The sequence below is a fragment of the Cupressus sempervirens genome, chromosome 1, assembly GCF_028749045.1.
Source record: "Cupressus sempervirens isolate cs-2001-9-10 chromosome 1, ASM2874904v1, whole genome shotgun sequence".
Taxonomy (NCBI): Eukaryota; Viridiplantae; Streptophyta; class Pinopsida; order Cupressales; family Cupressaceae; genus Cupressus; species Cupressus sempervirens.
The window spans coordinates 817141193-817213281 of record NC_143118.1 but is presented as its reverse complement, the minus strand read 5'-3'; positions in this window follow the sequence as shown (position 1 = coordinate 817213281).

Genomic DNA, 72089 nt, shown 5'->3' with positions numbered 1-72089 from the left:
TTGTAAATATCACATATTTTTAGTCTGTTATAATGCTTGCACATTAGTATCGAATCCTTAAGTTGCACATGATCCAATTAGTCATGATCTTTTAGGTCATTAGACAAAGGAAAAATTTGCATGTCCAATTTGTGGTTTGAAGATGAAATGTTGTCATTTGAGAAGTTTAGGAAAGTAGGTGTTTGATGAGTTTAGACACTTTCTCCACAATAATCATAGGTATCGAATTGCCAAAAAATAGATTTTCAATGGGAAAGAAGAGACATCATCAAGGCCACAAAGAATGACACCTCATTTATGGAAGTTGGAATATGATCGACTAAATTGTCAAGGTAATGTCCAATTTGTCATTCAAAGTTTAAAATTTGTATTTTGATATTGTCTTGTATTTACTAATGCTTTAATTGATGCTCATGAAGGTCGTCAAGGCATCAATGACCAAATTCCTAGAGGAATGAAAAGTTATCCTACTCAATTTAGTAGGTTACCATACTACAAGGATCTCCCAATCGTGCATTTGTTAAATGCTATGCATATTGGAAAGAATGTAACAAAGACACTATGGAAAATGTTGGATGGAAGGCCTGATAGAGAAAAAAAATGTCAAAATTTGTACTGACATTCATGAATCCAATCATGCACTAAAAAATTTCATTGAATCAAATAGCAATGGAGACCGCATAAATACAAGTGCCCTTCCTTGGTTATTAACAGAGCAACAAAGTGATGCATTAAAAGAAGTCATAAAAAAAAATTCTAACAAGATTTGTTGCAAATATAAGCACTCTTCTATCAAAGAAAGGTGATTTTGGGTTAGGGTTAAAAATGCGTTATTTTCATACCTTCCTCAAGGTAAGTCATGTTATCTATTTACAGTATATTTGTAAGATTGAATGTAGTATCAATCGCATTATTTAAAAATATATTGAAATGATCATTTTTTAATGATTGCAGTTTGTCCTACCTCTATCCCTTCCACAACTATTTGACAATAGTATTAAACAAGTTATATATGATCTTGGAAAATACATGAGGTTAGAAGTGTTTTTTCTTAGATTTGTAGCTTTTTATCTGAAATCTATTGTATAATTCTATTTGAACTTTCTTTTATGTGTTTTTGCATGTTGAATCTCTTTTAGGTGGTTATCATCTAAAGAAATTGATAAAAAAGATATAAAATATTGGAAGAGAAAAATTCCACAGCTTATGTGTGAAATGCAAAAGTGTTTACCTCCAATGTTTTTCAATACTCAAGAACACTACCTCATACATCAAGTTGAGGAGATTGAATTGTGTGGACCTGTACAAGCTAGATCAATGTGGATGGTTGAGAGGCACTTGAAATTTATGAAGGGTTTGGTTCAATAAAGAGCACATCCTGAGGGTTCTATGCTAGAGGGATATATGATATACTAGACCATGGTGTATATTAGTGAATATCTTCCAAAGTTTGTAGCAGATATCCATGTAGATCGCATTTGGGATCCCAACTATAATGACAAATTCAAGGGGGAGTAGCTGACAAGGGAAGGTAGATTGAGGAGGGTGAGAGGAAATTATAAGTTTTTTTAAAAATTTAATAATTCTTATCCATCATTAGTATATATAAGTTGTTTCTAACTGGTGTAATTGTCTTCTTTATAGTTGGTTGTGAGTGGGATGCACTACACTTGTATATTACAAACAATCTTGATTGGATGATAGTATGGATTGAACAGTCTCAAGAAAATGGTCATTCATTAACATGGGATGATGTTGCATCATTGGTTAAAGAAGCTCATCATAATAGAGATCCCAATGTTACACCAATGGTACTTGATTTAATATATGGCTTAAGAGATACAAAGGTATGCATAAGATTACTAATCATGAGACATAAGTTTAATATCAACTCACAGATCAATGAGAAGATTCTTGACATGTTTGAATAATTGCAGCTCAAATAGCACAAAGCTATGTACTACCATGGCTATAAATTCTACACAAAAAAGTTAGATGAAATGAAGAAAATGTGTGATTTTGGGATGAGTGTTGTCTTTGTAGTCACCAATATTTCATCTAGAATTGACATACATCTTCAACAATCTAAAAATTGATACTATAGAATTTTGGATGATATACTTGAGTGCAACTTTATTTCATTCAAAATCGTTCTACTTGTCATCAAATTGTTCAGGTTACGACTAAATTGAAATGATCCTAATAGGACTATCATTGAAAACAATAGTGGATTTGCTATGATTAATACAAGGTCATTTGAGACAGTTGGAGATGAGCCCTATGTTCTTCCAAGCCAATGCGAGCAAGTGTTTTACTTTGGTGTTTCACACAAACTAGGTTGGTCATTTTTTTTTAGACATGACCCAAGAGGAAGGCCAATAAATTATAATGTGATCGAAGAAGAAGATATTGAAGAAGCACAAGAGGAAGTAAATGATTATTAGGAACGACAGTTACACAGTGATGCAGAAGAAGAAGATGGTGATAATTTTGGTCATGCTAACGATAATGGTGATGATGATGATGATGATGTTGATAAAAATCATGATCATGGTGATGAAGATGGTGATGATCATGTTGATGATGGTCATGATGGTCATGATGATGATAGTGATCATGATGATGATGATGGTGATGAAGATGGTGGTGGTGACGACGATGATCAAAGTGACAAGTATGACGATGGTGATGATGATGATGATGGTGATGATGATGATGATGATGACATGGATAAAGATCATAATGATCAATGAAATATCTAGGTAGGATCAATGTCAACTATGATGGGGTCTTGTATGATCAAATTTTTCTTTCCAAACCATATGTGCACATATAAACATTAAGTAGAACATGTCAAATATTTTTTTAGATATAAACATTAGTTACACTAAATTTTTAACTTAAGACAAATGATTTACATATACAATCTACTTTATTATTAATAGTTTTTTTGATAATTCTATTACTTTAATTTCGTTGCTGATTTCTAAGACTTGCTAATTTTTTTCATAGGGTGATATGGATGCACCATCTCAGACACCTTCAATAGAGGTAAACATTAATTATTGTAAATTTTAATGTTAATATAGAAACAAATGTCATATTATGTTCTTTTCTTTATGGCTTTGGAGTTATTTTGATGAAATTATACTGATATTTGATGTCACAAATGATAGGAAAAATCTAGAATGTTCGTTGATCAAATGTGATATGAAATATAGGCATCATATCTACATGACATTGCCCTTAGTACTGACCCTATATTCATCACCCAACAAATTAAGCAAAGATACATTGATGAACTTGTTAATATTATCATCTAGGGTGATAGAAGTGAGGAGAAAGAGGCATTGAGAATAGAATTGGACCATAGAATCCAATCTTTGAAGGTAAGTAGTAATTCGACTAAAGCAGTAATAGAAGTTCAATAGATATTAATATTTTATTATATCTTATGGATCATGTTCTCTAATTTTATGTGTTCTTGTATAGACATATGTGCTAGTTGTGACATCACATGGTGAACATGGTGAGGTTTGTTACACACAACCTTCGTGTAAGTAACACTTTGTTTGTTTTGATCAACATTATAACACTTACCCTTTTTTTGTGGGCATTTCTTGCTAGTATCCCATTTGATCTATATCCATTACAAATGTCTTTGCTAACAATATTCTATTCTTTAGCTCATGATCAAGTGCGGACTCCTCCTTCATTTGGTAGTCCAGTATTGCCTGGTGCATTATCAACAATAAGGACCATGCAAACATCCTCATCTATGCCCACTAGAACTAGTAAAACTTTTTTTCGCTATATTTTGTAATGTGTTATTTGTAATGTATTTCTACAAGTTGATGAACAATGAAGTAGCATATCAGTGCTTGAATGATGTCTACAGAAGCCTTCATACACACAAACACATGCATACACACACCACACATACATACATACATACATATATATATACCCACACATAGAGAGACATGGAGATAGGCACGGAGGTAGACCAATAGAGAGCAGTACTAGAATTGTCATTTAATTGTCATGATGTTTTAGGTGATAGACCAACAAAGAGAAATACTAATGAAGTTGATCCATTTCTTAGAGCAGTTCGTGTGATTAGTACTGGTTTGTATGAAGGGACATTGTTGCTGAATAAGGAAACTATGTTTCCATCAAAAGAATGAAAGCTTCCAATTGCTTTAAAATTATTATTATTTAAAGTGTAAATTTAGTTTACTTTTACATTACTCATTTTGGATTGATAAATTCTTTATGCTTTTTTAATATGACATTGAGACTATTTGGACCCACCATATGTAAAAGGTACGTAGTTTCATATCATTGCTACATAATTTTTCTTTTCTTCCATTTATTGTAATATATTAAAGTTATTGATCTAACAATCTATTTGTTTTCAAGAAGGTGGAATGTACAAGCTTTGGAATTAAAAAATCAGCTGATTGTATCTTTTGAGGAGAAATTTGGGAAAAACATTTTTGACACTGGCCTACTTCTGAAAAGAGTAGCAAAGCATATAAAGACTATGAAGGATCAATATAGAGGGGCTCTTAAGGATAACCAAAAGTACAACCATCCTCCAATGATTCCACTAATGGAGTGGAATGAAATAATAGAATATGCAAAGGAGAAAAGGCTATGTGAAGATAAAGATAATGAAGTAGCACAGGGCAAAAAGAGGTATGTCATTATAGTATTAAGTACATTGTAATCATGCATTAATTATTGATATTTTTAAATATATAATCTAAGATGTTTGAAATTTTTCATAGATTGTAGGACACATCCATGGCTACAAAAGTGAGAGTAGAAAAGTTTGGCCAACACAAACTTGGCTCTGGTGGCTATATGAATCTCTAGTCTCGACTTGTAAGTAGAGCAATGAAATTTCATTTTTTTTTAATATAATGTTGCAAATAGTTTTTTTTAATGAAACCATACATGGAAAATTGACATTATCAAGAAAAAAATATAGGGCATAGAATTCAATGTGGAGGTCACAGATGAAGATAGAAAAATTTCCTTGAAGGAAGGCTATAAAGTTGTGGCTGCATGCCTACGTGAAGAATCTGTGAGCCTTACCCAAGAATCTAGTGCACCAAATGATATCTCACAGGTAAATTGCTTAGATGAAAAGTAAATGAAATTGAATAGTTGAGAAGATTATTTTTTGGTATTAATTTTAAACATAAATTGACTACATAACAATGTGCATAACATTTTACTGCAGCCTTCATATCCTACCATAGAACCTGCTCATGACGAAGGCCATGATGTGCATTATAGTGGTGGAGGTATTAATTTTCTATTAGAAATTAATTATGCAATTATGAATACAATTTAACATCTTCAATTTCAATTTGACGTGTATCCTTTTTTTGAATATTTCAGAGCATGTTGAACATCATGCTAAAGGAGTGGACCATGTTCCAAGTGTTCAACATGTTGACGCGGTGGTGGATCAAAATGTTAATGTACATGATGTTGCATTGTCAGGTAAGAAAAATGCATGTTATGTTGTATTCATACTTAATTATAGACTTGTAATAGTTAGAAAAAGAAAAAGAGTATGCCAATTTATCCCATTCACTTGTTCTTGCAATAGAGCCCCCTTTAGTGCAGCAGCCTCCTACTCCTCCAAAGAGAAGGAGCCATCATAATTTGAAATTACACATGCTAGAAGAGGAGGAGAATGATGCAGATATGGATGCTCCTATGAGCACTTTTCTTTAGAGAGCTTAGAAAATAAAATAAAATAAAATGATGTTTTAAAAATCTTCTTTGATAAACCTTGTTGGATAATGAAAGAACTTTGTTTTTAAATAATTATGTATGAATGATGCGTATTAATACAGATTTTTATTTTATGTTAATGAATATTGTTATGTGTTAATGAATTCTTGATTAGTATTGTGTATTTATGAATTTTATATCATATTAATGAATGTTATGTGATTATATTGATTGAATGTTAGAGTTCATAAATGGATGAATGAATGAATGAAGTATGTAATTAGATGATAATGGGTACTTTAGATTGATGTTAGGGGGAGGGGGGTGAGGCCAAATGAGTTTCCACCTTCATGAGGTTGGCCTTGTTAAGTAGGGAATATTATAGTATTCTTGAAACCAAGTGAAGCTCAAACTAACATAAAATGGACACTTTGCATGTTGTAGGTCTAAAATGATCCACAACTATTGTTGCCCATAACATAGAATGAAAATGTGATATGGTATTTATGTGTGGCTACCTACAATGTTTGATATTTGATCATTTTGTTCCCTTTATGTATTTTCAAAGGATGAAGGCTCCTTAAATAAGCACATACAAAAATAATGTTTCTAAAAGAAACAATTAGTAATTGAGAACCAAAATAAAAATATACTAAAGTATCTAACTGATTAGATACATTAAGTGACCATATACATTAGGTAAATACTACAATATCATTCTAATAGAAATATATATATATATATATTTGCCTTTGACAAAAATTGTCTATTCAGGGTAGATTATCTTAGGAATAATGTGTTAGTCTTACTGCTAATTCCTTAGCTTAAATATAATAAGACTTATTCAGCAAAGTTCTAGGTTTCCAATGGTTGATCAAAGATTCATCTCCATCTTTGGGGAAGAATTTGATAACTTCTCTATTGAATTATTTACAGAGGAAACATACTTGAATGGCTTCCATATAGAAACCCAGAAGATAAGCATATATCCAGTTAAGTTTTTCTTTTTAAAACTCTACAGGAAGACCATCAATATGCGGGGATTTACCATACTTGAGGGATTGCACAATAGACCAAATTTCTTCCTAAAGAAATGCCTCTTTCAAGATTAGAGGCACCAAATTTGTTTAGGTTCATGGAAATAATTCTACTGCAAATAAGTCTAGGTTTCTCAACTTTATAATTGTCACAGCTTTATAATTGTTCTCATCTCATCAATTTTATCAGTTGAATTCCTTGCAATATCAATTGGCCTTATATGATCCTAGATAAATTCAGGTGTTGGCAAGCTGAAAAATCCTTTAGTCCTTTTAGCACCACATTTGATCTAGATGAAGTTTGGATCTATTTTTTCTCTTTGAGAAATATAGTTCTTATGGCATCTTTAAATATGTTTAGCAAAGGCCAAGAAACCTTAGAGTAAGCTATAATTGGATTATATTGTAATTTCTGTTCGAGTCTCACCATTTATTCCTCAAAGATTCTACATCTTACTTCTTAGGCTTTGTTTTAGACACCAACAAAAGGATTTCATTGCACAAATAAATTAATAATGTTCAAAATACAATTACTATTTTTTGAAATTCCTTTATAAGAAAGACAATTCAGTCTGAAATACTCAATATCTTCTTTAGGATGCATTTTTCATCCCCCCAAATCTCCATAATTTTTTTTGTAAGCTGTTATTTATATTATGCATGGTGACACTCTTACTAATTGTTATCAACATATGATCAAGCATAAAAGAAGCTCCTAAAAGGACCTATTGAATCTAGATTACAACCTTTTATATCCCTTTTTTATTACTACACCAAGTAATCTTGATATACTTATAGCCTTTTTCATTATGTTCAAGAGGGTCAGACAAGCTAAGGACCCTTTTGATTTTAGTCTAAAAAGTAAGTGTATTTTGTTACAGCAAGATGTATCTTTATTTTCCTATCATATTAATGTCCTCACCAGAATCCAAAGAACTTTAGGAAGTTTATAGGTTAACGAATTCCATGTCTCTATCCCATCAAGAATCCAAGGAACTTTAGGAAGTTTATAGGTTAACAAATTCCACGTCTCTAGCCCATCAAGAATCCAAGGAACTTTAGGAAGGCTAGAGGCTAATTGACTCCTCTCCTCTATCCATTCTCTATAATAGCCATTACCAAAATGGCAGAATATAAAGAACAGATCCCAAATTTATAACCTTGACACTCAATAATGACCCACATGTCTCTGTTACATGGGGAGCAACCAATGTCAACAAGCCAAGACAAAAAAATAGCAGACCCCCTTTTCTTTGTATAATATATATTTACAAAAGATTACATTTTTCAAAATAAATTCCAGAGTACACTCCAAAGAAAAGCTAGCGAGTTTTACTTGCTAAAGCATATTAAACCCAAATTGTCTCTTGAGTTGCAAAATGTTTAAATGAGTAACAATCAACCAAGGCCTTCAAAATTTCAGCAAATAGAATTTATCTTCATTTATGGGGTAGAAGAGGAGAGGATTTGACATCTTTATGTATTGTTTCAAAGTAACTCACTATTTTTCCCTCTAACTATTTGACCAGATTCTAGGTTACGATGTTAGATTTAGAGGGTTTCCTCTTTTATCTCTATGAGTTTATTATTCTTCTAATTGTCTTCATTATCATCACATTTCATGTAGCTTTTTTAATTCTTGGATTCCTCTTAAAATTATGTTTTTCTAAGGTAGGTGTTTGCCTTTTAGACTCTCCATTAATATAATATGATTTTGTTTAGGCTACTCAACAAAAGCTACAGTTCTCTAAAGTATGTGCTTACCTTGCCTACATTTTATCCTATTCTTGACAAAAAATTGAGACTTTAGAATGTATAAGAATTCTATGGTTAGGCCATTACATTTTTACTTTGAAATAGGATAATTTTTTCTTTGATGGTCATTCTTTTTACAAAGAAAAAAGGTTTTTCCCAATTGAATTAATTTATGCTGAATAACCCTATGTCCAATTGGAAGAATAAAACTTCTGCCAGGTTTGCAAAAATTAGAACCCTAGCATCTAGGTAAGCTAGGGTTAAAATCAATTTCATGTGCAAATCTTCACCAAAAAATTTCAAATAAAATGAGGTTAATGACCAATGCTAGAACACTCAATACTTGAAGCCATTTGTGCATCATACTTATGATGACTAACATCACAAGTAGTTGGCTCAAGCTTTGAATACAATGCCCTAAAAACAAATTTTTCCATATTCCAAAAAGCCCTGTTTAACACCTTTTCTTGTGATTTTAGAAATCTTAAGGATCACAATGCTTCAATACCAACTCTTGATCTCTATACTCAAAGAATCCCCTAATCCTTACAATGCTTCTATATCCTTCAAATAACATAACTAAGGATCCAACTCCTACCAAACATTAATTTTGTCTCAAACTTAAAACTGCCTTCAATAGGCCTGTCCTATTAGCCCTATCCTGCAAGTAATCTACACTTTACTTCCAAACTTCTCAAACAACCTAGTAACCTCTTCACCTTTTCAAATACCCTTTATTGAGGTCTTCAAAATCTATGAATCTCAATCCTTTCATCTTGTGACTAATGAGCCTTTCTATGATTGCTCCTACATGCAACTAGGTCTAATTAGCCCTCTATTTACAAAGCAACTCCATTTTTCTCTTACTTCCAACATTCCAAACCTTGAAATAGTCTTAAGGAATCTATTAAATAGAAGGATTCCTAAAAAAAATTGAACTTCCACTCACATCTAAGAATTCTTTCATCAAACCCTCATTTTAAGGGTTTCTAGCCAAGGGCTCTCTAAAAAAGACTCTTAATAGTTTCACAAAACCTTTCTAATGGTTTAGACACCTAAAAATACACTCCCTCAATTGTTTCCAACACTGATTTATCCACTCCACCCCTCAGATCACTATATTCACCATGTGGTGCTTTCTAAGTGCACCCTCACTGTTTGTTCATTAGTCACCCACTATTCCTTTCTCTATTCACTATCACCTACATCTAAATCATAGTAAAAACATCATATTTATAGGCTTAAGTACCTCTCCCACAAGTTACATTTTAATCACAGAAAGTGGGAGAGGCATATTTCCTTAAATTTCTTCAAAATAGTGACAAGTTGTCACATTTCCTGTAATAGCAGAGAACTTCAAATAGATCTATTAGAAGAAACTTGCAATATTGTACTTTTAGTACCTTTTACATCCTCTAGTTCCTTTTCAAGGAATTACCAAATTTTACTTGTAAGCTGATATTATATGTTTTGTTTCTTTTCAATTAGGTTGGCATGTGGTCAAACCAGTGATGGTTGTGGTAGCATTTAAATCAACTTCTAAAAGATCCTTGACTAGTTCAAAAGACAGGAGTACAACCGCAACAGACAAAGGAAAATTAGATTCCTCTCAAAATGGAACCCACAAGAGATCAAGTAGAAATGGCACTTGAAGTAATTGTTCTCAATCCTCCTCATCAGTAGACATTTTTTTGAATGGCCAAATGGATTTTGGAAATGCGATAGTTAATCCCCTTTTTAGAGGATCCATAGTACTAGAAGAAGCCTCTAGACTCATAGAGAAAAGCAAGGTGGACTCAAGTGATAGAGAGCGTGATCATTGTCTCGTATTAGACCTAATGATGTCAATAACTGTCAATCTGAGGTTCTACATCGGCAGAACATTCAGTGTCTTGAAACCATTCCATTAATCCTCAAAATACATCTAATCAAATGGCTAATGTAGATAGTGAACAAAGAGGAAGGTCTCTATCTTGTTGCAAATATTATGAATCTGAGGTATAGTTTGATTGTTATTCAGGCATTTGATGCTAAAGTTGGCTCATTCATAATATTTCTCCATAAGAACTATTCCACTTTTTGGTATATCATATATTAGATTCATAAAGATGGATACAATTTCTAGCTCAAATGATTTATCTTTAATATACATGCTATTCTTATTCATTACTGGCAGAGTGACATGGATCAAGCATCTAATAGGATGGGGCTAGACCAAGTGAAAAATATTGGTATTGTTGAAAATAAAAGATACAGTCAAAATAAGCTTGCCAGAGATCAAGTCCACCTATAGCAGGGGATACAGAGATGCTCAAATCAACGAAGTGGTTCACAATCCTCGGATGGCTATTCTATAAGTCCTTGATATCAATTGCTCTACACAGTTATTGTAATTTTTTGTATGAATTATTATTTTTGATGATTCACATACATAATAAACTACAAAAACTTCATTCCTTTCTTTTCCCTTTCCCAAATCATTAATTTTCAAAGTTGTCCATCGCATATTTGTTACTACAATGGGTGAAATGTTATGTGCCACAATTATCAAAATTACAAAAAATTTAGGTCATAAAAAATTATAACACTTGCTCATGTATAAAAGAGGAGTTCTAGACCATGGCATTTCTAATGAATAGACATCTATCCTTTTAGATACTTGGAGGCATCACTCTTTATAGAAACATAATGACAATGAAAACTTTTGAGTTTTGTAGCAGTCATAGCTATATGCTGAACGCATTACTTGTGCATAGCTAGAAACTAGGCCATGCGACATTTTATGCAAACCAATCTATGGGTAAACTTTTTGTACTCTCTCTCTCTCTCTCTCTCTCTCTCTCTCTCTCTCTCTCTCTCTCTCTCTCTCTCTCTCTCTCTCTCATACTTATATATATATATATATATATATATATATCAATTATGTCTGTTTGTTCAACATTCTCTTAATTATGAAATTTTTGTCAGCATTGTTTGTTTGTTCAACATTCTCTTAATTATGAAATGTCTATCAGCATTGTATCTACAACATTGTATCATCTGAAGGAATCAAAGGCTAACATAAAGTGTTTACATAACCTTAATTAACTAATGAATATATTAAAGAACCATTAAGATCTAATAGTAGTTACTCACCAAATTCTGTCATCAATCCCATTCAAAGTCGAATGTATTTAGATTGCATAATCAAACACTTACCTTTACATACAATAGAACCAAACTTGGAAATAACTAAAACCCCAAACAAAGCTTTTTACTGTCCATAATATTTGCAGACAATTTTTTAACAAACTTCAAGATTATTGTTTCAAATCAATATTTTAGATCCCACTGCCTGGTCCACCATCAGGATGAATCTCATGTTTGGATTGCAAACTAAAGCTCCTTATATAGATGGCTTGAATAAAATATATGATACCTTTCATTGGTCCACATCCATGGAAAATAATAAATGCATAAACTAGTTGGTACTAATACTTTTAATGAGATTGACAATTACAAATCATTTAATGGCACAAAATATTTGCCACATCTAACTAGGCTTCCAATAGGTTCTATATATAGTCATCCCAAGTACAATTCTAAAGTTCCATGAGGAGTTAGATTATAAGATTTTAACAACCTTTTGAATACTTGTATTACTTATAGTTGCATACATAGAGCTAATTTTAGCATTTTATTTTCTTTTTTCAAGTTATTGTTCGTATAACATGGGATCTTGTTGCTTTGTTTTTAAGTATAATGGTTTTTATGGCCATCTTACTTGTAGCCTTCGAGGACCTTGAAACTTCAGACCCTTCTAGTTCAGGAAAGATGGCTTTGTTGAACTATACAGAGGCAGGTACTAGCATAGAACCTAGGTCTTGTAGCTGAGAAATTCATTTGATTAGTGAAAACCATAGAAAAGTGACAGCACATGGAAGAAAATTGTTAAACTAGATTTTGATGTTTTCATTGTGTATGGTCCAGCCAAAGTATTAGGTGCAGTACTTCACAAATAAATTAATAACTTGTGATATGCAATCTCTACTACACAATTGGGATGTTATTAGGCTAAAGCATTTACTACAATAAGTTCAAATTCTCTATTCTGGATCAATTTTCCCTACAAGCAACAAGGTTAGCAACAAAGTATGCAGTTGCCAATATAATTTTAATTGAATAGCTTATGTTTCAATGCCCATTTCTAAAGAGTAGTGGTCATTTTGATCATTCAAAGTCAGATCCAGCATTCCTTCCAAAGTAATGTTTGTTCTTTAAAAACATGATTAATGTATAAATCTTTGTTTCTAGTGCATTCCATAGAAAGCCTATGTTTTTCCTTAAAAGGGTGATAAAGATGACACAGCAAATAAATTTAGAGAAAAATGGAAAAAGAAAAACATATCCACCATTCTCAAAGCCATTGCTACAATCACTTGAACTTCTAGATGTTAGTTTTATCAGGGTATTAAAAATTTTGAAATGGCATTTACACAAAAAAAAAATCATCCTAGATACAAGAAAGGCAAAGCATAGATCTCAAAGCCTCCAAGTATTTGTATATAGTAAATAGCTTAAAGCCAAATGATGTAACCTTGGGGAAAAGAAAGTTGAAACTATGTTGATTGATTTTTTTTTGGCATGGACCATTTCTTTAATATTTATGCGTACAAGTAAAAAATGGGTATCATTTTAGCAATTATGTTTAATCTTACCATGTTTTATTGCATTCGTAGACCATGGGTGATCATTGATGCAGAGAATGAGTTATCTGAAGGTTCATTTGGAGGGTTCTTTGCAAGGCATAAGGTTAGTTATCTTGCATGAGTTTTATCCCTTCAGACATATGGGGTGTCTCAAGTTCAATTAGTACCTAGAAACCAATGTTAAATAATATTTATCATTTATTCCCTATTTAATATAGTATTTACTGGTTAGCTGACAAAATAGAGTTTATGCATGATGCTTGAAGTAGATAAGTGTTCATCACCTTGGTTATTTTTACTGATTTAGTTCTACAAATTAAAATAATTTTTTTTAATTGATAGTCTTGACAAGCTTGACATACTCAATATAATGGTTCTAAGTAATTCTACTAGGTGAGGATGAAAGTAGTTTTTAATCCTTTTTAGGGGGTTTGCATGCCTACTTAGAGCCCAATCATTTTTATACAAATTATATTAGTATGCACTCAAATGATTTGAAAAGCCAAATTTCAAGGCATCCACAAAAAAGTTTTAGATGTAAAGAAAATAAGGTTGGTCCATAAAGAATGCCTATTTGTTGTGGCATGATATAATAATTTTATGCATGAGTGCTACTTTTTGTTCAAGCTCCAACTTTGGAAGTCACATCATGTGGCTAGTGGTTGAACATTATAAAAGCAAAATGAGACCATTTGAGTGTTGACGTTTCTCTATAATTTTCTTTAAAAGTAGCTCATCCACAGTAATTTAGGACATTCCATTGAAGCTTGGATAGTTTTAAGTCTAAGAGTTTAACTCTGGAGTCTGTATTACGTTCAACAATGACAAGCGCTCTTTTCAATTACCTCATATGTGATCTTTTTGGGCATAATTTTCTCTCTATGGTGACAAGTCTAGTTTAATATTTAGCTCATCAGTGTCCATAGTGTCAACCACAACTTTTTAATAACTGGCAATGGAGATAAGCATAAGTCACAAGTACATTTTAAGTATAGTACTAGAAGTATAGATATTTATTTGAAATAAATTTCACTTTTTCACTCTAAAGATACCATCTTCTCTAGGCTTTGTTGATATGGGACCTGCTTCTATCCATTTCTACTAGAGCATGGATCTATATCATTTTAGCTCTACTCAAACGTCATGCATTAAAATCTAGTCTTTAGTTTTTTCTACCTTGAGGTGAACTGTTCCAGAGTAGCCTTTATCTTTTAAAGCATTAGTTGTTTCAATATTCAAGTGTGAGGTTGTCTAATGAATGAGATCAATATCAATAAGCACTATTCCCTTTATAAAAATTTCTTCCCCAAAGATGAGATTAATTTTTAATAAGGTTTTTTTAGTTCTTTCCTTTACCTATATTTTGACCATCTTTGATGTTCTTCAATTTAGGTCCTATTCTTTAATATTTCAATATTTGAATTAATTCATGTTGATATTTGTGTTTATGCCACATGTCTGATCCCTTTTGGGACATTTGTAGACTATCCAGCTATACAAAATACATTAACATTTACTTGTAGCCATATCTTGTGTATGTTGCACAACTCTTAATTGCTATTATTGCCGAACCCTTATTTTGTCGACCCAACATTTGCCTAGTTCTAAAGACATTTCAAAGTTTAAAATTTAAATCATTTATAAAGAAAACCTTCAATGAGTAATGTCTTGACAAGTAATAGTCACTCCATTTCTATATCCAAGTGGATTATTGATTTACAGCATGCAGATTTGTATGAGCTACAATACGTGGTTAATGATATAATGCTTTTCATTCTATATTTTCCAAAATTTGAGCAGTTACTCTTATTTCTTTTGAATACATTAGTATTAATACTTAGATTTCATGAATTACTTATGTTATCTCTTCTCTCCTATTTTTGACTTTTAGAAGTAAAAAAGAGATCTAATTTTTTTCTGACAAGATAGAGCTACAGTTAAGACACATTATTTTTGGTCATCATGACTTTGGTTTACCTGCAATACCATGTTATTTTTCAACAGATTGGTGACTTGCACTGTTAAAGGATCTGGTTCATACTCGATCTCTAAGGTTTATAAACTATTTATAGGTTCAAGTGGGTGTAATCATGTATACAGATATGGAACATATTATCTATTCTTAATTCAGAATCAATAGCTTGCCTGAGATTATATAGCTAAATCCAACCATCCTACTCTCTATCAAACAACAAAAAAGTAAACAAAGATAAACTTTTCATTAGTGCTTATACCAAATAGGCAAAGGAATGTAGCATTTTTCATATCAATTCTCCTATTCTGCTAACTCCTTTCTCTGGGACATCCCAAAAATCCTCCTTGGTCTTCAAAAATCACTTTTCTTACTCCCAAGGAAATATTTTAGAGAATGTAAAAAGCAAGTGTTTTGGTCTTCTAGAACCTAAGTTCTTATCCTTGGGTCCCTAGAAATGCTCTAAAGGGAATATAAACAACAAGAAATCCTGGTCTTCTGAAACCTAAGTTCTTATCCTTGGGTCCCTAGAAATGCTCTAAAGGGGTAACCTTGGCACTGACGAGGTTGTAGGAGGCCTTTTCTATAATAGTGCAACCTCCCTTAAATATGCTTTGGGCTTTGGATCTTCAAAGAATAATATTGTAGGCCCAATTTATTCCAATTGGCACTCAAACTATAGGCATATATTTCATGTGTTGTTAGAATTAACAAATATCTATCATAAACAATGGCTATTGTTCGTGAACTTTCTACAAACCCTACCACTATTTCTACTATAGCCACCAAGGGCAGGTCCTTCAAGTACCATTGCAGCTGATGGGAATGTCATGGAGCTCACTATGGATGACTAGCTTGCATACAGCAGCTGTGAAGGTCATGTGTGTTGTTGATTAGCTCGCAGAGATAGAGTAGAGGGATGCTTTGTCTGGGCTTTGCAGTGATGGTGCTCCAAGAATGCTTGGTTGCATGAGGTCACATCTACATGCCAAGTTTCATATATCTCGAATACAGTGCAAGGATTGCATAAAAAAAGTTATGTTGATAAATGCATCAATCAGGCATGAGGTCACATCTGCATGCCAAGCTTCATGTATCTCATATATAGCACAGGGATTGCATAAGAAAAGTTATGTTGATAAATGCTATGGTTGGTGTGGATTTCATTGGCTATTTTCATGTCCTTCATGTACAAAAGGTTCTCTGGTTAGATATTTTGTTAGTATTTCCATTTTTGAGGTGGTGCTCAAATTCCAGAAGATGCTATAAATTTTCCTTTGATCAACCTCCAAGTTATTTTTTGAGATTGATTCATTGTGTCTATGCAATTGGGTGACTCTTTTCATGGTTTTTCATTTTTCAAAACAAATATCATTTTTTATGTTAGGATCTGAACCATATATATTGATCATATCATGTTAAATTTGTTTCAAGTTAATCACAATGGTAAGAGACTACCAAACATCACACTCCAAAACCTTTTCTTATCTCAGAGGTCTTTGGAGAATTTTGCACTTCATTTGTGTGCCATATCCCAGGTTGTGCAAATAGTTGAGATGTTATTGCAGAGAAGTATGTCACATGGAGATGTTTTGATTGTATACGGACATGTAACAATAGTAAGCTGGAGGGACTAGGGGGGATCTAGGTTTATATCAAAGCTAGTTTTTGTTTCTTTATATCTAAAGGCTCGACTTTTCTTTGGAGACCAAATTTGGTGTTTTAGTCTAGCTTGTTACAGACCTAATCTTGTTTCTTTTGTTGCAATGTTTGGCAGTTCCAAAGAAAGGATGTTATTAATTCCAATTTCTAGGAGCATCAAATCCATATTGACTTTGCACTAGTATTTAATTGTTTTAACTATTTATCCTTGAGAGTAGTGGTTTATTTTCTTTCATCTCTGAAAGCTCTAAGAGATCCAATGTAATGGTGGATGCAATTGCATTGTAACTTCTAGTTTAACCAGTAGAATAATTCAGATTTTGTTAAATCTTCACCAGTTGCACTTTATAGCAGTTGCTTGTTGTAATGGATCCAAAGAACCACTTGTGTCAGTTAACTATTGTATTCCATGTGCTACAGGGAGTACAGGTTCAACTGTAGGATAATTGTTTTTAATTCACATAGCCTATTGAATAAAAAATCACTACCAAGATTATCCAAGATCAATTTGTAGTAGTCTAAAGATATTCTTCTCTCTCACATTTTAGGTATTAGTTATGATTTCTTTCTACTCTCTTTTACATTGATTAATGATATAAATCATTTTTAGGATTGATATGGTTTACATTTTTGTTTTCTAATTGATATGGTTTACATTTTTGTTTTAGGAAGACTTGTGCATCAACATTTCAAATGATATTTCATAATCTATCTTCTACATTGACTAAGATCACATGTCAATTGAGCCTCTACAGTTTCTTTTCATCTAGAGACAATTCTAACACTTTTTAAACATTATGTTATGGCAGAAGAAAATAGCAAGGACACTCTTGGCATCATCTGCAAGGAGCCATGGGGACAATTCAAAGCAATATGCTTCTCCAAGTAAAAATAAAGAGGTTGGTAAGAGAGACGAAGCTTCCTTCCAAGGGGCCAAAACACCTTCCACTCCATGTGAATCACACAACTTCTCAACATCAAGGTCTTCCACATACCAGTCAAATGAAACTAATCTCTCTAACCTTGTTGATATGGACTGTGCTAAAGTGTATGATATGTAAGTGTATGATGGAATAGAGCAAATCTAGAGCACCACTATAACTTATAATATAGAGGGATAGTGATAGTAGTTAGTTGGAGGTCAGTTTTGACATTCCATCCATCCCTTTTTGGGTACATGATGATAATTTTATTTGGTGTTTGTTGTTGAGCAACATAATAGTTCTATTCACATTATATATCAAGTAAATAAATGGCTTGACATTACTTAAACTTTTCATGCTATCCATTTCTTTATATAATCAAAAGGCTTGAAATTTGGCAAAACATTCACCATTAAATGGGGACAATCCCTATGGAAATTAACTGAACTTAGTTGAATTGTGCAATAATAAGTCATGTTATGTGTACTCCATATGTTCAAAACATGAAAATAAGTCTTTTTATCACATGTTTTATCTTTTGGTGGGCCTTGTCAGACATGAACTGCCTTCATACAATGTACATGATTTTTCTCAATCATATAACTAATTATATATTCTTCATATCAATTAATGTCAATTTTTTTAGGCACTCTATAAAAGAGTTCACATGCCTTGCATATGATATGACATTTTGTTTGCATCCTGCACTCTCTTTCATCCAACTGATGATGGATTATGTAGAGTGATATGAAACCATGATGCTAAAAAACACACAATCAAATCCAAAATGAACTTGCACTACAAATGGATCATGGAAATCTGATATTGGTAATTTTGCATGCATTTCTACCAAGACAATCACAACTTAAACATATATTTGTCCTAGTAGACATGCATGCAAACTTAACAATATCAGATTTCCACAATCCATTTGTAGTGCAAGTTCATTTTTTATTTGATTGTGTGTGTTTTTTAGAATCATGGTTTCAGATCACTCTGTGTAATCCATCATCAGCTGGATGAGAGAGTGCAAGATGCATACAAAATATCATATCATACGCAAGGCATGTGAACTGTTTTATAGAATGCCAGAAAAAAATTTACACCTAGCTGTTGGTTGAAATTTCCACCAATGCTTGGGTTTTTTCTACCTTTGTTGGTGGAAATTTCCACCTTCATTGGTCGAAATTTCCACCAAGCCTGAATTTTTTTCCTACCTTTGTTGGTGGAAATTTCCACCTTCATTGGTCAAAATTTCCACCAATGCTTGAATCTTTTCCTACCTTTGTTGGTGGAAATTTCCACCTTCATTGGTCAAAATTTCCACCAATGCCTGAATTTTTTCCTACCTTTTTTGGTGGAAATTTCCACCTTCATTGGTCAAAACTTTCTACCTTCAATTGTCGAAATTTCCACCAACGCCTAAATTTTTTCCTACCTTTGTTGGTGGAAATTTCCACCTTCATTGGTTGAAACTTTCTACCTTCATTGGTTGAAATTTCCACCAACGCTTGAATTTTTTCCTACCTTTGTTGGTCAAAATTTCCACCTTCATTGGTCAAAACTTTCCACCTTCATTGGTCAAAATTTTGACCAATTCCTGATTGAACTTGGACAATGGCTTTGGAAGGTTTTCGACCAATAGATTGGTCAAAATTTTGACCAACTAGTAAGTTGGTCAAATTTTTGACCAATCCATTGCTAAATTTGGTCAAAAACTAGGTCAAATTTTTTACCAATAAAGGTTGAAAAATGAACCCAAATGTACTAGTAACTCAATTCATGAATTTTCATATCAAAAAAAGCTTACCCTTAATTTCTCAAGTAACTACTATCTATGAAGTAACAAAGGAGATTAATCTACCAATAAGAACCTCTTGGAGGTAGTCAAACATCTACTTGAAAAGAATCCCCAAGCTTGGCACAAAAAGCTAAATTATACCCTTTGGGAAAACCATATCCAAGTGTAGGTTGTTTTAGGAACTTCTCCCTTTTACCTTGTCTATGGCCAAAATATGTTATTCCTTGTGAATCTACTAATACCTATCTTGCAGTTAATGCAAGAACTAGATAACCATTATAACATTGTGGAAGTTTGCCTCCTTAATATTGTTTACCTTGAGGAAGAGAGGGATAATATGAAAGATTTGAGCAATACAAATCCACAAAGCCCAAAGAATACCTGAATGTAAAAACTTATCATAGAAAAGAAAAAGACAAGAGGAGACAAGGCTTTTTCTCTGAAAACATGCAAATTGTATTCCTAAAAATGAAAAAGACGTAAGATAATAAAAAATGATCTATCCTTATAGAAAGAGATCAAAATCCAAAAAGACTAACCTAAAAGGTAAATGTTATTTAATAATTACTAATTAAATCTTAAATAAGAATGCAAAAGGTGAATAAAATGAAATATTAAGAAGGGATTAAAACATATTTAATAATAAAACTAAATTAAAGCTTTACTCTAACACCTCCCCTTAAGATGAGCAACAATATAGCTACAAACAATATAGAAAGGGCAAGGAACTACAAAGAAATGTTGAAAGTAAACTTGGGTCCTGGAAATAAGGCCTAATGTGGTACCCAATCACAACCAAATCTCTATGAAATAGAGAAATAGAGAAAACCTGGTGTGAAAAAATCTACTCCAAAATGAGATAGCATAGAAAAGAGGGAACGAAGGAATCATCAGTGAGACACTCCAAGGAGAACTTCATTCACCTCAAGCATAGAACATGGTTCAAGATACCACTGGGATGCAAAAGTTTTAGTGAAGATGTCTACAACCTACTAAGTAGTAGGAATGTACTCCAAGCTCAAAGTATCATCCTAAATTAGGTGCCTAATTAAGTACATGTGAAGCTTGATGCACTTGATCCATTGATGCTCAACTAGGTTGTGTGAAATGTGTATAGCACTTTGATTGTCACACCAAAGAAAGGTGGGACTATTAGGAGAAAATCCAAAATTTTGCATCAATTGTCAAAGCCACAAAAGCTTTTGACTAGCCAATATAGATGCCCTATATTATGCCTCTATAGATGATAATTCATGAGCATGTTTCTTCTTGTAAGATCATGTGATAGGACCAGAACCAAGATAGAAGACAAAACTAGAAGTAGACTTGAGATCGTCAATATCACCAACCCAATATGAATCTATGAAACCAACAATGTGAGGATCCCCTAATGTGTAGTGAATTCCATAACATGTTGTACCTCTAATATACCTCAATATACATTTGAAAGCTTGCTAATGACTATAATGAGGATCATTGGGGAATCAAGAGATGAGTACAACCACAAAGGAAATATAAGGATGTATGTGTGTGAATTACAACAAACTACCCACAAGCTATCTATATAAAGTGGAATCCACTATAGGAGTAGATGAAGTGATAGATAAAATAACACCTAACTAAAAAGGTGTGGAAGTAGGCTTACAATCAAGCATGTAGAATCTCTAAAGAATATCAAGAGCATATTTCTAATGGAATATAGCTATCCCATCCAAAGATTGAACAACCTATAGGCCTAAAAAATAGTGTAGAAGTCCAAGATCTGTCATCTCAAATTGCTCTCTCAATGCTTGTTGAATAACCTATATCATGGAGATTGAGCTTCCTATAATGCTGATGTCATCAACATAAAGCACAAGTATCAATAAGTCAACCCCATGACATTCAATGTAATCTATAGGATCGTAATGACATCAAGTGAACTATGAAGCAAGCAAGAAGGAATCCATCTTCTCATACCAAGCCCTAGGGGCTTTTTTGAGACCATATAAAAACCTCTAAGGCTGGCATATCAATGAAGAGCCCTGCATAAAACCATGAGGTTGTTCCATATATATCTCCTCATGAAGGTTTTCATGAAAAAAAACACTCTTCACATCCATCTAAAAAAATTGTCCATCCCTGTGAAGTTGCAAGAGAGAGTTCAATACAAATAAAATTCATCTTGGAAACAAGGGAAAAGGTCTCAAAGTAATCAATACCCTCAACTTTTGAAAAACCATTTACAAAAAGATGTGCCTTATACCTATCAATAGAACCATCTATAGTATACTTGGTATGGTAGACCCATTGGCATTGAACCAACTTTCTTCCTTTTAGAAGAGGACAAAGATCCCATGTGTAGTTCTTCATCAAAAAAGAGTACTCCTCATCCATAGCCCTATCCTACTCGAGTGTCTTATCACTTGTGAAAAACTCTATGGATCATCTACAATGGCATGACTCAAGAGGCCACTACCTACATTCTGTGCATGAGCATGATGAGCATCAGTAGGATCACCTACCAAATTTCATGTTGCATCAACAATATCATGAGTCCACTTATGTACTCGTGGAACATTTGGTGGAGGTGGTGAAGGGAGATTGATACCTAGATCTTCCTCAGAGGATGTGTAATCCTATAGAGGACTAGAAGATGTCCTACTTATTGAGGAAGAAGCTAGAGATGGAGGATCCATCGAAGGATAACGCCCACCAAATTAAACATCTTGCCAAAATAAAACATCTCTAAAATTGAGATCAAATAACCTATATGCCTTCACATCCTCATAGTAGCCAACAAAAATGAGTGGTCAACTCTTCTTCTCTATGTCTTTCCACTGAGCATCTGGAATCAATGCCCAAGCCTCACTACCAAAAATGAAAAAAGTAGAAACATCAGTCAATACATGATTCCAAGCCTCCTTAGGAGTCATGTGTCACAATACCTTGTGAGGCATCCAATTTTGAATATAGTTAGCACAATTGACAACTTCATCCCAAAATGAAGAACTCATAGATCTAGACTAAATCATATAATTGGCCATCTCCCATAATGTCATGTTCTTTCTCTCTAAAATCCCATTCTATTGAGGTGTATAGGAAATAGAAAACTAATGTTGTAAACTATGCTCAGTGAAAAAATCTCTGAAAGATTGACTCACATATTCCCTCCCACATTGTCAGTATATATACGTCTAATAGAAAGACCAGATTGCTTCTCCATAAATGTCTTAAAGATTTGAAAGGAACTAAAGACATCAAACTTGTACTTCAAAAAGTACACCCATATGCATCTAGAGAAGTCATCTATGAAGGTGAGCACATATCAATCACCTAAAAAAGATGGAGTGGGAAATGACATAAGATCACTTTGTATCAACTCCAATGATTCCTTAGCATGTGTGGATCTACCTATCAAAAAAGGATCATTGTGATGTTTGCCAAGTGCACAACCTTGACACACACCATCAGTACAAGAGATCTAAGGAAACCCAATCACAAGCTCCTATGTACTCATCTATTGTAGATATATGTAGTTGACATAACCAAAATGTTCATGCCAAATCTTTCTTATTATATTTGCATGAGCAATGAGAGAAACACTAATAGATTTAGAGCTCTTGAAGCCATAGAACTGATATAAGTGAGACTGAAGATCAAAACTCCCTATAGCAATAACCAAGTTAGGATCATGGAGGTCTTGAAAAACCACATCATATGGTGAGAACAAAACTATCTTTCTTGAGCCTAAATGACAAATCTGAAAGATAGATAGGAGGTTCTTAGAAATGGCTAGAACTAAGAGAACATCCTTTAGTGAACCACCTTCTAAAGAGATAATTCCTAAACCTATGACTAAAAGTTGAGAAGAATCACCAACTAAAATCTATGTAGTAACACTCTGAGCAAGTGAGGTTACCAAATCAAGTGAATGTGTCATATCATGGGAAGCTCCAAGAACCCAAGAAGATGTAGTAGATAATGCTCATGTAGAAAGAGCATGTTCTTTCCCTATAGGAGAAGGTGGAGGCTTCAGAGAAGTAATATTGGAATGTTGCATAGCCTCCTCTAATGCCTCAAGATGTTTCCAACACCTAGAAATTGGATATCCTTCCTTGCTACAAATACTACAAAGTTCACCTGTGCACTTCTTAGTTTAGGAGGAAGACTCATCATAATTAGAAGAATTGCCCTTCTGAGAGGGCTTCCAAGCATCTAATTTGGGAGTAAGCTTGGATGAACTCTCACTACCTATTGAATCTAATGTATGCTTTATTTTCTACTTTAGATTTTCTATAGATGTCTGAGCTACCAATAACTTCATCTTAGAACTAGTCATAGTATCCAACTATATAAGCTTCAAATGCTCTCTATTCAAGCAATCACAAAAGACCTCAAAAGTAGGCATAGAAAATCTATTCCCCAAAGCATCTTTTCTAGAATAGAATGTAGAAGTAAAATTATAAAAATTCTTTCAAAGCTTAGAGGGAATTAGATAGATGCACTCAGCATCAATCTTTGTCTTTCAAAAACCCTACAATACGGATCTTTGTTGATTAAACTTCATCAAGAAGTCATCAATAGTCAGAAAGGAACTTGGTACAAGAGAGGTGAGCTTTATCTCTATCTGAAGTGCCCTAAACTCATTCATAATACCAAACAAGCAATGAAGCTTGGTCCACATAGCTAGAGGAGTATTGCACTTATCCAAATGAAATTATAGACTATCTGATACATATAATGCAGTCAATCCTATTGCCTCATCCATTTTTTTTTTGTGTTGCATGATCTCATTATGCCTCTAAAAAATAGGCTGCATGACATCTAAACAAGAGTGCAACCCTTTTGACCTGAGAAGTTGAGTCATCGAGCTCTTCCAAGTGTGGTAGTTGTAGAGTTCCACAATAGATAAAGATAATCACACTATTATTCCTCTCAAGGATACTATGTCTATTTTGAAAATTATCTATTCCATCATGAAATACACTTGAATTATCAACCAAGGGATGTAGGACTTGAAATGGGTCAGCATAGTATGTGCACTAAGTTCCTTAAAGAGTCTCAACACCTATGTTGTAGGAAAGTAAAATGCATGAAAGGAATCTACACTACTGATACAAAATAGTATACCCACTTAGACTAACAACATATAATTATAAAAACTTCAAAAAAGGAATTCTAAACTAGTTAACAATTCAAACACCCACTATGATCATTTTTCACAAGTGTTGCAGGAACTTTCATAGTAACTAAGTTGTAGGAACAATACAGTAAATCTATCTTAAAATAGGAGATTGCAAGAAATGAATCTACTCTACCTAAATCTATTCCACCTCCCAAGTGGGCTCCCTTGATTGGCTTCAACTAACTAAGAACACAACAGGTATTCCAAAAGCACTCTCTCATTAGAATTCTTCTTTGATTACAACACTAAATAATTCATAAAAAATAGAAAACAACAACTTCCAAATCTCATTCTAGTAATATTTCATTAAGTTTTTCTCTCCTCCTCCAAGATGACCCATTCTTCCTTATATATAGAGGATTGGATACTTATTATAAACATAACATAAAAGCTACAAACAAACATCACCAAGAAAGAAGGTGGAATTTCAACCATGACATAAAACATTAATTAAGCAATAGAATAATAGCTTGCAGGAAATATAGCAAGTCAGGTCTTCCTAGTTTTTTTGAACAATTACTCTCCTTGTAGATGTGACTTATCATTCAGAAATGATCTATTCTTCTTTTGTCATGAATGATCTTCATTACTTCCTCTTTTAATATAGTAATCTCCACTCTTTGTGTCACTTCTCCATTTCTTAAAAAATAGAAACATTCAAAACATATGCACAACAACATTTCTACTCTTATTCAAATATTAGAGCATATTTAAAATATTTATATGAAATACTGCACATTATGTATAATATTAAGCAAGGTATATCATATCCACTATCTATAAATTTAATAGGTTATAGCCATACCTGGCATAAGTTCACAAGATATTTAAAACAATGGGAATATTTTTCACAAGGCTGAAAGAGTAAGTTCAAACTATATAAAAACTATATCAAATTTGAGACATTAATATGCCTCATCATCTACCCCCCACTATGCAAATGCTTGTCCTCAAGAATTGTACTTCTTTGTCATGGCTTTGAAATCTCCCACTATAGTCTTCCCCTATTTCCCACTTGTAAAGGTGTATAAATATCCTCTAGTTCATCTCCAATGCTCACCAAAGTGTTCTTCAACCAATCGGTCTAACCTAGAAGCATTATGTTCATGTAGAGGCCACAGAAGGGTAGGAGGCTAAAAAGTTAGTGGAATCCATAGCTCTTGTATGATTTAGCCACTCTATTAACTGTTGCCTCAAAATTGATAGGGTTGTGTGGTTTAGCTTTTTTGAAAGGTTCTAGCAATCGACCCCATCAATTTCTAAGCCCTGCAATTGCTCTCTACTGTGTGAAATTTGGAAGTGTTTGGTATTCTCTATAAACCTTTTCTCTTTCTTCAAACACTTTCTCCCTAATTTTTAGTTTTGGTCTCCCACATGTTAATCTAAACCAATCTCTCATAATGTCATAAGGCTTATGGGATTCAGCCCAAAGTGGTAATGGTTTAGTCTTTTCAAGATCTCTATAAGTATCCATGACATTGGAGCTCTTAGGTGAACATCCCCTATATAAAGTAGAGAATTCCACTCTATCTCATGTGGAATTATAAAATTATGAAAATAGAGCTCACACAAAAAAATTTTTTGCCATGAAGGAAAAGTCTGATACACTTTATAAAAATCTCAAGCATTTTTAAATTCACAATCAATATCTCTCATTGTCATCATCAACTGAAATAACAGAAACTATTCCTTCAAACAAATAGCCTACACCCTTGGGGGTGCTCAATAGGCCATTACCTGATCAACTAGCTTTAAAGCTTTATTCATCTGTTTCTATTTTTCAAGTTGTTTCTTCAATGATTCAATTTCATCATCTCTATCAAATATTGCCTTTTGCATTTGGTTTCTTTCTTTCCTCTACAAGGCCTTTTGAAAAATAAAATGATTATATAGAACAAACAATATTAACTAAGTTGTAGATGACAAAAATTCTTGAGCCTTTATTTTCATATTTTATTCTTTGGAAATTTGTTGGAAATGTTGAGTGTATAAGGAAGATTTATAAATTATAAGAGAAACATTGGAATATTCAGGGACTCGTAGCATGATAGGTTGATCATTGCTAGGGGCTTTTTTGGGAATAACAGTAGGGTTTGATTTACACATTTCTTGATTCTCTTGTGGTGTCTCATTGATAGGCTCATTTTCATGTGTTTCCACATTTTGGGGTTCTAATTGCACAGGAGAATCATCTGGGATATTTTCAACTATTGATTCTATGTGAAACTTTGAAATCAGGGCATTTGGATTTTCAATAAAAACTAGAGATGCTTAGCCTCACATATGAGGGCTTCTACACACAAGAATCTCTTTAGCTTTGACCATTTTATGGATCCGCTTTGGTTTAGGCATGACTAGAGTAGATGCTATAGGAATGGTTGCTATAGGAACAAACCTTTTTCTTTTTGTTACTTTAACAGAGGGGTTTTGGGCTTCCTTTTCAAGGTTAGGGCTTTCTTTACTAACCTTACACTTTATTTCTAGAAGAACTTAGAATAACATCCTCTAAAATAGGTTGAACAGGCTTATCAGGAGAGAGTTCTATTTCCATTTCAGCTAGATTTTGACTCGGATCTGTGATTTCTTCTTCAATTCCTAAATTTTGAGGAACAAGGTTGGCTTGTGACTGTAAGGTCTTGAATTCAAAACATTCAAACCATGATATAGGGGAAAAAACCCTAAGAGATCTTTCAACTAGAATTTTAATGAGATCATGATGGGAAATAGAATTTTCCTTTCCTTTTTGAGTTTCTTCGGCACTAATACATAGCATGTTATAAAGGAAATTGGGGACATTAACTTGTATGTTATGTCTTATGTGATTGAGTAATTTAAAATGATGAGCATGAAATTTTGAGAACCTACCTTCACAGGTCAAATACTTGATAATGTGGCTTGTCAATTCTAAATATGGAGTTGGAAGAGAAATTATTTTACACCCTTGCTTTGTAATGTCTATTTGAGGGTCACCTAGCTAAGAGAATTGTGCTCATGAGGACCTCACATCATGCTCATTTGGATAATGCTCCTCAACTATTAGTAGTCTTGTGACTTTTTCCATCCTCTCCTCAGTAGTAATCACTCTTAGTCCCCATACTATGGCTTCCCCTTCATCAAATGTAGTCATAAATTCCATTGCCACTTCTTCATTATACTCGATTAATTGTAAGAAATAGCCAAGCCCTCCACAAGCATGAAATCGTTGGATTGCTTCAATGTCCATGAGTAAATATTATGAATGACCGACTCATACCTCTTTAACTTCCCCCCATCTCAAAATGTCTAGCTTTGATTTCCTCTACTCTCATCACTCAGAGAAGTTTTTCTGCTTTCCACCTTTGCAAATTCCCTCTTCTCTGAATTTCAAATTAATTTTTCTGAGCAATGTCATTACCACTTCCCTTAACAAGACTATGTTGCATTCGGCATGTAAAATAATGATGCATTAATTATGAAGGACATCAAGGTTTAATTTGAGGGTGTTCTCACAATAACTCTTAGTCCTTTCAATCATGTCACACATAGGTGATCTTTTCCTAAAATTGCAATGAAAAGTTACTGCAGATACATACAAATTTTAAAATTAATGAAAATATCAAACTGCTACCAAAGAACAGCCTATAACGTGGACATGACTTAGGATAACATGGAGATGACATTTGGAAATCAATATACTTTCTTGGTCCCCCACTAAAATTTGACAAGTGTCCACACTTTTAAATTTTGACATAGAATGAGAAACTAGCTTAAGACTTATATGATGCATATAATGTAGTATTATATATAAATATCAAAACCTATGCACTAAAAATGAATAAAGAGTAAAAATTGATGTACCTAAAAGTTTGAGATGTACAACTGCATGCAGATTGATGATGCGGCAAAGTCTGGTGACTGCAGAAAAGGTGTTGATGGTATGGTTTATTGAAAGCAATAAAAATAGAGTGTGTGGGTGATGTGGAGTGTGAGTGGATGGTAGATAGAGGAATGAGATGGGTTGATATGAAGAAAGAGATAAGTGAATGAAAGAATGGACCTCATTTTAAATGAAATTTTATTATGAGGGTTTCATGAAATTTTGTTATGGAATGGCTACAAGAAGAAGGTTATCACCTTTTACTATAGGAATTGTGTTAGTAGGAGCTGGTAAACTAGTTGGTTGGAACTGGTGTAGCAACTCATCTTTGATTTGTGGTTTATGATAGAGGTACAACCTATGGCCATTTACAAGTAACTTGAACTGGACAGGATCAATTATTGTCAGTTTCACTTCTCCATTATTGAACACATATTGAATTTCATAAGGCCCTAACCATTGAGTTTGCAACTTCCCTAGATTCTCTTTGAAGTGAGACTCATATAGGAGAGCCCAATCTCCTACTTTGAATAATTTATTATGGATGTTTGCATCATGTCATTTCTTTCACTGTTGTTGAATAAGTTTTTTTCTTTCTAAAGCTATCTTTCTTATTTCATCCAGTGAGTTCAAATGGAGAAGTCTCTCTGCTTATGCTACAAGAAGACTAATGTTCAACTTCAAAGTAGTGCACAGTATTTTATGCTCAAATTTAATAGATAACATTGCTACTTTACCATAGACAAGTTCAAATGGAGTGAATCTAGTTGTTGTCTTCCATGTGGTTTTGTATGCCCAAATAGCTTCAATTAATCTGCTGGTCCAATCCTTCTTGTGTATGTGCATTGTCTTAGTCAGAATGGCTACAATTTCTCTATTAGTAACCTCTGCTTGCCCATTTTCTTGAGGGTGATAGGGACTAGATTTATGGTGCCTTATGTTGTATTCTATCATAACGTCAATGATCAGATTTGATGTGAATTGGGCTCCTTGATCTGTAACAAGTTGTCTAGGGACTCCATAATGGGTGAATATTGCTTCATTTTGGAATTTGGCTACTTTCTCATCTCTTGCATTTTTCATTGCTCTAACTCCACCCATTTGGTTACATAATCCATACATACTAAGATGTAGGATTTTCTACTTGATGGTGGGTCAATTGGACCTATGAAGTCCATACCCCACATGTCAAAAGGTGTTACTACAATCTATGGATTAAGTGGCATTTCACCAATTTTGGTTGGTTGGCCCATCCTCTAGCATTTTTCACAGTTGGTTGTATAAGTTATTGCATCCTTATGCAAGGTTGGCCAATAATATCCAATTTTAAGTACATTCAATGCTATTCTTTTTCCTACAAAATGGCCTCCACATTGTTCATCATGACAAGCATGCAGTATATCATATATCTCATCTTCCTTGACATATCTCCTGATGACTTGATTTGGTCTAACATAGAAGAGATTGTTATCTATCTAGGAATAATGAAAACTTTTCTTTGCTAGCTTCCTCCTTTCTTTGTGAGAGAAGTGTTGGGGAATTCTATTTGCAGAAATATAATTTTCTATATCTACATACCATGGTGTATGAGTTGCTATATGGAACAAGTGCTCATAGGGAAAGGTATCTTCAATTGGAGTTGGATCTTCATCAGTAATGTCCAATCTAGAAAAATAATCAACAACTATGTTGGATTTTCTTATCTTATCAATAATGGTAATATCAAACTCTTGTAACAATAAGAGTCATCTTGCCAATCTACCAGTTATAGTTGGTTTGTTCATTAAACCTTATAGCTAAGTGATCAGTATAAACAAAAATAGGATATCCAATTACATAATGTCTAAATTTATTCAATGCAAAGACTATAGCTAGAAGTTCTTTTTCATTTACTATATAATTTAGTTCATTTCCATGAAGGCTTTTACTAATATAGTAGATGGTATTCTCAAGATTAGAGGGATTTTGTCCTAATACAGCTCCTACAACATAATCTGATGGATTAGTATGGATATGAAATGGAATTGACCAATCAGGTCCCTTTAAAACTAGTGTTGTTGTAAGGAGTTTCTTAAGATATAGGAAGGCTTCATTATATTCAGGTGTCCAAATGAATTGAGCTTCCTTAGTCAATAGTGTATACAAAGTACTAGCTATTTTACCAAAATCTTTTATGAAACACCTATAATATCTAGTATGACCCAAAAAATATCTTACATCTTTTGGTTTTGTAGGTATGGGCAGTGTTAAAATTATCTCTATCGTAGCCAAATCCACTTGTATTCCTACAACTAATATAAAATGGCCAAGAACCACTCTTTCCTACATGAGCATGAAAAATTTCTCACTGTTGAGTGATAGATTATGTTCTTTGCATTGGACAAGAACCTTTTCAAGATTCATCAAGGCTTCTTCAAAGGTGACTCCAAATGTTGTGAAATAATCCATGTATATTTCCATGCAATCATGTGATATATTAGCAAAAATGTTGATCATAGCTCATTAAAATTTTGGAGGGGCATTACACAAGCCAAATGGCAAGAAAAAATATGCAAAAGTACCCCATGGGCATGTAAATGTGGTTTTATCTTGATCTTCAAGAGCTATACTTATCTAATTATAACCACTGTATCCATCTAGAAAAGAAAAGTATTTCTTGCCAACTAGAGTGTCTAAAACTTGATCAATGAATGGTAAAGAAAAGTGATCCTTATTAGTTACTTTATTCAATTATGTATAATCTAAACAAATCTACCATTTTCCTTCCTTTTTAGGCACTATGACTAGAGGTGAGAACCATCTACTATCAAATATAGGATATATAAAACCAACATCAAGCAATTTCTACAATTCAATTCTAACTATTTCTTTGAAGGTTGGATTAGTCCTTCTCTAGGGTTGATAGAGTGGTAGGCACCCTTTATGTGTTGAGTTACCTAGTGTATGCCAAGTGACTCTTCATGTGCCAAGTTACCCAATGTATTTTAAGATCTTGAGTTGAGTAGAGTATTTTACCAAGATTAATTTGAAGAGTGGCTCTCATCATATCAGAATCAGAGAAAGTGATGAATGGAAGATTTTTTTCAAGTCATAAGATGGTTTTTATGAATGGTTGGTTATGACTTTTGGTTTGCATATTGCATCTAGTACTTTAATGAGGTTAATGAATGAAGTTCTGAAAAGATTTTTGGGGAAGTTTGTGATTGTTTATTTGGATGATATTATGATATTTAGTAAGACTGAGGAAGAACATCTTGAGCATATTAGACAAGTATTGTAGAGGTTGAAAGAGGAAAAGTTGTTGATTAATCTAAAAAAGTGTTCTTTTATGCAAGAGGAGATTGTGTATTTGGGATTTGTGATTTTAGTTGATGGATTAAAGATGGATCCTAAGAAGATTAAAGCAATTTTGGAATGGCCTACACCTAAGAATGTGGGTGAGGTAAGATCATTTCATGGTTTGGCTAGTTTTTATAGAATTTTTATAAAGAATTTTAGTGTTGTTTGTAATGCTATGATTGAGACAATGAAGGGAGATAAAAAGGAATTCAAGTGGACACATGGAGCTGATAAGAGTTTTGAGACTTTGATATAAAAGGTTGCTAAATTACCTGTATTGGCTTTGCCTGATTTCAACAAATTATTTCATATTGAATGTGATGCAAGTGGTAATGCAATCAGAGTTGTATTAAGTCAAGAAGGTAAACCCATTGCTTTTTCTAGTGAGAAGTTAAATGATGCTAAAAGGAAGTATTCTATGTATGATCAAGAGTTTTATGTTATTGTTCAAGCATTGAAGAACTGGAGACATTATTTGATTCCTAAGGAGTTTTTGTTGTATAATGATCATAAAGCTTTACAATGTTTGGGAAGTCAACATAAAATAAACCAGAGACATATGTAGGTTGATCACTTGCAGAATTTTACTTTGTTATTAAGTGTAAAAGTGTAGTTACTAATAAAGTTGCTAATGCATTGAGTAGAAGATGTTCTTTATTAACTGAAATGAAGGTTAAAGTTCTTGATTTTGATAAAAATGAAATAGTTGTATGATGATAATCTTGATATTTTTGAGGTGTGGATAGAGTGTAGAGCACCAAACCTGACAGATCACATAAGTAAGTATGATGAGTATTTCATTCAAGAAGGTATGTTGTTCAAAGGCATTTAGTTGTGTGTTTTTAAAAGTTTTATGAGGTTGAATCTAATTAAGGAAAAGCATAGTGATGGATTGGCTAGACATTTTGGAATTGATAAGACATGGATTTTGCTGAAAGCAAAGTATTATTGGCCAAAAATGTATAAAGATGTTTAGAAATTTGTAAAAAGTTGTGGAGTTTGTCAAGTTGCAAAAGGAGTGAATCAAAATACTAGTTTGTATACACCTATTACTATTCTTGAGAAATCTTGGAGTGACATTAGTATGGATTTTGTTCTTGGATTACCTAAGACAATGAAGGGGTATGATTCCATATTTGTTGTAGTGGATAGATTTTCTAAGATGGCTCATTTCATACCATGTAAGAAGACATCAAATGCAAAGCATGTTGCTAAACTTTTTTTTAAAGAGATTGTGAGATTGCATGGATTACCAAAAAGTATTAATTCTGACAGAGACAGAGGTAGTTTGGATAGCTAGGTGAGCCTTTGGCCCTAGTTATTTATCCCTTGTCTGTGTCAAGTGGTATCAAATCTTGAGGTTCATCATTGTGGATATTGGATCATGTAGAACCCTAATTTGAATTTGTTGTAGGGTTGCAGATCTACAGATTTGACCTATAACTTGTAGAAGGTTACGATCTTGCAGAAACTTAATTTGTAAAGATGGTTCATGGTAGAGGAATGTTGATAATGCCATATTGGATTGGTTGAGACAAATTATAGCTAGATTAGATGTTGTAGAGATAGCCTAGAGAAGAGGAGCACATCTTGATGATGAAGCAGCAACACCAAACCATAATCTAGAACCTAAAGAAGATCAAGATGAGGAAAGATTGTTGCAAGTGTTGTCTGTGGAAAATCCAAAGCCTGTTGTAGAAGTTGTTCCTTATGATGAATATTGGATACCATTATTGCATTGGATTGGATCTCAGATAGAAATGTGAAGATTGCAATCACTAGTTTGAAAGGTCATGCATCACTATGGTGGGAACATTTGCAAACTCATAGACAAAGGAGAGGAAAGGAGAAGATTAGAACTTAGCCAAATATGGTGAACAAGGTAAAGAAAAAATTCCTTCCTCTTGATTACCAATTTAGCTTGTTGAGAAAGATGCAACATTTGAAACAAAAGGACATGACTGTGAAAGAGTATACTGAGGAATTCTATAGATTGGACATCAAATCTAGACATGTGGATGATGATGTTGAGAAAATTACAAAGTACATTAATGGATTAAGATCTAGAATACAAGATGAAATAAATTTTATGAAGTTGGAAAGTGTAGAAGAAGCATACCAATATGCCTTGAAAATTGAGGAGATCTTAGCAAAGAAGCATGAACAAAGACAAAGAGGTAGAGGTGGTAGATTCTAGAGAGGAGAAGGTAGACCTTATGGTGAACATGGCAAATCTGACAATTTTGTAAAGGATAAAGGAAAATCTAAATGGAAGAATGATGACAAAGGCAAGACCAAATGGAGAAGTGGTAATTCTTATGGAGGAGGTACTAATTCCTATCAAGGAAGAGGTAATTCTTATTCTAGAGGTGGATTTCATGGTAATTATTTCAGATATGGTAAAGAGGGACATAGATCTTTTGAATGTAGATCTTCTAAAAGTGGGAAAGGTAATAGAAATGTTGTGATTCAAGGAGATGATGAGGGTTCACCAAGTGGACCTGAGGCTGAAGAAAATTTGATGGTGAGAATAACCTTATGTAATAAGGGAAGTGATGAGGAACCTATTTTAAGGAGAATTCTCTTCAAGACAAGATGTAAGATGGCTGGAAAATGCTACAACGTGATCATTAGCAGTGGAAGCTCTACAAATTTTGCATTAGAAGAGCTAGTTACAAAGTTTCAATTGTAGAGGTTGAAGCATCCTAAACCATCTCATGTTTCATGGATCAAAGATGAGCATAAGATATTGGTAAGTAAGCAATGTCTTCTAAAATTCAAGATTGGATATTACTTTGATAAAGTTTTGTGTGATATTATGCCTATGGATTGTTGTCATATTCAATTGGGTAGACCTTAGAATATGATAAATAAGTTGCACATGATGGAAGATTGAATTAATATATTCTTTGGGTAAATGGGAAGCAACAAATATTGTTGTCTTTGATTTAAAGTCCAGATGAGGTCAGTTGTATTGCAAAAAAAATTTGCATGGTTAATGGAAAACAATTTGAAAAGGAAGTGTAGATGCTTAAAATCATCCCTAAACACTATATTAATTAATTTTAATATTGTTCGTGACATTGTAATTAATTATTAATTAATTAATTATATTGGTCACATTCCTCTACTTATTTAATTTAATTAATTAATTAAATGAGTTCATTCTCTTAAGTATTTAAATCTAATTTAAATACTTCTAGCCTTAATGTGTTAAATTAATTTAACACATGATCCTCCATGTTCCCCATGTTTAAATAAATTTTATTTACTTAAATCCTCACATCTTATTAATTTCTCTAGATTCATGATTAAATTAAATTTCATTTAATTTAATCTTAAGCCTAACCTAGAGCCTAGCCTATAACCATTATTTTCATCCTCTTAAGCCTACTTCTTCTCTAATCTCACTTAATCATTCCTAATCATCTCCCTAATCCCCCTCATTAGCCTAAGAGTGTGCTCACACATGTGTGAGATGGCATGCCTACACACTCTTGTCTCCCACTTTTCTTCTCAAGTTTGCTCACACATGTGTGAGAAAACTTTGAATTCTTGACCATTTGCATGGCTTGCATGTCACTTTATGTTGTATATACATGGATGCCACCTCACCAAGACCTCTCTTGAGCCTATAAATAGAAGGTTTGTCTCAAGCATTTGCATCCATCATATTATTGCATTGTTATCATGTTGGTTTGAGATTTGAGTTTGCATTCATAGTTTGAGCTTTCATGATAGTTTGAGCTTGCATTAGTAGAGTTCTCATAGTGATTTTGTAAGTTCATACTAATCATTTGGTAGCTAATTTAGTTTGCATCTTGCATTGTTCATTTAGTTTTCTTCATGCATTTGCATTTCTATTACATAGCTTACATTTTTAGTTAGTTTCATTTATTGCATATCATCTTCATTGTTGAATACTTTCAAAAATGGCTTTCTCCATAGCCATTTCTTGAAGTTTTCTTCATCTCACATAGCTTAGGATCTTAGTGCACTTTCATTCACATTTGCATTCACACTTGCACTCACACATTCAAGAGATTCATTTATTGTTGTATTTAAGAGAGCACATCAAACATACCCCCATCTTAACACACCAACAAGGCCTCTTATGGGTGCCTTTGTTGAGCTGTAGAGGTGGCTAGAAGATTGAGTTTGTTAGTTGCTTAGGGTTGCAAAACTCAAGCAAGTATTAGTTAGTGTTTGTTCTTTTCATTTTGATGAATCTTTGATACACTTTCAAAGTTTTTAGCTAATATTTGTTTGTTAACCCATGTTTCTAATAGATCACATTTTCTAGCACACATTTTGGCACGCCCAGTGGAACCCACGTCCTTATTTTTCATCCAAAAATTCGTCAAAAAATTCATAATCTGTCGCTGAAAACCTCACTTTTTCCTCTGCACCAAACGTAGTGTCATCTATGTTCTATCGTCTGTGCAAATTAGCATCTCTGCAAACTAGCATCTCTAAAATTTGGCGTCTTTGCAACTATCATTTTAAAATCAACCTATTTTCGCATTAAATTTGGGTTTAGCGTCTCTGAATTTTGTTTTATCGTCTCCCCTTCATAGATTATTTTCTGCGTTGTGGGCACACTAAACTGTCATCTCTGCCTCAGAGATTGTCGCCTGCACTTTTCTAATGACCTCCTATTATGTCATCTATGCTATTTTGTCATCTACAATTTTTTGGCGACCTTGTTCTGTCGTCTGCACTTTTCTAGCGACTTCCTATTCTGTCGTCTGTGCTATTTTGACGTCTGCAATTCTTTGCCGACCTTGTTCTGTCGTCTGTGCTTTTCTAGCGACCTCCTATTCTGTTGTCTGCACTATTTTGTCATCTGCAATATTTTGATGACCTTGTTCTGTCGTCTGCGATTTTTCGATGACCTCCTATTCTGTCGTCTGTGTTGTTTTGTCATCTACGAGTTCTATCATCTTCGCTTACATTTTGTCGTCTACGATTTTTTTTTTTTTTTTTTTTTTTAAATATAAATCAACAGTTGACTTTTGGTGGTTCCGTAGGAATTGGGTCATTCTAAGCATATTTACATATAGAAAAAATAGAAAATGGAGAATGGAGAATGTGTACTAATTCGAGCTATTAAAAAAATCATAGTGAAATATAGGTTTCCTATGTCGAGGATGGATGACATAATAGATTGTTTGAGTGGAGTAGAGTATTTTACCAAGATTGATTTAAAGAGTAGCTATCATCATATCAGAATCAAAGAAGCTGATGAATGGAAGATTGTTTTCAAGACATAAGATGGTTTGTATGAATGGTTGGTTATGCCTTTTGGTTTGAATATTGCACCTAGTACTTTAATGAGGTTGATGAATGAAGTTCTGAAAAGATTTTTGGAAAAGTTTGTGGTTGTTTATTTGGATGATATTCTGATATTCAGTGAGACTAAAGAAGAACATCTTGAGCATATTAGACAAGTATTGTAGAGGTTGAAAGAGGAAAAGTTGTTGATTAATCTAAAAAAGTGTTCTTTTATGCAAGAGGAGATTGTGTATTTGGGATTTGTGATTTCAGTTGATGGATTAAAGATGGATCCTAAGAAAATTAAAGTAATTTTGGAATGGCCTAAACCTAAGAATGTGGGTGAGGTAAGATTATTTCATGGTTTGGCTAGTTTTTAAAGAAATTTTATAAAGAATTTTAGTGTTGTTTGTAATGCTATGATTGAGACAATGAATGGAGATAAAAAAGAATTCAAGTCGACACATGGAGTTGATAAGAGTTTTGAGACTTTGATATAAAAGGTTGCTAAATTACCTGTATTGGCTTTTCCTGATTTCAACAAAGTATTTCATGTTGAATGTGATGCAAGTGGTAATGCAATCAGAGTTGTATTAAGTCAAGAAGGTAAACCCGTTGCTTTTTCTAGTGAGAAGTTGAATGATGCTAAAAGAAAGTATTTTATGTATGATCAAGAGTTTTATATTATTGTTCAAGCATTGAAGAACTGGAGACATTATTTGATTCCTAAGGAGTTTGTGTTGTATACTAATCATAAATCTTTACAACATTTGGGAAGTCAACATAAAATGAACCAAAGACATATGAAGTGGGTTGATCACTTGTAGAATTTTACATTGTTATTAAGGGTAAAAGTGTAGTTACTAATAGAGTTGCTGATGCATTGAGTAGAAGATGTTCTTTGTTGACTAAAATGAAGGTTGAAGTTCTTGGTTTTGATAAAAATGAAATAGTTGTATAATGCTAATCTTGATTTTTTGAGGTGTGGAGAGAGTGTAGAGCACCAAATTTGATAGATCACATAAGTAAGTATGATGAGTATTTCATTCAAGAAGGTATGTTGTTCAAAGGCATTCAGTTGTGTATTTCTAGAAGTTCTATGAGGTTGAATCTAATTAAGAAAAAGCATAGTGGTGGATTGGCTAGAAATTTTGGAATTGATAAGACATGGATTTTGCTGAAAGAGAAGTATTATTGGCCACAAATGTATAATGAGGTTTAGAAATTTGTAAAAAGTTGTGGAGTTTGTCAAGTTGCAAAAGGAGTGAGTCGAAATACCGATTTTTATACACCTATTACTATTCTTGAGAAATTTTGGAGTGACATTAGTATGGATTTTGTTCTTGGATTACCTAAGACAATGAAAGGGTATGATTCCATATTTTTTGTAGTGGATAGATTTTCTAACATGGCTCATTTCATACCATGTATAAATACATCAAATGTAGAGCATGTTGCCCAACTTTTCTTTAAAGAGATTGTGAGATTGCATGGATTACCAAGAAGTATTATTTCTGATAGAGACAGTAAGTTTGTTAGTTATTTTTTGAAGACATTGTGGAAGAAGATGGGTACTTAGTTGAAGTTCAATTCTACATTCCATCCATAGACAGATGGACAAATAGAGGTTATGAATAGAAGCTTGGGTAATTCACTAAAATTTTTAGATGGGAATAAGCTAAGTAATTGGGAGATGGTATTGGCACAAGCTAAATTTGCATATAATAATTCTATGAATAGGAGTATAGGGAAGACACCTTTTAAGATTGTTACTAGAATGAATCTTAGAGGAGTATTAGATTTGAGAGATGTTGCTGATGAAGAAAAGGGAAGCATTGCAGGAGAAGAATTTGTTAATTTTATGGAGTCTTTACATAAGGAAGTAAAGTTGAGGTTGGAACAAAGTAATCAGAAGTATACAGAGAATGTTGATTAGTCTAGAAGACACCATGATTTTCAAGTTGGTGATGAGGTGATGGTTCATCTAAAGAAAGGAAGATTTTCAGTTGGAACATAGAGTAAGTTCAAGATGAAGAAATTTGGACCTTGTAAGATCTTGAAAAAGTTTGACAGTGGTAATGCTTATGAAGTTGAGTTACTTGATGACATGGATATATCTCCTATATTCAATATTGCTGATTTGTATAAGTATCATGAAGCGGATGATGAAGTTTTTGTATCAAAAGATTATCCTAGGAAGCAAATTGAAGAAATTGAATAGATATTGGATCAGAGAGTTGCCAAGAGCACAAGAGGAAAAGATTGCTATGAATATTTGGTGAAGTGGAAGGATAGGCCTATTGAAGATGCTTCATGGATTTCTCAATCTGAGTTGGATTCAATTTAGATTATGACATCTTAGTGATTTAGAATAATCATTTCTTTCAACCTCGATTGTCTGATTGTTAGTGAACAGATTGTCCTTTAAAGGAATGTATGTAGATCTGACCCTGAATGCCCAAGTGAAAGGACAAACTAACACCAACAATTGGATAGGTTATCATGGATTGATAACCTTCCTCTAAATTTTTATTAGGTACAACTCCCCGTACAAGATGTTCAATGAATTAAATGTGGGTGATTTTACCACAAAGCACGAAAGGATATTAAACATCTACCTGTAAATATAGTGTAGATGCGAAAATCTAAACTACAACATGAAAAGGAACTAAAGAACAGCAGATGACGCAAAGCTCATTTGCTGGACACTTCTTGGCATAATAGAATAAAAATATATCTTCCATTCTCTTGAGAGAAATAAAAAATTAGAGCCTTTAAAGATGTTTGAACTAATAATGTAACAAGAAAATAGCAGTATTGAAATGTAATTCAAAGAAAACTGAGGATGACACAAAGTTCATGATCAGTGAAAGGAAAATACACCATAATCAAAGTTCTGATATAATTAACCTTCAGTCTCCCTTCCCTGACTATAAAAGATCATGAAATATCTTCCACACATGACAACCAAAACACTATATCAAGAAAGACAGAAACCCCTTTCACAATATCACATCAACTATCAAAATCCTATTTCTATCTAAAGCACACAGTCCTGAAAAAGAAATGAAGGAAAAAGCCCATGCTCTGCCTCTCACAGCCTCTCAAGAAAAATAGAACAGTTTTGCAAGATTTCCTCCCTACCCGAAGCTCAAAGTCTACAGTCTGGAAGAAGCTAGAATGGAACCCTTGTTGTCTTTGGCATTGGCATATTTAACTTGTTCTTTCCTGTGGCTTTTCTGTTTCTACAACTGATTCTTGAAAAAGACTTTATGATTTCCCCCTTTTTCTTTTGAATAATTTCACTCTTTAGCAAACACTACATATCATGTGTTCATATCCTTTTCTTGATTCTCAAATACAAAGCATTTCTTTAAAGTTTATAACCACTTTCTAAATAGGATTCCTTAAAGTCGACCTTTATGATTTTCCTGCACTACGCTTTAAACATATGTGCTGCATGGAAATTCTAAATTAAAGTCCCATATATATATATATATATATATATATATATATATATATATATATATATATATATATATATATATATATCTTTGATTTGCATCATTCCATTCTTTAAATTCGATGGAGCTCACATCTTTATTTCCCAACCAATCACCACGTGTCTTTATCCCATCCTTATGGGTGTTTTTAGGATGTTATAATAAAAAATTGTTATGGTTTCCTCCATGCACGTCTCCTTAAGAATATGAACTACCATTGGATCTAAGACCTGTCGATAAATCATTTCAGGTATAATGCCTCAGCATAGGGATGCAACTTCTCTGTCCACTATATACTCATGTTCATCTTTAAGATATGTCTAATGGAAATAGATGGAAAATAGGAGGACTCTTCCTTGAGTTAATATTTTCACTGTCGAGAATAATAAGAATGGGAAGAACACATATATTGGATAGATTCTAAAATGAATTACTAAACCATACCATACAGTTGTTCCCACAACCCGACTTCTCATCTGGCATATCAGAATCCACAGAAAGATTGAAAACATAATAGGTTTGTAGTTTTCCCTATTGTCAATCATGAATGTGAATGGATTGAAACTTATGACTTGGCTCGTGACAATTTGCTATAGCCTATAGTCGATATGCTTCAAATCTTGTAGTTGTGACTTTTTTAGATACACGAAAAATCCTCCTTGCAATCCTGGAACTTCTTTATGATAGGCAACTTGCAATTTCAATTCCCTGTCATCATTCATAAATCAAGGAGTGCATGATATATAATGAGACCCAGGTTTGGAGTGACTATGTTTACTTTTAACACCATATGGCAAACTCGATATTCTTCAAAGTGAATAATAATTATAACAATCATATTGCAGATTTAAAACATTTTAATTGGGTTCATGGGCTCCTCTTATTTTGATCATATATACTATGTAATGATGACCCTGAGAGGGGCTGCAAGCATATTTTTGCTGTGATAATCATTTTAACTAATGACAAGACGTTGTAGGAAACATTTAACTGTTATAATAGCATAGTTCTCATTTGACCACAATAATGGGAGTTTGAGTTAAAGAGAAATGTCAATTTCAATGGGCTTTGAACATTTTATCTCTATGGTTTATTCTTTTCATTCAAGTTCTAGGTGTAATGAGACCCGTTACGCAATTGATGGCATGAAATGTGGTTTCACTCTTAACCATCATCGGTTTAGCTTCTAGCATTTGGTTCGGTGCATTCAATGACACTTATGTCCATGATGAGGCTCAGACTTTTCCACCAGCTAAACCACTGTTCTAATATGCATGTTTACTTAAAATATGTTTATTTCTTCCTCTATAATCATCATCACATGATAACAGAGATGCCTCCTCTGCCATTTGCTATGTGGCTTTAATATGTGAACCTATGGCTATAAGATGATTTAGTCACTCAGCTTTCTTGACTTTGACGTTTCAAAAAATTGTTGTGTGTGGTATCTATGGAGGACTTCGAGGCATTAATTTTAGAAGATGCTTAAAGTATTATGGCATGTGAATCTTTGAATCACCACTCTACAAATTAAATAAGAAGCACGCTCAGCTTATTTGCATGTAAATAGATCAAGGGCCATAAAGAATGTATATTTGTAATGGTAGCAAGACATTATATGATAATGATACTGTTTGCATGGTCTCCATGTGAGAATGTTATTTGAGTGCAATAATAAGAATATCTCCCTCGGATGCTTCAGCTTCATTGCCCTACTCAAATTCATTCACCATTTAAAGTCGTGGACTTGGTGTTTTATGCAATTGGTTACTTCCTTTGGTGCTTCATTAATAAGAAAAAAAAAAATTTATCCACCCCACATTCATGAACATGAGAAACCGCTCTAAAAACTTAGCAGCACAACCTATCGCTCATCACCTACTCTGAACTTCATCCCAGCTAAAAGTAGCATCTGCAATGTCTGAAACCATTGTGAAGGATGATGTAAATGGTATCCTAAGATGCTTGCTATGATATGTGTATTTATAGAATGATCTCCCACTTTGTATGCAGCATTTAATAGCAATTGTGTTCTTTACAAATGACCTCGAGGAATCCCATAAGCCAAATAAGCATAAATCATTAGAGCATTTTATACATTGATCCAAAAAGCAAGCTTCTCTTCATATTTTGAGTTGAATCCCAAAATGAAGCCTGATTTCCTTTCATCTTCTCCCTTTTGGTGAATGGATCATCTTTAATTAAATGTCTCCACATTTACAATTTGACACTGACATCACCAAACACCTAAATTGAATTCTAAACCTATGACTTCAAACAAATTGAACCAACTCTAAACCACTGAAGAGAACTCTGAAGCTCCACAATGATGATATTTTATTCTCTAGCTAAGGAATGTCTTCAAACTATGACCCTTGAACTTCTACACTGAAAACAATGAATTTGGCAATTTGAGCCTAGATCTAAATTTGCATGCTAAACCAATGAACCACCATGTGTTTCTGAACCATTTTGAACCACTTTGAACTACTTTGAACTTCAGTTCGAAGTGGTTCAAAAACTCTGCACTTGAAGTTTTAAAATCATGTTCATACTTTGTGCTAATAGGGGCTCTAACTGCGGGACTAATTTTGATACAAAATCAGAGAACTCCAACAATCTTTGGGAAAAGAACAGTGCCTTAACATTGGGCAAATAGAGTCAACAAGAAAATAAGACTGGGAGTTGCATGCAAAGAGGGCAGAGGGGAGCAGGGCAACACTAGCAAACAAAACCAACAACACCTAAACTACTAATGAGCTCGAAGCTTGTGCATTATTCCAACTACCACTACACACAAAAAAAACTTATTTACAACATATTTACAAAGGTAGGAAAAGAACCTACCATAAAAGACTAGAAGAAAGAAAAAGCCATGCAAATCCATTTACTAATTCAGAGAAATAGGAGCCTTTTCAAATCAGCATAGCGTACCTTAATGAAACAGCTCCAAACTATTGCTCGGTGATGACTCCTTCAATGCCAAACTTTAGACTGATAGCGTACATGCATATGCTGATCCAACATTCTTTCTTGAATAGCCACAATTCATCATAGTACTCGTTTTCACTTAAGGATCGATCCTTCTCCTTGGCATGATTTGATTCCACCTCCGATTGAAAAATATGAAATGAGAAAGCCTCACCAAAAGATGATGTGTAATCCTGAGAGATATTGTCATGCAAGTTCAACTCTTGTGCATGGCCATGATCAGTTTGTAGCCATAATGATGCCTCCTTTAGCATAGGATCAGTCCTTATATATATATATATATATATATATATATATATATATATATATATATATATATATATATATATATATATATATCTTTCACTTCTTTCAAGGAACCCACTATCATCGATCATGCCACAAATCCCATCCCTCTCTCTTTTTAGAATGTTATTGCATATCTCGGCATTTCTTTTACACTCAAAATCAACGACATTATGCATAGATGAATGAGAAGGGAAGTTTTCAATAAATGCTTCATTTTGGAATTGATTTGAATAGGCACCTAAGGTATGGTCAGGAAAATGATCCAACTTAAGTGATGACAAAAACATACCTATGGTTTCTTCTTCTTCATAGATGGGATTTTCACGTGGTGCTTCGGTAGAGTTTTCAACTAGTTGAGGACTATTGAACAGATTTCTATTATTTAAGTGTGAATCTTGAAACTGGAAAAGAGGATTTTCTTTAATAGCAGTATTCTCATCAAACCCCATCAACATGAAAAGTGGATTAAGGTCACTCCAAAAAAATTTACCCTCCTGATCTTCAAATTTTTCTTCACCTTTTGGATCATTAGTGCTAGGATTCTCATTTTCAACCTGAGTATTCTCGTTCTCCCATCTTACTTCAACATGGTAAAAAGAATTTTCAGAGTAAGATAAATTCTTATCAACATATGTCACCTTACTATCAGCACAAGTTCCCAAAGGAGAATATGATATGTCTTCATTATCATATAGGACAAATTCTTTAACTTGCTGATTACAATTTTTAGAATGCAAAGAATCATCAATCTTCATTCTTTCAGTGTGACTAAACTCTAGAATACCATTTGGAAAATCTTTATCATCTGGACTATTTGAAACTAGATAACATTTTGTACCTGTGGATTTGGGACATCTAGCCTTTGGGCTAAAGAAAGATTGTGGTAAATCCTTGTTACCTGAATTTATGAGCTCTTTAGCATTGCTTTGTTCCTCCTCATCATTTTCAAAATGGACGAAGTAGAATCCTAGCATCTTTAACGCAACATCTTCAGCCAACAAGGGTTTTTTTAAATCTCCATCATTAAAAACTATTAGATTCTAAAAATGAGCAACCTTGGGAGTAGGATTGGCTTCTTTTAGAATGTGCTTCTTTTTTGTAGCCTTTTCATCAATGTACTATTGCTATTCACATAGGTATTCTTTTGTTGGGGGAGTATTTATAGATTTCATACCACTAAGAATTAAGGCATCATCTAGTCTGATTGCTTCTTTTTGCACATTTACCAAATTTTGCATTCCAAGGCATTGTAACCAAAACTTGACTTCAACATCCATAGCAGCAATAAAGAAGCATACCTAATTTCTTTCATTCAGTTGGAGGGCTAGGGGAATTTTACCAACAATCTGATTAAATCTATCAATGAACTCCCTTACAAATTCATCATCTTTCATTTGAATTTGAAACAGATTTACCAATAATTGATGAAAATTAATTGTGGGCTGAAATCTTTCAAGAAATCTCTGTTCAAGATTACCCCAAGTTGTAATATATCCATCTTGCAAATGCTGAAACCACTTTTCATCTTTTCCCATGAGGCTTTGACCAAACAACCTGATGAACACATCTTCTTCCTACACACCAAGAATCCCACATGCAACAATAACCGCTTTGATGTGATTAGTCGGATCTTGTGCTTTGTCTCCAATAAACTTGGGAAGATATTCCCAAGACCTTTTAGGTAAGGTTGAATAATGAGCCAGGGCAAATGGTCCAATTTGAGCCCCTCATGGTTGAGCTGCAACTACTACCATAACACCAACTAAAACCCCACAATCAAAGATTCAATGGGTTCAACATGTAGAGTTACCAATCTCCTGCAGACGAAGATAGTCACAAAACTGAGGAAATAAAGGTTAGGCAATAATCTTTGTCTCTTTCCCTAGAAGAGTCACCAAAAATCTGTTAGTGAACAAATTTTCCTTTGAAGGAATGTATGTAGATCTGACCATGAATGCCCAAGTGAAAGGACAAACTAACACCAATAGTTGGATAGGTTATCATGGATAGATAACCTTCCTCTAAATTTTTATCAGGTACAGCTCCCCGTACAAGATGTTCAATGAATTAAATGTGGGTCCTTTTACCAGAAAGCACTAAAGGACATCAAACATCTACATGTAAATATAGTGTAGATGTGGAAATCTAAACTACAGCATAAAAAGGAACTAAAGAACAGCAGATGATGCAAAGTTCATTTGTTGGACACTGCTTGGCATAATAGAATAAAAATATATCTTCCATTCTCTTGAGAGAAATAAAAAATTAGAGCCTTTAAAGATTTTTGAACTAATAATGTAACAAGAAAATAGTGGTATTGAAATGTAATTTAGAGAAAACTGAGGATGATGCAAAGTTCATGATCAGTGGAAGGAAAATACACCATAATCAAAGTTTTGATATAATTAACCTTCAGTCTCCCTTCCCTGGCTATAAAAGATCATGAAATATCTTCCACACATTACAACCAAAACACTATTTCAAGAAAGACAAAAACCCCTTTCAAAATATTACATCAACTATCAAAATCTTATTTCTATCTCAGGCACACAATTCTAAAAAAGAAATGAAGGAAAAAGCTCATGCTCTGCCTCTCACAGCCTCTCAAGAAAAATAGAACAGTTTTGCAAGATTTCCTCCCTGCCTGAAGCTCAAAGTCTGCAGTCTGGAAGAAGCCAAAATGGAAGCATTTTTATCTTTGACATTGGCATATATATATATATATATATATATATATATATATATATATATATATATATATATATATATATATATATATATATATATATATATCTTTGATTTGCATCATTCCATTCTTTAAATTCGATGGAGCTCACATCTTTATCTCCCAACCAATCACCACATGTCTTTATCCCATTCTTATGGATGTTTTTAGGATGTTATAATAAACAATTATTATGGTTTCCTCCATGCATGTCTCCTTAAGAATATGAACTACCATTGGATCTAAGACCTATCAGTAAATCATTTCAGGTATAATGCCTCAGCATAGGGAGGACTCTTCCTTGAGTTAATATTTTCATCTTTAAGATATGTCTGATGGAAATAGATGGAAAATGGGAGGACTCTTCCTTGAGTTAATATTTTCACTGTCGAGAATAATAAGAATGGGAAGAACACATATATTGGATAGATTCTGAAATGAATTACTAAACCATACCATATAGTTGTTCCCACAACCCGACTTCTCATCTGGCATATCAGAATCCACAGAAAGATTGATAACATAATAGGTTTGTAGTTTTCCCTGTTGTTAATCATGAATGTGAATAGATTGAAACTTATGACTTGGCTCACAACAATTTGCTATAGCCTGTAGTCGATATGCTTCAAATCTTGTAGTTGTGACTTTTTTAGATACACGAAAAATCCTCCTTGCAATCTTGGAACTTCTTTACGATAGGCAATTCACAATTTCAATTCCCTATCATCATTCATATATCAAGGAGTGCATGATATATAATGAGACCTGGGTTTAGAGTGACTCAATTTACTTTTAACACCATATGGCAAACCTGATATTCCTCAAAGTGAATAATAATTGTAACAATCATATTGCAGATTTAAAACATTTTAATTGGGTTCATGGGCTCCTCTTATTTTGATCATATATACTATGTAATGATGACCCTGAGAGGGGCTGCAAGCATATTTTTGTTGTGACAATCATTTTAACTAATGACAAGACATTGCAGACAACATTTAATTGTTATAACAGCGTAGTTCTCATCTGACCACAATAATGGGAGTTTGAGTTAAAGAGAAATGTCAATTTCAATGGGCTCCAGACATTTTATCTCTATGGTTTATTCTTTTCATTCAAGTTCTAGGTGTAATGAGACCCATTACACAATTGATGGCATGAAATGTGGTTTCACTCTTAACCATCATCAGTTCAGCTTCTAGCATTTGGTTTAGTGCATTTGATGACACTTATGTCCATAATGAGGCTCAAACTTTTCCATTGGCTAAACCACTATTATGATATGGATGTTCACTTAAAATATGTTTATTTCTTCCTCTATAATCATCTTCACATGATAACAAAGATGCCTCCTCTACCATTTTCTATGTGGCTTTATTATGTGAACCTATAGCTATAAGATGATTTAGTCACTCAGCTTGCTTGACTTTGATGTTTCACCAAATTGTTGTGTGTGGTATCTATGGAGGACTTTGAGGCATTAATTTTAGAAGATGCTTAAAGTATTATGGCATGTGAATCTTTGAATCACCATTCTGCAAATCAAATAAGAAGCACGCTCAACTTATTCGCATGTAAACAGGTCGAGGGCCATAAAGAATGTATATTTGTAATGGTATCAAGCCATTATATGATAATGATATTGTTTGCATGGTCTCCATGTGAGAATGTTGTTTGAGTGCAATAATAATAAAATCTCTCTCGGATGCTTCAACTTCATTACCCTACTCAAATTCATTCACCATTTAAACCTGCAGATTTGTTGTTTTATGCAATTGGTTACTTCCTTTGGTGCTTCATTAATAAGCAATTTTTTTTTATCCACCCCACAATTATGAACGTGAGAAACCGCTCTAAAAACTTAGTAGCACAACCTATTGCTCATCACCTACTCTAAACTTCATCCTAGCTAAAAGTAGCATCTGCAATGTCTAAAACCATTGTGAAGGACAATGCAAATGGTATCCTAAGATAGTTTCTATGATATGCATTTATAGAATGATCTCCCACTTTGTATGCAGCCTTTAATAGCAATTGTGTTCTTTACAAATGACCTCGAGGAATCCCATTAGCCAAATAAGCATAAATCATTAGAGCATTGTATACATTGATCCAAAAAGCAAGCTTCTCTTCATATTTTGAGTTGAATCCCAAAATGAAGCCCAACTGCCTTTCATCTTCTCCCTTTTGGTGAATGGATCATCTTTAATTAAATGTCTCCACATTTACAATTTGACACTGACATCACCAAACACCTAAATTGAATTCTAAACCTGTGACTTCAAACAAATTGAACCAACTCTAAACCACTAAAGAGAACTCTAAAGCTCCACTATGATGATATTTTATTCTCTAGCTAAGGAATGTCTTCAAACTATGACCCCTAAACTTCTGCACTAAAAACAATGAATTTGGCAATTTAAGCCTGGAACTGAATTTGCATGCTAAACCAGTGAACCACCATGTGTTTCTGAACTATTTTGAACCACTTTGAACTACTTCGAACTTCAGTTCGAAGTGGTTCAAAAACTTTGCACTTGAAATTTTAAAACCATGTTCATACTATGTGCTAACACTAATGTAGGAGCATCCTGGGTTGCCTTGTTATCCTGCTCATTTTTGTTCATTTTGCAAGTTGGTACCAAGTTACTATAGTGATTACTTGGTACCAAAATATTGTAGTACTCAATTTGTGTTGAGTTACTATAGCACTTAGTTGGTGCCGAGTTACTATAGCAATCTAGTGTTGTTCAAGTGTCCCTTCATGTGTCAAGTTACCTAGTGTATGCCAAGTGACTCTTCTTGTGCCAAGTTACCCAGTGTATGCTGAGTGACCCTTTATATGTTGAGTTTTCCTACTTATGCTAAGTGTCAGCATTTGGACATGATTTCTATGAGCTGACTTGTGGGATTTATTTTGATTTTGACATTTATTTTAAGATCTTTTCTTGGGATGTTTCCAGACCAATGTTGGGTTGGCCTTCCTCTTATGTAATGTTCTAGAATAATCTATAAGCTAGTTTGGTAAGTATATATAGAGTGTTTAGGATTAGAATTAGTGAAGTTTTTGGAGGAGGATTGAAGAGAAAAACTAGAAAGTGTGAATTTGCAATTGGATCTTTGAATGTGAATGTATTTGTATTTGGTTGTAACCCAAAAGGCCTTACAGCTGGGCATGTATGAAGATATTTTGATGAATCAATACAAGTATTTCACTCTTCTTCCTCCTTTGGTTGTTGTTCTTTGTGTTTGGTTCCACTGTGTTAACTCTTGTAGGGTGATTTGGATAGCTGGGTGAGCCTTTAGCCCTAGTTATTTATCCCCTGCCTGCATCACAACTATAGCAGCTTCAAATATTGGACTTGTATCTAGTTCACATGGTAAGAGTTGATGAATAATGTTTGGCTTCTTTAGTAGAGAACAACTCTCATTATACTCCTCATATGTAGTTAATTCTAAGACAAAACTACTAGATACATCTTTTTCTAGCACACAAGTGTTATTAAGAATGCTCTAAATTACTAAATCCTCTTCCTTGAGCTTTAAAAAGGACTTTCTATGTAACATCATAAGTTGTTCTATAGAGTTTAACTCTTCTTCTCCATCCCCTAAATATGGCCATACAGTTGTACCTAAATCTAGTTTTGGTTGTGTTGGAGGATATAGATCAAATTTCTTTGTTACCTATCCATTAGATATGGTCTACTCCCTGACCTACAACTTATATTTTCATCAACTGTAGCTAACCATGGTCATCCTAAAATGACAAGGTAACCAAATGAATTGACTTTTGGAGATAGGATCATGAAATCTGTAGGGTACTCTAGAGAGTCTAGGGTTACTACTATGTTTTCTATGACCCCATCTAGAGTGATAGTAGAACTATCTGCAAGTTGTAGAATTGTTGGTGTAGTTCTTAACTCTCCTATATTTAGCTTCTTTATAGTATCCTTAGTCATGATATTTATAGTAGCACCAAGATCAATTAAAGCATTTTTAATAGATTGGTGATTTATAATCACATTTACAACTGGACTTCCTGGATCAGAATTTTTAGGAATGATCAATTTTCCTAACATGATGTTAGCCAATTGTCCTACAACATGGACTATAGTTGGATCCTTTTTCTTCCTCTCAATATTTTTTAGATAGGCTTCTTTGATGGCTTTTCCATAATAAAGAACATCTTAAATAGCTTAGAATAAGGGTATTTGGACATGCATGTTCTTTAATTGATCAATGATGTCAAAAGATTGTTCTTCTATTTGTGTAGGTTTACTTTGTATGAGTTTCTCTAGAAAGGAGGTTCAACTAATGTTTGAGTTTGAATTGGACTATTTACATTAGTCGGTTCAACCACTTGTGGCTTAAAAGTTACAAGTTCTAATGTTGCATGGGTATCTGGTATTTTAGTTATGAGAAGTGGTTTAGGTGCTGGTAGGGTTGTACTAGATCTTAAATGTATATCTATAACATTTTGAAAATAAGATAGGTATTACTAAGCATCAGTAGAATACATGGGTTGTTGTGGTTGCTGGCTATTTGGATTTGGCTAAGGTTGTGTAGGTAATTGACTTTTCTTTTGAGGTCCAAAACTTTTAGGTGGGAGTATTAATGCATGTTGTTGGACTAGAAGTGGTAGTTGTGGTAATTGTGGATTACTAGTATTTTGGTTAGGCCATTATTGAGGTCCTCTCCGTTAGTTTGTAGACTACTAATTCCCTTGGGCTAGTTGCTATTGGTTGTTTTGCTGGTTAGACCATTGATTGTTTTGCAAGTTTGGCCAAAAAGGTTGGTAATTCTAAGACCATTGAGGCTGCTGTGGATTTTTTTGTTGAGTATTATTCCAATTAGGTTGACTATATTACGAAGGACCTTGGGTACTATAGTTTTCTCATTGATTACCATATAGATTTGAATTTTGTAAAGGGTCATGAGACATACCTTGACATTCCAGCAATGGCTAGTGTTTTGAAACAAAGAATACTTCATCGTCCTCTCCATCTATCTTGATGTACTCAGTTGGAAGATGTTGGTTTTCCATGTTAGCAACCAATTTACATTAGCAATCTTTCTTTTGCTTCTGGTAGTATTGGCAGTACTCAACTAATTACACCTCAATTTATGCATGCTTCTTCTTTGCAATCATTGTGTTGAGATGTGTAGAAATATCATTTATGGTATCTTGCTTAAAATCTAAGAGTAGATTAGATATCTTGAGGTTTGAAATACCCTGACTGATTCCTTTAATAGTTGTAGTATGGTGTCCCCCTCCTTTCTTCATTGTTGACCTTGAGTAATTAAGACTAATTTTGTTGAGGTCATCCCAAGAAGATTGATATATATCACCACCAGCCATCAACTCGAGTGCTTCTAGACAATTATCATTCACCCCTCTCAAGAAGACTAGATTTTGTGAATCTTTTAATAGTATGTGATGAGGGTTCTTCTGCAATGTATACAAGAAACGTGAAACATAGTCTTCCAATGTTGCATCCTCCTTTGTGATATTTTAAAGATATCATCTCCTCTTGAATCATTTTCCTTGCAATACTCTTTGTATTTATCTAGAAGCAGAGTTTGCATTTCATCCCAAGTACCTGCTACTTTGGCTCCTAAGCCCATGAACCATCATAGAGTTGATTCTTTCAGTATTGCTAGAAATAACTTAAGCTTATTAGAATTAGTGTTATAGTCAAAGCTATGTTAGAGTATGTCAAATTCAAATAAGAAAGTATTAGGGTCTTCAGTTGCAAGGTTGTAGAACTTTGGAAGAGTAGTTGTGGGTATATTTTTGAGATTAGCATTAGTTATGAGGCTCAAAAGAGAAAATAGAAAAGTATGTTGTGTCATTAATGGAGGTATTTGATTATGGGGTTGCTACTGAAAATGAGCATTGGGTGTTGGATTGTTTACAATTAGTGGATCTGGAATAGCACTATCAAGAAAAATGGCCAAAATTTCAGCAAAAGGTTGAAGACCACTTGTGTCTAAAGGTTTTACTCTTGGGGATGATTCTATAGGAAAAATAGGGCTTGCATCTTCAAAAGGAAATTTAGCTTCTTCTTCAATTTCTTCATTCCGATTCACAAACTCTCGTGGAATAAATCTCCCATATTCATCTCATTGTCTTCTTCTTTGACGCATGAAATTGAATTGGTGACTTGTTAGTCAAGCCCACAATTTTGCAATTTATAGCTAACAAACTAATCTAAAAATAAAGGACTCATGAAGGTTCCTAGTTTGACACTATCTCAACAGCGGTGCCAAAAATGTAGGGTTCCACAATAAATAAAGATAATCACACTATTATTCCTCTCAAGGATACTATGTCTATTTTGAAAATTATCTATTCCATCATGAAATACACTTGAATTGTCAACCCAGGGACATAGGACTTGAAATGGGTCAGCACAATATGTGCACTAAGTTCCTTAAAGAGTCTCAACACCTATCCTACAGGAAAGTAAAATGCATGAAAGGAATCTATACTACTGACACAGCATAGTAAACACACTTAGACTAATAATAGATAACTGTAAAAAATTTAGAAAAGGAATTTTAAACTAGTTAACAATTGAAACGTTCACTATGATCATTTTCCACAAGTGTTGTAAGAACTTTCATAGTAACTATGATTTAGGATCAATACAGTAAATCTATCTTAAAATAGGAGATTGCAAGAAATGAATCTACTCTACCTAGATCTGTTCCACCTCCCAAGTGGGCCTCCTTGGTTGGCTTCAACTAACTAAGAACACAATAGGTATTCCAAAATTACTCTCTAATTAGAATTCTTCTTTGATTGCATGACTGAATAATTCATAAAGAAAAAAAAAGAGCAACTTCTGAATCTCAAACTAGTAATATTTCATTAAGTTTTTCTCTCCTCCTCCAAGACAACCCCTTCTTCCTTATATATAGAGGATTGGATACTTTTTATAAACATAACACAAAAGCTAAAAAAAAACATCGCTAGAAAAGAAGGTGGAATGTCAACCATGACATAAAATATTAATTAAGTAACAGAATAACAACTCGCAGGAAATATAGCAAGTTGGCTCTTCCTAGTTTTTTGAATAATTACTCTCTTTGCAAACACAGTTTATCATTTAGAACTGATCTGCACTTCTTTTTCCATGAACGGTCTTCATTCCTTCCTCATTTCATACGGTAATCTCCACTCTTTGTGCCACTTCTCCATTTCCTATAAATTAGAAACATTCAAAACATATGCACAACATTTCTACTCTTATTCAAATATTAGAACATAGCTTAAAATATTTATATGAAATACTACACATTATGTATAATATTAAGCAAGTTATATCATATCCACTATCCATATGTTTAATAGGCTCTAGTCATACCCAACATAAGTTCACATGATATTTAAAACAAATATGTTGGGAATGTTTTTCACAAGGCTCAAAGAGTAAGTTCAAACTATATAAAAACTATATCAAATTTGAGACATTAATATGCCTCATTATCTACCAAAAACACCCACGGAATGACTTGAAAAAAGAATTTATTTATTTTACAATAAAAATAGAAAATATTCTTTAAAAAACACTACTCATGCCGGTAGTGGTGGAGCAAAGACACAAGCTAAGCCACTAGCAGAGCCGCTAAGTGATGTCGTGATGGCTAATAGCTAGTGGAGACTATAGTGGTATAAAAATTGCCTTTTTATATATTTTTTGTGATTTTTGATGAAAATAATGCCTCAAAGTGCATGCAAAGGTCGTACAGCCCTAGTGTGAAAATACATTTTTCCTCTTGGATCAAGGTTGTCCAAAATTGACAAACTTTAGATGAAAATGGGGGTTTTGACACCTTCTAAATCCATCTGTGAGGTCTATTTGGACTTAAAGTGGTCCAAAAATCAGAGACCCCCCCTATTTTCACAAAAAATATTCAAAAAACTCCATATATGTTCTATCAAACCCTGTTCTCCTTTTTCTCCAAATATTGAACAAGCTATAACAAACTTGGCTTTCATACCATGAAGGGTTTGAGCAATACAAATCCACAAAGCTAGAAGAATACATGCATGTAAAAACCTATCACAAAGAAGAAAAAGACAAGAGGAGGCAAGGATTTTTCTCTAAAAATATGAAAATTGCATTCTCAGAAATGAAAAAGAGTGAAGATAATTTAAAATGATCTATCCTTATAGAAAGAGATCAAAACCTAAAAATGGTAACCTAAAAGGTAAAAGGGTAAACTAAAAGATAAATTCTATTTAATAATTACTAATTAATTTTTAAATGAGAATGCAAAAGGTGCATAAAGAGAAATCTTAAGAAGAGAGTAAACTACATTTAATAAGTGAAATTAAATCAACGCTTTACTCTAACATAATATCCTCAAAAAATTTATAAAACACCAATTCATCTTTAAGTAATGGTTAATAAGAAATCCCAATATAAGGTTTTCTAGATTATAGACCTTTCCCTCCTATAGGACATGTCTTGCAAAAATGAAGGAAAATATTACAAGTTCCAAAGGCTTTGGCTTGGCACCTACTAGATTGCAATTCATGCAAGAATTTGAAAACCATGATAATGTTGTGGAGGTTTATCCCCTAAATCTTGTTTGGCTCAAGGAATTTAGGGATAATTCCCTCGAACATTTTGTAAAAAACTAAGTTATTGTCAAGCATTGCTTTGATAAAAGAGCTTACTACAAGAATTTTTGGATTTCAAACCTTGTCCTCCTATGGGATAAGACATGAGAAAAGGAAGGAAAATTTTTCAAGTTCCAAAGGCTCTGATTTGGCCCCTAAAAGATGCATAAATTTGTGGATATAAAACATATAGCCTCAATTCCTTAACTAGAGAACCTATTACCTCGCATATCAATGAGCAACTTCTCAATCATTAGATTGACTAAAAAGGTGATCAAATGGTTGCCCACTTTTTGTATCTTTATGTGTGTTACATTATAAATGTGTCAATGCACCTAGTTGGTGCACACTTATGTGCAAATACCTTGTTGTAAATATTTTCCTTTTTTTTTTGTTGTATTCTTTAGGCCCTAGTTTTTGTCCTAGGTAGGATAAGTTTTCTCTGCATGATAGATTATAACTCACATGGAGACTTTCCCTATATGTTTTGTAAGTCCAAAATATTTCATATTTGTGATGTTTAGTTCTACATTCATCTAGGGTATTTCTCATAGAGTAGTGAATAGTTATGATGAATACTTATCATTCCTAAAAAAATTGAAATTCATCAAAGAAAGAAATATTGGCTAACCATGTTAGCAAAACAAAATGGAGAATGTCAAACAAAAAGAGGAATTATTGATCACACTCCAATTGGGTACCAGTGTTAAAATTTGTGCATTATCTTGACCCTAAGAATTCCTTTCACCATAAAGCTTATAAAATAGATAGATAGGTAAAAGACATAAAACTAATACAAGAAAAACTCCTACATTTTGGTGAAAGAAGTATCACCTACTCCCATCTCAAGAAAATAAGACAACATGAGGGAAGAAGGTCTTGTAACCTAGATTGCATGACAACTATGTTGATCTCATTATGGTTTTGTCATATGAGTGACAATACACTTAAGTCATTACTTAATAGTACTTAGTGCATGTTGAGAAAGTAGTGTATGTCAAGCATAAGATGTCAGATAATGTGTACAAAGCAAAATATACAATATGTGTCAAGTAGACAATTAGTGCTGAGTCACTCTAGTGATTAGAAATTTAATACATGACTGAGTGATTCATATGCTAAGCGAATAGTAGATGTCAACTCTTGAGTCATTCAAAGGATGAGTTATAGCATTGAAGATGTAATGGATGTTGAGAATCAAAGGCTTTAAGTGTCAAGTAAACAGGTCTTGACATAGTTGTCTATAAAGGCACAAACTCCTATGTAAACCATTTTTTGGCCAACTTGAGGATTGTTTTATAATTATAGAAAATATATACAAAGGTATATTATGAATCCCTATGTAGTAAATGTAACCATTTAGATTAAAGAATGTTTTAAGAGAAAAAAATGGGTGAATCATAGTGGTTGATTCCTACCTAACCTTAGCTCACCTAAGTCTTCTTAAGGAGGGAAAACCCTAAAGAATTTATAGTATGCAGATGAGAAGAAAAGGGTGAATGCTAAGTTTAGAGAGAGAATTCATGGTGGCTAAGGAGTTTGTGATCATGTTATGAATTGAAAAAATAGTTAAAGAGAATAGAATAAAGCAGAGAGAGGATAGAAGTGATACATCTGATCAAGAGGATCAAGTATATGTCAGGAAAGAGAAGATTTGATATCTAGCAGACTAGTGATAACCAAAGAATCAAGGCTAAGACATTCTAACAGGTGAATCAATAAAAATATCTTAACTGAGTAGTCCTAGCAAGCTTTTGTAAATCCTTTAATAGGGTGCTTACTTTATTGTAAGTTGAAATCCTTTAACTAGGCACACTTTAAGCAGGGTGTTGAAATCCTTTAACAGGGTAAGATTTGACAATCTTTATAAGCCTTTAACAATGAAGTGTTAGTCTCAAAATGGTTTTCAAATTTGAGTGCCAACACACTTGACCATTTTCTACATTGGAGCCGAGCATACTAAGTATGTCGAGCGACAACATAAGCCGAGTCAAGAAATCCAACAAGTGCCGAGTGATCTTCAGGTGCTGAGCAGCCTTCAAGTGTCGAGTGAAGATCAGGTTCCGAGTGAAGATCAAGTGTCGAATGACTTTAGGTGCCAAGCATGATACAAGTGCTAAGTGATATTTGATTGTTGAGTCACAAATAATGTCGAGTCATAGATAATGCCAAGTCACATACAATGCAGAGCAATACATAAATGCAATAGAAGCCGAGTAAGCCAGTTTGTTATAAGTGTTGAGCATCTAGAATCAGTAAGTGTTGACTAATATAAGATACACATATGAGTTTGTAACTTCACTAATTTAGATGCAAACCATTTTCATGGCTGACATATGATGAATCTCGAAGGATTAAAATGATAAGATCAAATCTTTTGTATTTCCTATGCAATCTATGTGCAGCCAATAAGAAAAATGGAGAAGGCATGCAACCAATAAGAAAAGTGCAAGGAATGAGCAAGAAACAAAGATTCAATATGGATCATAGATCCACATCTAACCCTAAGTCTTCGAATGTCTTTTAAGGAAGACTAAATCTCATTGTATATGTGAATGGACGAGGGTGTATAAGGGAAACTATTTCAGAGTGAAGAGTATCAGATCTTAGAGGATCAAGATCAAAGAAAGTAGATCAAGTGCCTATATTTAGCAATCAAAGGATTGTAAGCTATCACGTTTATTATACCTAATACTCTCTAGCAATTGTATTAGAAAGGAAACCCTATGGTGATAGGTTAGCTTAACATTTATTTTGTAGATCTTTTAAATAGGTGATTAAATCCTTTAACAGGGTAACACTTCATGTAAAGTGTTTGTAAATCCTTTAACCAGGTCACTATTGATACAGTGTAAAGCCTTTAACAGGGTAGACCATCAGAAGTGGTTAAACATTATTGCTGTAGTAATTTTGTGGGTATCATCCCCACCCCAGTTTTACCTTCTTATTCTGGAGGGTTTCTGGGTTACCAAAATTTCAAGTGTTATGTGGTGATGCACATGTGTTTTTCATAATTGCTTAATGTTGATATTCATGCATGTTCATTTCAATATTATATTATTAAGGGTTTTTGAAAAATACATTAAAAGCTAGTACTTCTGATTCACCCCCCCCCCCCCCCTTTCTCAGAAGCATTTTTTCCATTAAGATATTCTAACAATTGGTATCAAAGCATCAAGTTTCTCACAAGGAGAAGTCTAACAGCTTGGAGAAAAAGGTCTAAATATGGAAGTCTTCAAACTTGGGAAGATTATTGACAATCAAGTGATTGATGTGCAACTAGCTCTACACAAAGTAGAGGAAGCCAAGGGGGAACTAAGAAAATCCTTGAAAAGAAGGAAGGATATAGCCATAGGTGAAAATGACATAAACTACAAGGAGATAGATACCACAAAACTATTTGTCAATGAAGACACTAAAGAGTTTGATGTAGCAATAGTAGAATTGATGGAGAAAAACAAAGTTCAAGCAGAAGAGATAAGATCTCTCAAGATGGAACATGAATCACAGGCCATAATGTTATGTGAAATCACTGAACAAAAGAAAAGAGCAGTTGAGGATAGAGTCATGATGGAAGATGACAAAAGAAGTCTTGCAAATAGACTTGAAGAAAAATGTACTGAATTAACAAGGATCTCAAACATGCAGATGGATACACTTGCCCAAATGATGAACCTTCATCATGAACTCAATATGAAAGATATTGAGATCTCTAACTTAAGGATGCAGAATGAACAACTATAGAATGAATTAAATAGAGAAAAAGAAATAGTAGAGAATCTCAACAAGTCAAGTGAAGCCATCAAGTACTTTGAACAGTTGATGAAATTCCCAAGATCAGCCCATGATACATCAGGACTTGGATACAACAGCACTGAAGTAGGGGAATCATCAAAGAATGTTGAGAAAAAAGGTGACAAAGGTAAGGATTATAAACCCACTTTTCATTACTATAATAAAAAAGGGGCATACTACTAATGTTTGCAGGAGTAGAAGAATCAATCAGACAAACACACCCAAAAGCAAGAGTTACTATCACAAGTGCAACATGCAAGGACATATGACACAAGATTGCAGATCCAAAGTCACAAGGACACAAAGATTTGATGGACATTTTCATAATTGTAAGAAGTACGGACATAGATCATTTGAATGTAGATCAAAGCCTATGTGGACATCAAATCAACCAGCAAAAACAAAAGGGAATGGAAGTCACTACCAATTGGACTACAACACTAAGTATAGCTATCATTATTGCCAAGAATATGGACATATCCCTAAAAATTGTATAAGAACACACTTCAGAGGAAATTATAGTAGGTGACTAAGTCAAACCACTTGTTTCAGTTGCTTAAAAACTGGTCATATCAGTAGAAACTGTCCTACAAGGTCCAAAGCACCAAAAACTAAATCCAACAAAGGAAAAGAAAAGATTGATGTCGAAAAAATTAGAAGACAAATGAATAAGAATTGGAAGAAGAAAGATGAGTGTGGCATATCAAGTGGAGGGATCACTTCATCCAATGGGTCAAGTGATCACACTTTATCAAACTAAGCATAAGAGAAGTGTATGGAACTGATATACAAAGTTACATCAATCCTAAGACAAAGAAGTACTGAAAAGTAGAAATAAGCATGAGACAAGATGCCAAGACAAAAAAAAAAAAAAATTATAAATGATGATGTCGAGCTGTCTTTGGATACCGAGTAAAACTCCAATACATGTTGAGTTCCTAACAGCGACCGAGTTGATGACTGATGTCGATTTGAGTAACTCCTATGGAAGCTGAGTAAAGTGGAAATGTAGTGCAAGCCAAGTAATGTTAAAATCCTTCAGAAGCCAAGTTGGCAGTTGAACATTTAATGCAATGGAAATAGGGTAAATTATCGTGATTCCAATCATTTTTCCTCATCGCGATCAAGAAGCAAAGAAGATAAAGAGAGCAGAGTGACTTCATAGTAGAGAATCTAGTATTCCAAGTAGTTTACAACCTCTTACAACACATTTTCATCGATCTTGAGGTATTTTCATTTGTGTCGAGCTACACAGTTTCATATTTTTGTGTAAAGGAAACCCTAGTTTGCATAAATGGCTTCGAGTTCTAAGAAAACCCAAGACAAAGAATCGTTTGAAGTCCAACTAGTATCTAATTAGGTTAGGCAGCTTGATTTTCATCCCATTCCTAAAGTTGCATACAAGAATGATTTCGCCAGAGCCCTTTCTTGCATACCCCCAAACGTTGTTATGGTTCAAGATGTAAGAAGATGTTATAATTGCAAGATAGGAGCCATATGAGACATGGAAATAAGAGAAGCCTTTTGCGAAGCTATGTGTTGATGGAGTCTTGAGAGATGAATACAAAATTGGTGAAAGGAAGGGTTTAACATGAGTTTTTAGTTTTCCCACCATATTTAAGATAGAATGGATCAGACTTGTGTTGAGTAGAATTCATGATGGTAGTCTATGGTTAGAAGATGTCCCTGTCAAGATCATAAAAAGAATCATTCATAGGGTAACTCAATATCCTACCCTAGATTAGTTCAAGACCTTGAGAAGTGAATCCAAGGAGGTTATTGAAAAGAACACAGGTTCTCAGTGGAACAAAAGAGGAATGAAAATTCACACCATTCAGGATCCTCTAGTTGAGTTTGATCTTAGAGTTATTGCCCACAAATTCTATCAATCCAGTAGAATCAACAATGTTCCATGTATTGCAGTAGATGTACGTTACAAATTGGTGAAAAAGGATCATACTTATGATCTTGTAGAATTGCAATTACAACATATTAATGAAAGCCTAGCTACCATAAGAAGGACAAAGGGTGCTCAATGCAAATTTGGAGCAATTCTGGTTTGTGTATTCTTTTATGTTCAAAATGAATTCCCCTCTTTTGGAAAAGTTACATCGAGAAATGATAGAACTATCATATCCCAAATTAATGAATATATAGAACTAATGGGAGACAATTTTGATACCCTAATAACAAGCTATTTTGAGGATTTTAAGAAATCCATTAAGCAAAGGGTAAGAATACCAGTTTCTTTACTGGAAAAACATATTAATGATATATGCTTCTTAGTTGATATTGACTTCACCTATATCCAAGTAGCAGTTCCAAGGGTGAGATGGCTAAGGCCATTTGGTTATGAGATCAACATAGATGAAGCATCTGCAGCAATAACTACATTATTGGCAGAAGAGACAGATAAGAGTGCCCCACACTTTGGCACTTATGATGTGGTAAGGTCAAAGATAAATATGGAGTTAAAGACTACCTCCACATTGAAGAAGAAAGATAAATTGATGAAGAAAATTAAGAAGAAATTTGGTGAAGGAATAGAGGCTGAAGTAGAAGAAGATGATGATGATGACGATGATGATGAAGAGGATGAACAAGAGCAAGGCCAAATGGAATTAACTCAAGTCCTAGGTGAAGACAAGGAGGAAGGTGTTGAGGAAGAAGAAGCCAAGGAAGCACCAACTAAAGCTAAGCCAAAGAAAAGAAAGGCAACAGAATAGCCTCCAGCTCAGCCCAAACCAAAGAAAACTATCATGCCATCACCACAAAAGCCAACAAGGGCCTCCACACAAAAAGCTAAAGAGGAAGCTACAAAGAAGAAAAAAATCAAGAAGACACAGGAAGACCCAAGGAAAAGAAGAAAATATGTGGCTCAACCTCGTACTGATGAAGAAGATCAATCTAAAAAGGTAAGCCATTTTTTAGTTGATACATTATGTAAAAATATTGGAAATGGAGACTTAAGCAACATAAATAAAGTTGATTTCAATTAGTTTACTAAAGAGGAACAAAATAGAATAGAAGAATTAGTTTATGGAATGATGGCACAATTCAAGTATACTCCTCTTGAACTAGATGGACAATTTCCAAATGAACTATCTAAAATTGTAGAAGACAGACATCATTTTTGTTTGAAAATGGAGAAGGAGATGAGAGAATCAACCCTAGCAAGCATACTGCCTGATTTGACTAAGGAGCAAATAGAGAAAGTAGTCAAAAGGCATAATACTAGGTTTACACCTAAGTATAGGGCATTCTTCATTCTACAAAACAAAATGGAAGAAATTGTACAAAAAACAACAAAATCATGGAAGAATTTGTACAAAAAGATTGAAGATTTTCTTGAAGAAGAATACAAGGAAGAAGCTATAGGTCAGCCAGAAAAGAGAAGAAAAAAGAGAGAGAAGAGAAGATAGAAGTAAAGAAATGAGAAGAAGAAAAGAAGGAAGAAGAAAAGAAAGAAGAAGAAGAGAAGAAGGGAGAAGAAAAGAAATATGGAGAGGAGAAAGAAACAGAGGAGGAGGAGACACAAAAGCAAGATGAAATGGAAACAGCTGAGCAAGAGTAGCAACAAGACTAGAGTGTGCAAGACACACAATTTCCACCCTCTAGCCCTCCTCATGTACCCATCACACCTGTAGCAACTATAACTATACAGGATGTTCCTGACACTTCTGCTCAGAACATCAATCCATTAACTGCAGAGGAAATCAAAAGAATCCTTGAACAATTCATGCAACAAGCAAGATTATGTATAGATCCAGTATTGGTCAGTGTGGATGAATTACAAAAATTAGTAGAAAACACAATTAGAGATAAGGTGAATCCACAAGAACCACCTTCCTTCATCTCTACAGCTACTAGTGGTCAACTTCAAATGCCAACAGTTGTTTCATCAGGCATAGTTGACACCACAATACAAAAGCTGAGTGAAGTAGGAGACAAAGAAGTAAAACAAACAAGACAGACTATTACATCTGATCCTATAGCACAAACACAAGGTGCACTTCCTAAAATTACTATAATTGATCAAGGTAGACAGCAGGAGGAGGAAACAAAGGAAACCCCTAAAGAGCAGGAGGTTAAACAAACATTGATAAAGTTGCCTACCTCGAGGACTCCTTCACAATAGCCACTACAAATATCAGCACCGAGATCAAGTTCTACAAAATTTGCAAGGGTACTTCACTATGGAGACCTTGAATTAGATGAGGAAATAGTCATACCAAGTTATGACTCAAAAACAATAAGCATTGATCAAATCAATGAGGTGCAGGAAGCATTAAATAGAAGAAAGAGGCAAGAGATACTCAGGAAGGAGTATAAACAAAAGCAAACACTGCATGAGATTAAAGATATCTTTATGGATGCCTTCAGTTTGCAGTCACCAGATGAGTCAAAGCATATCATGGAACAATTATCAGATATTGTTGAGTAGGTGACCAATGCAGACCAAGAGACAAATGCAAAACTTATGGAATAGTCTGAAAGAAAATTCCAAGGGAAAGTAAATGAGAAAATATCTAGTCAAATTGCATTTTCCCATATTGAATTGGAAAAGGTAATAGACAAAGTGAAAAAGGTACTTGAGAATATATTCTCATTATACAAAAAGTTGTGTGACTTTTCATACTTCATACAGGAGACAAGCCAAAAGATAATGAGCATGGAGAGGAATTTGAATAATTCAAGCATGCAGCTACCAAATGATCCAACTCAAAGTGAGAAGCATTTTTCTCAAATGCTTCACACTCAGAAAGAAATAGTTGTATTAATAGCAGAAGAGGCCACCATCAAGGCAAAATTGATATAGCTCCAATCCTCCATTACCCCATATTTGGAAGTACTCCATAAAGAACATGTCTATGTTGAAACTATTCTCAAGTAAGATCTTAATCTTTCTACTTTAGATGGTCTTGTTCACCTTACTACAGAGACTATCATCCAGCACAAGTCATTGGAAATTGCTTTGCATAATTGGGATACAGCTCTCAAGATGATTATGAAGGTAAATAGCACATTTTTTGTGAAATATGGTCTTAACCCTTAAAACCCTTTGACATAAGTGTCGAAAAGGTGGAGACAAGATGAAAGGGGGAGACAAGATGAATGAGGGAGACAAAGAGATAGGTTAACAGGGGAAGAAAAGATAAAAGGGGAGCATGATATACAACATATGAGGGGGAGACAAGATGAATGAGGGAGACAAATAGATAGGTTAACAGGGGGAGACAAGATAAAAGGGGAGCATGATATACAACATAAAATTTTGATTACCAAGATAGCACAGATAATGGCACAATCAACTCAGGGGGAGTTACAATAATTTTGAGGTATATATTGTAAGTTACAAAATTTTGATCAAGGTTTTAAAACCTCTGTATGTATACCAAGCTATATTAGTGAATGTACTCTTAAGGTCAGTTAAGTGTTTTTGTCACTCATGTCAAAGGGGGAGATTGTTAGTCTCAAAATGGTTTTGACATTTGAGTGCCAACACACTTAACCATTTTCTACATTGGATTTGATCACACTAAGTATGTCGAGCCACAACATGAGTTGAGTTAGGAAATTCAACAGGTGTCGAGTGATCTTCAGGTGTCGAGCAGCCTTCAAGTGTCGAGTGATCTTCAGGTGTCGAGCAGCCTTCAAGTGTCAAGTGAAGATTAGGTTCCAAGTGAAGATCAAGTACCGAATGACTTTAGGTGCCGAGCATGATACAAGTGTCGAGTGATATTTGAGTGTTGAGTCACAGATGATGTCGAGTCATAGACTATGCCAAGCAATACAAAAATGCAATAGGAGCCGAGTAAGCCAGTTTGTTATAAGTGCTGAGCATCTGGAATGAGTAAGTGCCAAGTAACATAAGATACACATATCATTTTGTAACTTCATTAATTTAGATGCAAACCATTTTCATGGCCGACATATGATGAATTTTGAAGGATTAAAATGATAAGATTGAATCTTTTGTATTTTCTATGCAATCTACGTGCAACCAATAAGAAAAATGGAGAAGGCATGCAACCAATAAGAAAAATGCAAGGAATGAGCAGGAAATAGAGATCCAATATGGACTGTAGATCCACATCTAACCCTAAGTCTTTGAATGTCTTTATAAGGAAGACTAAATCTCATTGTATATGTGAATGGATGAGGGTGTGTAAGGGAAACTATTTCAGAGTGAAGAGTATCAGATCTCAGAGGATCAAGATCAGAGAAAGCAGATCAAGTGCCTACAATCAGCAATCAAAGGATTGTAAGCTATCAGGTTTATTATACCTAATACTCTCTAGCAATCGTATTAGAAAAGAAATGCTATGGTGATAGGTTAGCTTAACAACTATTTTGTAGATCCTTTAAATAGGTGATTAAATCCTTTAATAGGGTAACACTTCATGTAAAGTGTTTTTAAATCCTTTAACCAAGTCACTATTGATACAGTGTAAAGCCTTTAATAGGGCAGACCATCAGAAGTGGTTAAACATTATTGCTGTAGTAATTTTGTGGGTACCATCCCCACCCTAGTTTTACCTTCTTATTCTGGAGGGTTTCTGGGTTACCAAAATTTCAAGTGTTATGTGGTGATGCACATGTGCTTTTCATAATTGTTTAATGTTGATATGCATGCATGTTCATTTAAATATTATGTTATTAAGGGTTTGTGAAAAATAGGTTAAAAGCTAGTACTTCTAATTCACCCCCCCCCCCCCCCCCCCCCCAACCTCTCAGAAGCATTCTTTCTTTCCATTAAGATATTCCAACATGAAGTTCTTTCATAGGGTAGATCATAGTTTATGATCAAACAATTGTAACCTTAATTTGCTACACTTTACAACTACAGTAGTGAAGATTTTTAGGTGTCATCTCCACCCCAATTTTACTTTCTCATTGGAGGGTTTCTGGGTAACCAAATATCTTGTTTCATATGAGTTATTTGTTTTTATGCTATGGATGAATATGTTTAGTTTTGTAGTTTAATTACATACAAATTGTGAGATGGATATATGGTTAATGTTTAATGGTTAAAGTTTAGAATGAATGATTCAACCCTCCCCCCCCCCCCACTCTCAAAGTTTACTTTCCCTATTGTTAATACAAACAATTGGTATTAGAGTATTGGTTATCTAGAAAGCAAAGCTTTACAACTTTGAGGAAAGATCTTGAAGATGGGAGTCTAAAAGTTGGGAAAGACTATTGAGAATTAGAATATCGAAATTCTTCTTGCTCTACATCAATTTAATGAAGCAAGAGATGAGTTGAAGCACTCATTAAAGAGAAGGAAAGAGATAGCTATTAAGGAAAATGACACATATTACCAAGAGGGAGACACTATTGAATTTTTTGTAGATGGAAAGTCAAATTAACTTGATGCAGCAGTTGTAGATTTAATGGAAAAGAATGGTGCCCTAACTCAAGAGCTTAGAAATCTTAAGATAGAATAAGAATTCCAATGAGTATTTCTATGTGAGGTAACTAAGTAGAAAAATAAAGTTGAGGAAGACAAAGTCATGATTGAAGTTAAAAAAAGGACACTAACCAATAGACTAGATGAGAAGATATCATATGTACACAGGGTTGCTAGCATGCAACTAGATACAATGAATCAATTAATGATTGGAAATCATGAATTGAATGGAAAGGACATTGAGATCACAACCTTGAAGTTACATAATGAACAACTAAGGAATAAACTAAGAAGAGAAAAATAATTTTTTGAAAGTTTCAACAAACCCAGTGAAGCTATCAAATACTTTGAGAAACTGATGAGATCTCCTAGATCTAACAATGATACTATTATGGTGGGGTCCTGGAAGGATGGCAAGGTGAAGGTGAATGGTGTCTACTTCCAGATAACGGAGGAGGTGATTGCGACTATCGTCGAAATCCCTATCGAGAGTTTTATATTCTTTAGGGATAAGAAGCTCTTGGCCAATGCAGTTAGGGACTTTGTCAAGAGTGAGAAGGAATTGAAGGTGCTGAAAAAAAATTGACACCTACTATGTCCCTAACTCCATGAAAAAGTGGTGGAGATATGTTCTGAAAGCTGTTATTGAGTACATTACTTTGGATCCTAGGTTTGATAGAGCTTGTACCCACCACTTTGTTATATTGCATCATTTCTAGAATAATGCCAAAGTTTCATTTCCTTATTATCTGTTAACCTCTATGAGCAAGGTGGTGGATAGCTTCAAAAAGAAGCGCACCACAAACCCATCTCTGCACGAGGGGCTACTAGTGCTTATCCATGAGCACTTCAAGGCTCGGACTATAAGCATCACTCTTCCTTAGGCAGAGAATGTGGAGTCTGGTAGCTCTAGTTACTCCTCTTATTTGGATAAAATACAAAGCCTCAACTCTGAGAAAGGAGGGATCTCTTCTTCGGGGAAAGTAGTGACTTACCAAGAAAAATGCCCTCCCCCATAACCCCTAGCAGAAAAAGCCCTAGGGATCTCGGGAAGAAGCCTCCTGAGAAGGTTGAGGAGGGAGATAGTGATGATGAGGAGGAGCCAAAGTCTGAGGAGGTGGTTAAGGAGATATAGGAGGAAATTAAGGAAGAAACACAAGAGGGAGAGTTTAGAGGATGTGTGCTCTTAGTTTGATGAAGCGTCTATGCTGCCCCTTTCTCCTGTCCATCTCCAACTTGAGGAACAAAAAGAGGAGAAAGTTGGGTATGCAAAAGGGGAAGTACAAACCAATGATAGGAGGAAAGCTTGGATAAACTTCAATTTCAAGACTTCAAAGATGGGTATCTTCAGGGAGGCCATGAATCCCCAAATCCTTGTAGAAAATCAAGAAGAACAGCAGCTGGAAGAACTCATTGACCCAACGATTGTGGCTATTTCAGACAGAGCCAGGGAGACAAGGATGAACCTCCTGAATAATGCTCATAACAATATGATTGATAAATTTAGATCAATCAAATGGCTTTTCCACGAGCTGGAGGAGGTCAAAGATCAGGTGAAACATATTGAGGCAACAAGGAAAGGGATGGATACTAACAGGAGGATGGATTCGTCTAAGAGGCTCAGTCTTGCAAAAAAAAGGATACATAACCTAGAGAACTACAATCACAACCTTGTGAATCAAATGTTCTCTTTGTTAAGCTCCATTAACAACAACAACATCTCTCTTATGGGTTGGATCAAAGATAGAGAAATGCAGGAGGATGAGGAAGGAAAAGACAAGGTTGAAGCCAGAATGGAGGATGACTTTGCAAAGGACAACACCATTCGTGATTAGGACCAAGGGCACCAAAGGGCACAATAGCTGGAAGCAGAGGAGAATCAACTAGCCTTCAAGTCTACTGAAGTTATGCAAGAGCTAGAGCAAAAGGATGAGGAATAACTCTCACTTGTTCTTTTGTTTCTCGTTGTCTTTTGGCTTTTTGTTTTGGTTTTAGGCCATGGTTTTGCTTGTCTTTTTACCTGGTCTTTTCTCAGAACTCTACTTTTTGGCTAGGCTTTATGCTTATTATCAGCCTATGAACTTATGCTTTTTTGGCTGGGATTTCATGCTTATTATCAACCTTTTATGTATTAACTAGTGGGTTTTAAGATCCCTATAAAACCTATTTATCTAATCAAAAACAATGATACTATTAGATTAAGATACACCAGTACTTAGGAAGAGAATCATTTAGAAGTGGTGAATAATGACACAAAAGTCTACACCCTTGCTTGAGGTATGACCCTCAAGCGACCTTGTATGACATGGAAATGACCTCCAAATGAGGGACTTGCACTCTGAGGCTAAATCTCTAGAGAAGGCCAGCTTTCTTACTATAAGGTCGCACTTAAACTACTTTGTGAGAGGAAAAGGAGAAGGAATGCATGAATTAAAATACAAAAATGAAAAAGGAGGTGATGCACTGAGATAGAAATAGTGGTTACAACTATGCCTACAAATGCACTACACATCAGTGAAAGCCCAAAATACACTAGTCCTGGCTCTATTATATCTCCAAGAAACCACATGTAGGTTTGGAACTAATTGAATTGTTGAAAGGAAAGGAACTTCACTATACATCAACTACTAATAGACTTAACATAACATATGAATCAAAAAAATGGAAAAGAAACATTCACTACAAGGAAAATACATGCACTAGTAAACCAAATGGAAAGAAAAGGTAAGGAATAGAGATTTCATTAATGGAAGGCAAAAGTTGCAGAGCATAATGTTGCTACAAAATAAAAATGGAGAAGAACCTAGAAAAAGTATTTACAACTTGCCTTTGTAGATCAGGCATAACTTAGATCTAAATTGAAGTTTCAAACCCTAACTAAAGGTGGAATCAATTTGTAGAGAGAAAAATAAATGAATATCAGAACTAAATCTAATCATGAAATGCAAACTACTATAATGAAGTGATAGGCAAGACAAAACAAATGCACCTAGCCATAAGAAATCAAATCCCATGAGATTTGATCGTTACAATCATTAATGAGGCATGGAGATGCATAAATGTCATGCAAACAAGGCCCAAAAATATCATTCATCATTAAAGAATAGTCCTTTTATGTGTCATGGCTACAATAAATAAATTTGCACCGCTATCAAAAAAAATGCGGAATGGTATAACACGCAAGTTAAGCAACCAAAAAAATATAGAGTTGACCCATGTGAAATAAATTTGGTTTGCCCCCAAAAAGGTAAAACATCAATGCAGATCTTTATTCAAATATAGATGGCCAAGATTCTACAAAAATCTCCTCAACTGATGAATAAAACCCAACCATAGATCCAAGATCTCCACCTAACCACACAAATGGTTGAGATGCACTCAAAATATTCAGATAAGCCCTAAAATCTAACGGCCATCATATCTTCACAAGAGGCCCAAGAAATGATACAAAAATATGAACACAATCTAATTAAAGAAATCTAGCACAAGAAGGATCTACCACATGGCATGAATCTATTGGTTGACACATTTCTTGAATGTTTAGTTGAAGAGGCAGCAACAATTTTGTGATTTTATGGAAGCAAGAAAAGTCACTTCCTAAAATAGTGAAAATGGTTAACACAAAATGTTAACCCCGGTAGAAAATGCATGTTAACCTACAACTTAGCATGTGAAGGAAAATAAGCCAACACAGTCAATGAACAAACTGAACTAGCTCAACCAATGAAGAAACTAAGCCAACTCGACTCATGAAGAGACTCAGATAAGACAAGTTGTTAACCCAACCAAAAGCATTTTAACCCACATCAAAGAATCTAGCCCATTGAAAATATCTCTAATCATTTATTGATGATGGGTTGAATGGGGGGTAAAAATGGCCAACATTCTTGGCAACTTAGAGGGGATGCATGTCTACTAAGCATAGACTAGTGGCCTTAAGAAATCCATTGGTCATAGAGTCACTACCAAGAATTGATGCATTATCTCAACTACAACTTCACAAAATTTTGCAACCAACAAAAAATAAAATCTCCAAGAAGCTTCAGCAAGCTTAGAACAACTCTAGAAAAAAGGAAAATATGTGCTCATGCACTTCTTGGAAAATAGAAAACACCTACTCTAATATGTACAAATATTTACAACACGAAAAATCAAACAAAGCCATTGACTAGCTTGTTGAAATAGCTACCCTTCCTCACAAGTTGATTTCTTGTTCCATGCATGAGGGTAATTGAAGATAGTAGCAAGCATGACCGACATGTTGTTACATGTAAAACTTCTTTCCTAATGTTGAAGACAATGAAGCTCTCTAGCATTGGGACACCTTGTTCTTAAGCAAGACAAACTTTCTCATCCTTGTGGTCTTCTCCCTCATGCTCTGAAATGGGCACGATTGTGGAAAACTTGCATTGTTATATAGCTAGATGCCTAATGGGACATCCTCTTGATGGCTTTAGGTCTAAGCAATCAGCCTTGACCACTTGGTTTTACTCTACAATTGTAGCATCCAACTAATTTGGAAGTGGCACCTCCTCTTCTTGTGAAGAATTAATCTTCATGTCTTGTTCATGCTACTCATGAATCACTTCCATGGGATCTACTGGTATGGTGTGGCTTTCCACTTGTTGTTTAAGAACATGCTCATCATGTATCAGAGATGATGATTCAACATCGATGAAAGAGAAAATAGCATCGAACTCATCCAAATGATCATCCTCCTCATTGATCTCCTCCATTATAGTTGTAATAACATGCATAGGTTGAGGGGAAACCTCATGCATGTTAGCATGCTCTTCCTCAAGAATAGAGCTATCCTTAGGACTCTCTTCCTCATCCACCAAATCATGAAGGACTATCTATTATAGTGAGTGATCTTCTTCCTCCTTAGCTTGCAGTAGGTCCTCATCTTCTTTCAAAGGATCAAAAGCCATGACTTGTTCCTCAAAAGAAGGAACAACATTTTCTTCCTTTTCTTCCTCAACAAAGGAGGAAGCTCTTCAGGTAAGAGGATTGAATTATCTTCCTTCTTCTCAACTGCTACCTCCTTTGCCTCCTTAGCAAGTTGTAACTCCTCCCATGGTAGCTTTGTGGGCTTGTTTTCACTCCCCAAAATTTCTTATTTGGACATCAGGAGTCCATACAATTGGTCCACCCTTAAAGAATAAAATGGTGATAGGTTTGGGAGGCTCATGACCTAGCCAATTTTCTCACACATGGAGTGAAGAATTTATAGCAGTATGCTCTTGTAATGACATATTTTGGAGAAGGGGCTGCCTTTTCTTCCTTGGTCTAAAAACAAGCTAACTAGAGCCTTGCTTTCTCCTCTCTTGCTGCAACAACCTGCATAGAAAGTCTCTCCTTAAAGTGTCTTTGTCTCTCCCTCTCCTCTTCTTATTGGAGATACACATGGTATGCCATCTCCTCCTATTGTCTCTCAAGATCTTTCCACCTTGCAACCTCATCAAGCCACCTATAATAGGTGAACAACTATTTAGCATTTTCATGAAACCTCC